A 72089-nucleotide genomic window follows, 5' to 3' on the forward strand; every position below is an offset into this window, starting at 1 on the left:
CCTCTGTCCCCAGAGTGGATGGAGTGGCGGGCTGAGCGGCGGGAGCCGGTGTGGTGGGGTCCTTCCCTGTCCGGGTGGGAGCCAGAAGTCAGAAAGAGTTCAGTATGCTCCTGCCTGATCAGCGCAACACCCTGAGCCTGGTAGAAGCCTCTGAATACCTTCACTCCTCTGGCTGAGTATGTGCAGCGCATTGGAAGCGGGACTGCGCTTAGAAATATCCTTGTTTTTGACGTCGTTGTGAAATGCTTGTATTGTATTGTATTTCACTGTGAAAATGCTGGCGCCTGTAGTGCTTGTATTGTCTCCATGGAAGACAGATTGCCAAACTCAGAGAGCCCTGGCCTCTAATATGTTTCCCAAGTTCTTCACTTTTAACATTAACATTTAGGCTTAGGACCCATCTGGAGTTAATTTAGTGGAGCTTGTAAATGGTATCTTCTGTGTAGAGGAGCATTCCCCTGCCAAACTGTGATGTAGAAGGTAGAATTGTTGATAATAGATTTGATGGTATAAGGACTTAGCAATTCTTACAAGACTTTAAGTCACACCAAGTAGAATTTAGCTAAGGGAGGGCTACCTCCAAATACCCTAAAGACAAGTATATGCTAACTATGCCTGTTAGAAATTAGTATGTTAAAATGTAAATATTCACCAGGATTAACCAGCCATCAAGCTATCTTTCCATAAGAAAGGAGACAACCCTGCTTTACAACCAACCACAAGACCCACTCCTAAATCCCCTCACCATCAAAGAACAGGCTCTAACAAGCTGCTCAAGGGGCCATTACAGGGGCACCACCAACAATAATTCCTTTTGTGACATACAGGTGTAGTAATTCTGAAACAGCTGCATCTCCAGTCTTTTTGAAAAATGGTTCTGAGTCAAGGTCTCTGATGTTGACTGAGGTGAACTTGAACCCTGTCTGTAGTGCTCTTGCTATCCTCCTGACTAACCACGCCAATTTCTTGGATTATAGGTCCGTAGCAACACGGAGTTCTAAAATGATCAGTTACAGTCACATGGGGGTTGTGCATTCCAGTAACAGGCAAAGGATTTGTGTGTCCAGCATGGCTTCTCTCTTCTGACCAGAAGAGGAGGAACAGTGTACCTCGCACACTGCAGGGGGAAACAGACTAGACAGTAGCTAGATCTGAGCCTGAAGGCTAAGGCTGCAGGCGTTGGTCTCCACCATAAAGAGGGACCTGATTGGACAGTGTGAATGACTTTGTGTGTAATTTCCCAGCATGTATTAATTCCTTCATGTGAATGAAGACAGACAGGATGGGTGGGTGTACAATTTAGGAAGGGAGGCTTGAAATTCTGAGTATTTAGTTTCTGAAAATTAGGAAACTCTGCTATGCAGGTATGTGAATCCTGGTTGACACCTCTAAGTCTGCTGAGAGGTTTGAGGAAAAGATCATTGGATGTAAATCTGTGTCAGTTCACAGAACTCAGCAGCTAACATTTTACACAGGACAGAGTCAAACAATATCTTATTAATGGCATTCTCTCTACCAAGGAATTTAATACTCTGTTTCAAAGTCAGTATAACTAAGTGTCCTTTCAATTATTTTTTTATAATTTTTAAAAATTTATTATTGGTATGATTTTTAAAATTTTATTTTCTTTAAATGCATTACTGCTCTGAACTCTATTTGTTTCTATTTTCCAATGTTTCTCAGTCATTAATAATTTCGTTCCATTATTTTCATGGGTGCTATTTATTTATTTATTTATTTGCATCACTTTAGAGTAGTGGTACTCAACCTAATCTGTCAGAATTCCTTTAGCAGGATCAAAGGACTCTATCACAGGAAAGGCCTAAAACCATCAGAATACACAGATATTTATATTACATTCATAACAGTAACAAATTAGTTATCAAGCAGCAGTGAAAATAACTTGATAGTTGGGGGTTCATCACAACATGAGGAACTGTGTTAAAGGGTTACGCATTAGGAAGGTTGAGAGCCGTTGGTTTAGGTCAGTGTCTCCTGTAGCTCAAGCTTACCTCACACTATGTAATTGAGAATTGATTTGAACATTTAATCCTGCCTCTGCTGCCCGGAGATGGGAAGACAGTCCTGCTACTCCTTCTGGGCTGGGATCGACAGGTCTGTGAGAAGGAAAAACAGACCAGTGAATGAGTGTCATGATGGAGGAGTTAATTTCATTGGTTAAATAAAGAAACTGCCTTAGCCCTTTAATAGGACAGAAAATTAGGTAGGCAGAGTAGACAGAACAGAATGCTGGGAGAAAGAAGCTGAGTCAGAGAGTCACCATGATTCTCCCACTCCAGACAGACGCAGGTTAAGATCTTTCCTGGTAAGCCAGCTCGTGGTACTACACAGAATATTAGAAATGGGTTAGATCAATATGTAAGAGCTAGCCAATAAGAGGCTGGAACTAATGGGCCAGGCAGTGATCAAAAGAATACAGTTTTCGTGTAATTATTTCGGGGCATAAACTGCGTCCATGTTCCCAAATATTGTTTATAAATGTTCTTTTACATTTAAAGGGGGATATGATATAGATATGAATAATTTGCATTGGTGTGGATTTGAAGGTCAATTTTGTTATATGTATATGCATATTTCTAATCTTGATTAAGGTATTGTGATTGTATAGTTCATTTAAAAATGTAATGTATATAGGTTGTTAATGGATAATCATCAATAATAATCAAGCTTGTAGTCATGTTAGATTTTCTAGATGTGCATACATATATTTTAGCTAGATAGGCATTCTTCATATCTTTCAAAGACTGCAGAATATGGCATTTAATGTTTTAATAACTTAGGGCTTTTTATGAAAATGAGACACATCTGCTCCTGACAGCACCGATCTACTTCAAGAGGAAGATGGGCATCGAAGAAGCTCCTTATGGAGTTTGATAGCCATTTGGGCAAGAAACTGCTCTTGCCTGGACTGTTGCATAAACTGGACACAGAGAACCCGCAGAAAGAGGACTGCTAAACTTGCCTAAAGGTGAGATGGTTTTTCGGGGTTCCTGATTTATAAAAAAGTCTACAAGACATTCTGCAGGACACAACAAAAAGTGACTAAACTGTCTTTGGAATTTCCTGCTTGATAAAAAATGTCTGCTGGATACTATGGACCTAAAGGCTGAAGATGGATGCCCCAACAGTACAAAAGAACTTTGGGTGACTGTCCAGGCAGCGAGATATCTCTGTCATTTCTAGAGTTTTGGATCTCTTGTTTGCTTAGGTAATATTATATCCTTCTGGAGTCTTTGATGGAGTTAAAGAATTGTTAGTTATAGTTTTCCTTAGTTATGATAAAAGATAAAATAGATATAAATATTGTAACTTTAATTCTTGCTTGATAACTGTTTTGCTATATGTAATCTTACTATGTTAAAGTAAAAGCCTTTCTTTTTTGTTTAAACAGAAAAAGGGGAAATGATGGAGGAGTTAATTTCATTGGTTAAATAAAGAAACTGCCTTAGCCCTTTAATAGGACAGAAAATTAGGTAGGCAGAGTAGACAGAACAGAATGCTGGGAGAAAGAAGCTGAGTCAGAGAGTCACCATGATTCTCCCACTCCAGACAGACGCAGGTTAAGATCTTTCCTGGTAAGCCAGCTCGTGGTACTACACAGAATATTAGAAATGGGTTAGATCAATATGTAAGAGCTAGCCAATAAGAGGCTGGAACTAATGGGCCAGGCAGTGATCAAAAGAATACAGTTTCTGTGTAATTATTTCGGGGCATAAGCTAGCCATGCGGGCGGCTGGGTGCCGGGGACGCAGCCCCGCCGCTCTTATTACAACAGTGTCATCTAGTCTGCCTGGTTTTATTGGGAAAAGAATTGAGTTCACTGATCAACTACACAGCAGGTGTAGTCACAGCACAGAAAGGGATGGGCAAGAAGGGGGGTGAAAGCTTTCCCGCTTTGACAGTGGTTGACATTAGCTTGAGCAGTAAGGTGATCAATCAATTTTAGATGATTGGTAAATTTACTGGCTGGCCATTTGTCAGTTTCACCTTGTCAGAGTGACCTGGCAATCAAGAATCTGGATAAAGAACTGAACTTTCCTGAAACCAAATTACTGTGGTTACACTAGTAGATCCAAAATAAAAGAACCGGGTAAATGGTGTCTCCTTGCCTAACATGGCTGTTTTAAAGGGTTACGATGCACACCCTGAGAACAATGCCGTGAGTAGTATTTGGTGTGTTCTGATACAAATTTCTAGCCTCTGAAGCACGTGCCTATAAAGCCTCTTTCAACTTTTTAACATATTTTTTTTTGGCATTATAATTGCATCATTTATACCATTTCTTTCCTTTAAGCCCTCCCATAGACACTTCATTGTTTTCTAATCCATGGCTTCTTTTTGTTTAACAAGAGTTATGGTTTGACTGTGACCTGTGTTTGGCTGCAGCACTTCCCAGCTGTGAAGCAAAGAGTTGGCTGCACTGGACATCGAGTTGTAATGGAATGTGCACATAAAGGACTCTGTGCCTCGGAAGAGGAACAGGAAGTAATATAGGAGAATGAAAGATTCTACTGAACTACAAATTTCCCAGACTAGGACCCTGTCTGACCCTTGGGTAGAAGGGCAGACCTGGGAAGGCCTGGCTGTCTGAATCATTTCATCTCTGCTTATCCAGTAGTGGAACTGCTATTGTTCTGAGGCCCAGCCGGGAGGCCCTAGCTAATCAGGGAATCTGGGAAGGCTTAGCTATCAGGAGCAATAATGGGAGTTGCTTACTGGTTCTTTCCAGGAATCCCCTCTGATTCTGTTTTTAGGGAGCTGTGAGGAAGACCACAGCTATGCCAGACCAGGAAGAACAGTTTGGCTGAGCTATCAGAGTCCACACCGCTGGGCCTGGGGTGGACAGTGAATCAGACTGTGGTTGTATTGCTCCCTGTGGTGACCTTGATAGTGGCCTCTGTGCCACTCCAGTGTGAATTCCTTGGGGATGGGGAGGCTCTGCTTGTAATGTCATTGTTCAGTGTGTGCGCCCAGGCATTGCTTTTGTTGTGTAGAAGGAAGACAGATTGGAAAACCGAAGACTTGTTTTCTAGATGTTCTGAATGTTTTCATTGCACTTTAAGGTTTGTCTTATAAATGTTACAGATAGTTTAGAAAATGGTAAAAGGGGGATGATTCGAGTATTCTACCATTCTGCTCCTGTCAGCCAGCAAGGTGTGAGTCTGTGAATTTCAGTTCCAAAGGGTAAATGGAGGTTCTGAGCTGCAGAGGTATCTCTCAAGTTTGCGTGGCCTTGGACTGTTGCATAGGGCAGATGTCATGTCTTGTGCCATAATTATGTGGCAGGAAGCAGATGTTAAATTGTTCTACATTGTTTTGTGATTGGGCATCACTGGGGCTGAGTTTTCCTGAAACCACAGGAAGGTTGAAGGGTTGCAGAGCCATAGGAGGATCCGCAGGAGAACACCTCCATTTGGTGAGAAAGCTCCGGAGCATGGGGCTGAAATATCAGTAGCTGGAGCATCAAAAACAGAACAGTTTATGGGTCACCTTGAATTAATTTTGTGGGAGTTGTGAAGTCTGTGATTATTTAATTTCTATTAATATAGAATCTTAGGCAGTTGGTTACATTGGTCAGGGTCACAGTTTCCTGGCTGAATTTCCTTTGGTCTTTTACTTAAAATTTGACTATATTTTCATGCATTTGTTCTTGGATTTTTCTTATATTCTTTTTATTCTTTCACAAATATTGTATACATTCTTGATGACTATAGCTTTTTTTGGTAAACATAGAAATCACACTGTGTCAATGTGTGTCCTCTTTTTTTCATAATCCCATTGAGCATTCTAAGAGTTTCTATTTTTTATGTGGCTTTGGAATCAGCTTTCCTGATACAAATTGTTGGCCATTGTGTTTCGATTGTATTCAATTCATGGTACAAATTTACCATATACAACTTCTTAATATTCATGTGTCATGTTATCAAGGATCATTTATTTACTTTATTTAGGTTTTGTTGTTGTTGTTAATCTGTGAAAGACTTTAGTGTTTTGAATAAAAGCACTATAATTCTTGGCTGGTGTCTTAGCACATATTCTTCTTGGGGTGATCTGAGTTTAGATCCAAGCTCCCCAGTTGGGAGGTTCATAGCCACCTGCTAGTTTAGGTCCAGGGCATCTGATACCGTCTTTTCTGGTTTGTCACCTGTATACTCATGGAAGATATTCTCTTGAACATACAAACATACACAAAAAGAATAGAGATAAGCTGGGCCCTGGTGGTGCATACCTTTAATCCCAGTACTTTGGAATCAGAGGCAGGCAGAGATCTCTGTGAGTTTGAGGCCAGCCTGGTCTACAGAGTGAGTTCCAGGACAGGCTCCAAAGCTACACAGAGAAACCCAGTGTACAAAAACCAAACCAAAACAAAACACACACACACACAAGAGTTAGATTTGTTTTCAAATGATCTCCATGATATATAAAACAATAAGAGCAAAAAAAAAAGTTGCCCTCGTTGTATAATACATATCATACAGGGTATCCTTGAAAGTCTGTGCATTGGTGTGGAAAGTCTTCTTTTCCTCATTCTAGTGCAGTTTACATCTAGTCATCAATCACAGGAACAGAAGTTTTCTAAGTGATCCTAACTTTTGTGAGCAAGGAGGTAGATATGCATAGCTAGTGTTGCAAACGTTATATTTTATTATGCTGATGGTCATCACACAAGGTTTACCCTATAAATTCCTAACTACAGACCTAGGCCTATCTTTTTAAAGCTGCTTGCCTGTGTGACATATCTTAGCTGAAGGTCACGTCCAGTTTCTAACAGAAGTCTCCAATCCAAGGGTCAGGATCCTGGGGGAGTTCTCCAGCTGCTGGGCAGAACAAGGTGATGTCTCTCTAAATGTGGAGAGCAGAGCATTGCTCTTATCATCTACTTATATACTGTCTAGTGGGTGTCCCTCGGTTCTAGGACTGTGTCTGCTTATCTGGACTGAGTGATGTCACTGGGTTCTGGTTATCAGGTGCAGCATTCGGTGTAGTGGGGTTTATGAATAAACTATTTTTGCATGTCTAAAATCCTATTGCATTCCATTTCCTGGTCCTTGAAATACACAATAAATATTCCCATTACAAACTGACAAATCAAGGCAGGAAAAATAAATCTCAGGCACTAAAATATACAACTATTAAGCAGACTGATTAAAATAATATAAATCACAGAATATTGCTGTGATCCTTCTGGCAATACGATTGTTCCCAAGTTTATATTGTCTCCAGGTTTGGTATACACCAGGTTGAAAACACATTCATTAATAAAAGGAAATGCAATCATTTTCAAAGAAAAATATTGTACAGGGGGGATATTAGGGTTTGAGCTGTAGGACCCAGAGCTAAGCAAATCATAGTAGAACATCATCTTAACTTTTCAATGTCAGGTAGGAACATGTGGCTTATGGCTGTGGGCCAGGTATTTGTTCTTTTATTAAGGAAAAGAGCAACTAGGAATCCAGTAAACTTCATAATTAGCTTACAATGTTGTTTCTCAATTTTTTCTATGTTGATTATTATGAGAAAGCAAATGATTATTGAGCACCAGGAAGTCTAGTGAGTCTCCATAGATACTAATCTTTGGTCTATTGATGTGGGATTCCCCTCTGTATGCTATGAGTATGTTTTATTATCATTGATTATTAAAGAAGCTGTTTAGGCCAATGGCTTAGTAGCGTAAATCCAGGTGAGAAATCTGAACAGATACACAGAGAGAAAGTAGATGAAGTCAAGGAGGCACCATGTAGCTGCCAAAGGGAAGAGATGCCCGCCAAAACCTTAAGGGTAACCACAGCCTCGTGGTGACACACAGATTAATAGAAATGGGTTAATTTAAGATGTAAGAGTTAGCTAAAAATATACATAAGGTATTGGCCAAATAGTGTTGTAATTAATATAGTTTCTATGTTTATTTATGGCTGGGCAGCCAGGAATGAATGAGCAGCCTCCTACTATAATACATGACCAATGTTCATACATTCCCTATTTTGGCAAAATGATGATGGTATGATAAGGCAGAGCCAAGAATCTGGAATACAATATTCTTAGCCTGGGTGGTCAGCATGGAGATGAAACATTTCCTAAAGAAGTTTCTTTAATCACAGTTTTCACAGATGTGTCTGCCAGAATCATTCATAGCTAGCTGTAAATTCTGGGGTGATAGTAAATTCTGGACCTCATTATCATAGTTCCTCTATAAATGAAGTTTGATAAATAAGCTCAAGATAATGAGGAATTTATATTCCAGAGGGCCAGAGGGGCCAATATGAAGTATGCAAAAAGCCGAAGACTCTGCTTCATTCAGTGAAATATTATCTATGTGGGGAAACAAGCATAGTCAAATCTAAATATCCTATTACTCACAGCAAATAAGGAACATTTTTTTTTTTTTACATCCTTCCTACTTCTCTTCAACAGGACTCCCGGAGCTTGGCCCAGTAGTTGGCTGTGGATCTCTGCATCTGTTTCCATCAGTTACTGGATGAAGACTCTCTGATGACAGTTAGGGTAGTCCCCTTTTCTAATTACAGAAGATGCTAGTTCAGTCACCCTTTTCACTAGTGCTAGGAGTATAAAGAGCAGTTTTTAAGCTTGCTTACTATATGGGTATAGACAATAATGTCTTCTTTGAGTACAGATGACAAATGTCCAGGGTCTCAAGATTCCTAGCAATCTCATAATCTATTGACTAATTGTGGCATGTAAAAGGAAAGAACTGGAAATTTCATTAATGGCTTTCTTAGCTTTTCCTAGCAAGTCATCTTTGAGTTCATTATTTTGTAGGTTACCTGAGTCAAAATCATTTCTCTGTTCCAGCGTGAGACTGGCGATCTTGGACATACTTACCTATCCTGAGAAATGAGCTGTAACTCTACCAGCATTGAATATAGTTAGACAAATTCTGTAGAATTAAAAGTAGAGTCCAGGGTATCAATGGTGATGTTATAGATGTCACCTGTGAGGGTGAAGGTCTTCATGAACCATACAGTAGACTCCATTGCCAAGGTCTGTGAGTTGGTTTGCAAATACTTTAAGGGCCATCTCTGACATTTGGAGCTCACTGGTCAGAGGGTGGGTGGCCACAAAGATATTGGCCCCAAGTGAGATGGTGTGTTCCTCTGGGCAGTAGATACCTTCTGTATTAGTCCAACTAGTCCACAGGAAAGAATGAGTGGGTACAACAAACGCACCTATGTTTCCTAGGCAATGGCTGTGTATGCTAAGCTGGTACTGCATTGTTTGTTTGGACTAAGAGTAAATGTATTTTGCAGAATCTATGCTCACATGCTCACACCATGAGGTTTGCCTTGGGTCCAGGAGAGACATATAGATTGCTGTGGTGGTGCATGCCTTTAATCCCAGCAGTTGGGAGGCAGAGGCAGGAGGATCTCTGTGAGTTTGAGGTCAGCCTAGTCTACAGAGATAGTTTCAGGACAGGCTCCAAAGCTACAGAGAAACCCTGTCAACCCCCCCCCCAAAAAAAAACCCCAACCAAAAGAAAAAGAAAAGAAAGGAAAGAAATACTTATTTGGTGTTTGAAAATATTTTTTCTTTGGTGTAATTTCTATAAATGGATTAAGCCTTTTGCCTAATAAATATTTTGTGTTAGTTTTTATTTCATTTGTGGGTTTTTTCACAGTTGGATAACTGCAGTTAAATGACTTCATTTCTTAGTTTTCTTTAAGACTTGTTTTTTTATTTTGTTTTTATTGATCTATATATTATTTTCTCAAACTCTTCTCCCTTTATACCTTCCTCTCCCCTCTCCTTCTACCCTCTCCCATGATCCCCATGCTCCCAATTTACTCAGGAGTTCACGTCTTTTTCTACTTCCCATGTAGATTAGATTCATGTATGTCTCTCTTTGGGATCTCTTTGTTGTCTAGGTTATCTGGGGTTCTGAATTGTTGGCTAGTTTTTCTACTTTATGTCTAAAAGCCACCTATAAGTGAATACATTCTGTATTTGTCTTTCTGGGTCTGGCTTACCTCGCTCTTGTTTTCTAGATCTATCTATTTGACATTCAAGATATCATTATTATTATTATTATTGTTATTATTATTGCTGTTTAGTACTCCATTGTGTAAATGTACCACATTTCTTTATCCATTCTTCAGATGAAGGACATTTAGATTGTTTCTAGGTTCTGGCTATTCAAATAATGCTGCTATGAACATAGGTGAGCATATGTCCTTATGGTATGATTGAACATCCTTTGAATATATAGCCAAAAGTGGGTCTTGAGGTATGTTTTTCCTAATTTTCTGAGAAATCTCCATACTCATATTCAAAGGGGCTGTACCAGTTTGCACTCCCATCAGCAAGACAGGAGTGTTCCCTTTACCCCACAACCTCTCCAGCATAAGTTGTTAACAGTTTTTGATCTTGGCCATTCTTACAGGTGTAAGATGGAATCTCAGAGTTTTGATTTGCATTCCTCTGATGACTAAGGATGCTGAACATTTCCTTAAGTATCGATCAGTCATTTTAGATTCCTCTGTTGAGAATTCTCTCTTTAGGTCTGTACCCCATTTTTTATTGGATTATTTGTTCTTTTGGTGACCAATTTTTTGAGTTCTTTGTGTATTTTGTAGATTAAACCTCTGTCTGATGTGGGGTTGGTGAAGATTTTTTCCCATTCTGTAGGCTGTCGTTTGGTCTTATTGACCATATCCTTTGCTATACAGAGGTTTTCAGTTTCAGGAGGTCCCATTTAATAATTGTTTCTCTCAGTGTCTGTGCTACTGGGGTTATATTTAGGAAGTGCTCTCCTGTGCCAATATGTTCAAGAGTACTTCCCACTTTCTCTTCTTTGAGGTTCATTGTGGTTGTTTTCATGTTGAGGTCTTTGATTTATTTGGACTTGAGTTTTCTGATTGGTGATAGATATGGATCTATTTTCATTCTTGTACATGTTGATATCCATTTATGCCAGCACTATTTGTTGAATATGCCTTCTTTATTTGTTTTACATTTTTACTTCTTTTTCAAAAGTCAGGTGTTCATAGGTGCATGGATTGATTTCTCAGTGTTTGATTCAATTCCATTGGTCCACCTGTCTGTTTTTATGCCAATCCATGCTGTATTTCTATAGTGGAGTTTGAAGTCTGGCATTATGGTGCCTCTAGAAGTTCCTGTACAGGATTGTTTTGGCTATCCTGGAATATTTGCTTTTCCATATGAAGTTGAGTATTGCTCTTTCAAGGTCTGTGAAGAATTTTGCTGGGATTTTGATAGGCATTGTGTTGAGTCTGTAGATTGCTTTTGGTAAAATTGCCATTTTTGCTATGCCAAGCTACCCAAGAGCACGGGAGATCTTTTCATTTTTCTGGTGCTTCTTCAATTTCTTTCTTCAAAGATTTATAGTTGTTGTAATACAAGTCTTTCATTTGTGGCTTAAAATTAGAATTCGACAGCAACACTAAGTTCAGAAAGCCCCAAACATGCGGAAATTAAACAGTAATACTAAGTTCAGAAAGCCCCCAAACATGCGGAAATTAAACAGTAATACTTGAATCACTAATGGTTTAAGGAGGAAATAAAGAAAGAACTTGAAGACTTCCTAAAATTCAGTGAAAATGACCACACAACATACCCACATTTATGGAACACAGTTTTAAGAAGAAAGTTCATAGCACTAAATGCTTACATAATGAAGCTAGAAAAATCCCATACTAGTGAGTAAACAGAACACCTGAGAACTCTAGAACATAAAGAAGGAAACTCACCCAGGAGGATTAGACAGCAGGAAATAAATTAATCAACAAAACAGAAACAAAACAATAGAAAATAGAAACAAAACAATACAAAGACTCAATGAGACGAAGAGTTGTTTCTTCAAGAAAATCAACAAAATAGACAATCCTTTATCCAACTAACCAGAAGTCAGAGAAAAAATATTCAAATTGACAAAATCTGAAACAAAAGGGGACATACCAACAGACATGGAGGAAATCGAGAGAATCATCAGGTCATACTTCGAAAACCTGTACTCCACAAAATTGGAAAACTTAAAGGAAATGAACAAATTTCTGGATAAATATCACTTACCAAAATTAAATCAAAACCAGATTAGCAAATTAAATAGACCTATAATCGCTAAAGAAACAGTCATCAAATGTCTCCTAACAAAAAAAAAAAAAAAAAAAAAAGCCCAGGACCAGATGATTTCAGCACAGAATTCTATATGATTTTCAAAGAAAAACAAATAACCAATACTCCTCAAATTGTTCCACACAATAGAAACAGAAAGAACATTGCCAAACTTTTTATGAGGCTTCAATTACCCTGATACCCAAAACCCACAAAGACATTGCTAAGGAAGGGAATTCCAAACCAGTCTCACTTAGGAACATGATGTAAAATTAGTCACTAAATTACTGGCAAACTGAATCCAAGAACACACAGAAAAAAATCATCTACTATTACCAAGTTGACTTCATCCCAGAAATGCAGGGATCTTTGAACATAGAAAAGGTTGTCAATGTAATCCACCATATAAACAAATGAACAAACAAGAACACATGCTCTTCTCATTAGATACTGAAAAAGCCTTTGACAAAATACAACACCCCTTCATAATAAAGGACAGAGCAGGGTTACAAGGAACATACTTAAACATAGTAAAGGCAATATACAGTAAGCCAACAGCCAACATCTCACTGAAATCAGGAACAAGGCAAGGTTGTGTACTCTCTCCATATCTGTTCAATATAGTATTTGAGGTTCTATCTAGAGCAATAAGACAACAAAAGATGATCAAGCAGATATAAATTGGAAAAGAAACAGTCAAACGCTCACTGTCTGCTGATATGATAGTTTACATAAGTGACCCCAAAAATTCTACCAAGGAACTCCTACAACGTGTAAACACCTTCAATAATGTAGCAGGATACAGAAAATATCTCAAAATCAGTAGCCTTTAGACAGTTGATAAACAGGCTGAGAAAGAAATCAAGAAACATCACCCTTCACAATAGCCACAAATATCATAAAATATTTTGGCATAACTCTAATGGAACATTTCTTTGTTTTCAGAGTTTTTGTTATTGTATCCTGTCTTTGAATGAAGACTGAAGTTTTTCTTATAGACAGTCACGAGAGTGCGTGTAAAGGATTGTGTCTCTTTTCGTCACAAAGCCTAAAAATGTTTTAGTTAAATTATATTTGTAATGCTTCTAAATTTTTAATTAATGAATTAATCAATATATTTGAACTAGTTTTGCTGAGAAGCTTTTGTGGAATTCATCTAGTCTGGTCTCTCACATTTGTGGTAGTCTAGCTGCCTTCCAAGGATTCTGGGATTCTAGGTTGTGTCCGATAAAATATCATTTATCTTTACATTACTTTCCCCCTTGCATATGTCTACATTAATGATTTTGGATTGCAGCAAATGTGACATGTGCTATCAAATGTAGCTCTTGCTTACAAGTGGAGAATCATTAGAATCGGTGTTTCTTACTCTGTTGAGAATTAGGATTCTTGAGTTCAGATTACTTAAATACATTATACATTTTGAGTCCTATGTAAGTATTGAAACATTATGTTTTCTATGTTGTGAGGCTGTTTATTATTAATTTTCTATAATTTCTTCCTAGTAACAATGTACTAGGAAGGTCCAGATAAATTTAAGTTAAGGAATAAAGTTTATCTGCTGTACCATACTGTTTTTTAAGTCGCTGATAACAGGTTGTTCTCCTTGAAGGGAAACTCTGTGCCTCACATTGACCTAGACCTGCTTAGCCTGCTTAGCTTTTAGAATCAGCTTGGTGTTTGCTCTGAATGTAGGGGCCATGGGTTACTCATGAGTGGAACAAGACCTGAGCAAACCCAGAATCTAAGAGTGTTCTTGCTTGTAATTCAGTTGAGTAAAACTATGTATACAGTCCTGGTGATTATTTAATTTTTTATTATTTTATTTTATTTTTTGAAACAGAAAACAATGTTTTTTATTTTGCATACCAATCTCAGTTCTCACTCCCTCCCCTCCTCCCATTCCCTCCACCTACATCTATTCCACCTGCCCAGGAATAGTACATTTTCACAGTGGGTTGGACCCTCTTTCATAAATCATTAATTAAGAATATGCCCTGTAATAGAAGTCCCTCTTCTTAAGTAATTCTGGCTTGTGTCATGTTGAAGAAAAATCAGCCAGGACAAGGCCACCCTGGATTATTTAGTGAGACTGTATCTGAAAATAAAATCAAGTAACATGACAAATAAATAATAAACAAGCCCTCATAATTAGTTTATTTTTTAGCATTACTCTGTTCTAATATTTTGGTCCTCTTCTCTAGGAGTTTGGAAGCATGCATCATGAAAGCACCTAGCTTTTTATTTTATTTTTTTGTCTTTTCTAAAGTTTGACTTTTAACAATTGATGATTTTGCTCAAAGGTATAAAACAGGGAAGTTTTGCATGCGGGTAGCACTGACTCCATTTATTTTTCCTTTATTCTTTATTCCCGAAGCAAATCTCAAAAGACACTTGAGAAATGACACAGAAAGTTGTTCTCCAGCCCCTTCATGAACATCGCTTCTTCTGAATACACATGCACAAAAATGAAAAATTCAAGATTAGATATAGTGAGAAGAAAAATGTCTAGGAATTCATTAATATGACTGATTTTTGTAGCTATAGGTCAGGTTGAATTGTGGAACTTAATTGAGTCTAAGACTTATTCAAGTCTTAGAGAGGAAATAAGAATCAGAAAAGCCATCTAAATTAAGAAAGTTAGTAGGAATGATTAAGTGTAAGTTAGTGGGACAGACGTTAGTTAGAAGCAAGGTCTATAGGATACCAGAAGCTATCCCATCATTAGGGGACTGAAAGAACAAGAGTACACCACTTGTCTTGTTATCCTAAACACATGTGCTCAATGTTTGCATACACGCATAAGCCACAATGCTTTTGTGGAGGCCAGAGGAGAACTCTAGGTAATTAATTTTCTTCTAACATGTGGATCCTGTGGATCAAACTCTTCAGTTCTGTTAAAGGACAGAACTTGTTGGACATCAATGGGAAGGACAGTACAACAGAGCTTATATGGGAGGTTTTTAGGGGGGAAGGGAAGGGAAGAGGTGCAGAGTCTGGCCTCTGGAGAGGGGGGGTGTGCCCTGCCTTTTTAAGGGGATGTAGCACATGCACACAGGGAGAACTGTGTGTGCTGCATTAGTTAGGTGGGTTTCGTCTGTAGCCTGCTCTCAAACTCACCTGCTTTTCTCAGGAGGTAGATTGTATCTACAATCATATATTTGTCATGGAAGTGGAGGCTATACTATTGGATTATATATTGGAATTTTTTTAATAGAAGAAGAAGAGTTAGACCTATAATACCCTGGGATTTTTTTTTTCTATTTCATAAGAGTTCACTTAAGGAAAAGGGGGCATATACTTTAACCAGTCTATCCACCCTGGCAACCTCTCACAAAGAGAGAACTGGGGCCAAGTTGAGCTAGGTATAGAGAGATTGGTGGTCCAGAAAATGGAAACAACCTAGATATCCCTCACCTGAAGAATTGACAAAAATTGTGGTATTTTTTACACAGTGGAGTATTACTCAGTTGTTAGAAAATGACAATATAAAACTTGTAGGCAGTGGATAAAACTAGAAAAAAACTAATTCTGAGAGGGTTAACCCTGATGCAGAAAGACAAACATGGTATGTACTCACTAATAAGTGGATATTAATTGTTAAGTAAAAGATAATCACTCTATAATCCACAGAGGCAAAGAGGCTAACAAGAGGGGCTCTAGAGGGATACATTAACTAAATTCCTATTCACAATGGAATGACCATAGGCCTATAGTAACCAGGACAGAATGTGATTGATTATAAACCTCCCATATCGGATGATATATATGAGCACTTGACTATTATTGGTGTCTTTCTTTGTGGTGTTTATGGAGTCTTTAGTAGGAGGAATCTTTCTAGAAGAAGTTCCTTTTTGGGAATGTTATTTGAGTATCTATAACCTCACCCTACTTCCTGTTCTTTCTGTCTATTTTCTTGTTGAAATCCATCATCCAGATTCCTTCTCATTCTGTCATGGATTCAACCATTGTAGACTATATCCTTAAATAGCATGAGGTACAGTGGATGGATACATGTTTCTTTCTTTTTTTTTTATTGAAAAAAAAATTTTTCGCCTCCTCCCTGCCTCCCATTTCCCTCCCCCTCCTCCCGCCCCTCTCCGGCTCCCCCCACCCCTCTTCTCCTCCCTCTCCAGTCCCAGGAGCAGTCAGGGTTCCCTGCCCTGTGGAAAGTCCAAGGTCCTCCCCGCTCCATCCAGATCTAGGAAGGTGAACATCCAAACTGTCTAGGCTCCCACAAAGCCAGAACCTGAAGTAGGATCAAAACCCCATGCCATTGTCCTTGGCCTCTCGTCAGCTCTCATTGTCTGCCATGTTCAGAGAGTCCGGTTTTATCCCATGCTTTTTCAGTCACAGTCCAGCTGGCCTTGGTGAGCTCCCAATAGATCGGCCCCACTGTCTCAGTGGGTGGGTGCACCCCTCGTGGTCCTGACTTCGTTGTACATGTTCTCCCTCCTTCTGCTCCTCATTAGGACCTTGGGAGCTCAGTCCGGTGCTCCAGTGTGGGTCTCTGTATCTATCTCCATCCATCGCTAGATGAAGGTTCTATGGTGATATGCAAGATATTCATCAGTATGGCTATAGAATAGGTTCATTTCAGGTTCCCTATCCTCAGCTGCCCAAGGAACTAACTGGGGACATTGCCCTGGGCACCTGGTAGCCACTCCAAGTTCAAGTCTCTTGCCAACCCTTAGGTGGCTCCCTTAACTAAGATATGAGTTTCCCTGCTCCCCTATCCAACCTTCCTTTATCCCCAATCATCCCGTTTCCCCAAGTTCCCCTCATCCTCTCCTTCACACTTTTCTCTCTCCATCTCCCCTTACCCCCATCCCACCCTACCCCCAAGAATCCAATTTTTTGCCCGGCAATCTTGTCTATTTCCCATAGCCAGGAGGATAACTATATGTTTTTCCTTGGGTTTGCCCTCTTGTTTAGCTTCTTTAGGACCACAAATTATAGACTCAGTGGCCCCCTATCCATGGCTAGAAACCAATTATGAGTGAGTACATCCCATGATCTTCTTTTTGGGTCTGGGTTACCTCACTCAGGAAAGTATTTTCTATTTCCATCCATTTGCATGCAAAATTCGAGAAGTCATTGTTTTTTACTGCAGAGTAGTATTCTAATGTGTATATATTCCACACTTTCTTCATCCATTCTTCCATTGAAGGACACCTAGGATGCTTCCAGGTTCTGGCTATTACAAATAATGCTGCTATGAACATAGTTGAACAAATGCTTTTTGTCATATGATAAGGGATCTCTTGGGTATATTCCCAAGAGTGGTATTGCTGGGTCCAGGGGTAGGTTGATCCCAAATTTCCTGAGAAACCGCCACACTGATTTCCAAAGTGGTTGCACAAGTTTGCAGTCCCACCAGCAATGGATGAGGGTACCCCTTTCTCCACAACCTCTCCAGTAAAGGCTATCCTTGGTGTTTTTGATTTTAGCCATTCTGACAGATGTAAGATGATATCTCAAAGTTGTTTTGATTTGCATTTCTCTGATCGCTAAGGAGGTTGAGCATGACCTTAAGTATCTTTTGGCCATTCGAACTTCTTCTGTTGAAAATTCTCTGTTCAGTTCAGTGCCCCATTTTTAAATTGCGTTAATTATCATTTTAACGTCTAGTTTCTTGAGTTCTTTATATATTTTGGAGATCAGACCTTTGTCTGTTGCGGGGTTGGTGAAGATCTTCTCCCATTCAGTAGGGTCCCTTTTTGTCTTAGTGACAGTGTCCTTTGCTTTACAGAAGCTTCTTAGTTTCAGGAGGTCCCATTTATTCAATGTTGCCCTTAATGTCTGTGCTGCTGGGATTATACATAGGAAGCGATCTCCTGTGCCCATATGTTGTAGGGTACTTCCCATTTTCTCTTCTATCAGGTTGAGTGTGTTCAGATTGATATTGAGGTCTTTGATCCATTTGGACTTGAGTTTTGTGCATGGTGATAGATATGGGTCTATTTTCATTCTTCTACAGGTTGACATCCAGTTGTGCCTGCACCATTTGTTGAAGATGCTTTCTTTCTTCCATTGTACACTTTTAGCTCCTTTATCGAAAATGAGGTGTTCATAGGTTTGTGGGTTAAAATCCGGGTCTTCTATACGATTCCATTGGTCGACTTCTCTGTTTTTATGCCAGTACCACGCTGTTTTCATTACTGTAGCTCTGTAATAGAGTTTGAAGTCAGGGATGGTAATGCCTCCAGAAGTTCCTTTATTGTATAAGATTGTTTTCGCTATCCTGGGTTTTTTGTTTTTCCATATAAAGTTGATTATTGTCCTCTCAAGATCTGTGAAGAATTTTGATGGGACCTTGATGGGGATTGCATTGAATCTATAGATTGCCTTTGGTAGAATTGCCATTTTTACTATGTTGATCCTCCCAATCCAAGAGCAAGGGAGATCCTTCCATTTTCTGGTATCCTCTTCAATTTCTTTCTTCAAAGACTTAAAGTTCTTGTCAAATAGATCTTTCACTTCCTTGGTTAGAGTTACCCCAAGATATTTTATGCTGTTTGTGGCTATCGTGAAAGGTGATGATTCTCTTATTTCCCTCTCTGCTTCCATATCCTTTGTGTATAAGAGGGCGCTGATTTTTTGGAGTTGATCTTGTATCCTGCCACATTACTAAAGGTATTTATCAGCTGTAGAAGTTCTTTGGTGGAGTTTCGGGGTCGCTTAAGTACACTATCATATCATCTACAAATAACGCAAGTTTAACTTCTTCCTTTCCAATTCGAATCCCCTTGATCCTCTTATGTTGTCTTATTGCTATTGCTAAGACTTCAAGAACTATATTGAAGAGGTATGGGGAGAGTGGACAGCCTTGGCGTGTTCCTGATTTTAGGGGGATGGCTTTAAGTTTCTCTCCGTTTAATTTGATGTTAGCTGTCAGCTTGCTGTAAATAGCTTTAATTACATTTAGGTATGACCCTTGTATCCCTGATCTCTCCATGACTTTTATCATAAAGGGATTTTGAATTTTGTCAAATGCTTTTTCAGCATCTGATGAAACTATCATATGGATTTTTTCTTTCAGTTTATTTATGTGATGGATTACATTGATAGATTTGCGTATGTTAAACCATCCCTGCATCTCTGGGATGAAGCCTACTTGATCATAATGGATAATTTTTCTAATGTGTTCTTGGATTCGGTTTGCCAGTATTTTGTTGAGTATTTTTGCGTCGATATTCATGAGTGAGATTGGCCTGTAATTCTCTTTCTTGGTTGGGTCTTTGTGTGGTTTTGGTATCAGAGTTACTGTAGCTTCATAAAAGGAATTTGGCAATGACTCTTTTGTTTCTATATTGTGAAATACATTTAGGAGTATAGGTATTAGGTCTTCTTGGAAGTTCTGGTAGAGTTCCGCATTGAAACCATCTGGTCCTGGACTTTTTTTGGAAGGGAGGTTTTTGATAACAGCTTCTAATTCTTCGCGACTAACAGGTCTATTTAGGTTGTTCACCTGGTCCTGGTTTAACTTTGGTATATGGTATTCATTTAAAAAAAGTGTCCATTTCTTTAACATTTTCCAGTTTTGTGGCATACAGGCTTTTGTAGTAAGATCTAATGATTCTCTGAATTTCCTCTGTGTCTGTGCTTATGTCCCCCTTTTCATTTCTGATTTTATTAATTTCCAAATTCTCTCTCTGCCGTTTGATTAGTTTGGATAGGGGTTTATCAATCTTGTTGATTTTCTCCAGGAACCAGCTTTTTGTTTCATTGATTTTTTCAATTGTTTTCTGTGTTTCTATTTTGTTGATTTCAGCCCTTAGTTTGATTATTTCCAGTCTTCTACTCCTTCTAGGTGAGTCTGCTTCTTTTTTTTCTAGAGCTTTCAGGTGGGCTGTTAAGTCTCCAATGTGTGCTTTCTCTGTTTTCTTTAAGTGGGCACTTAGTGCTATGAACTTTCGTCTTAGGACTGCTTTCATAGTGTCCCATAAAATTGAGTATGTTGTTTCTTTCTTTTCATTGAATTCAAGGAAGACTTTAATTTCTTTCTTTATTTCTTCCTTAATCCAGGTATGGTTTAGTAGTTGACTGTTCAGTTTCCTTGAGTTTGTAGGCTTTCTGGGGGTAACATTGTTGTTGAATTTTAGCTTTAATCCATGGTGATCTGATAAGATACAGGTGGTTACAGATTTTTTTTGTAACTCTGGATGTTTGCTTTGTTACCGAGTATGTGGTCAATTTTCGAGAAGGTTCCATGAGCTGCAGAGAAGAAGGTATATTCTTTCCTATTTGGGTGGAATATTCTATAGATGTCTGTTAAGTCCATTTGATTCATTACCTCCATTAATTCTCTTATTTCTCTGTTAGGTTTCTGTCTAATTGACCTGTCCATTGGTGAGAGAGGAGTGTTAAAGTCTCCTACTATTAATGTGTGCAGTTTGATTGCTGCCTTGAGTTTTAGCAATGTTTCTTTTACGTACATAGGTGCTTTTATATTAGGGGCATAGATATTCAGGATTGAGACTTCATCCTGATGAATTGTTCCTGTTATGAGTAGAAAATGTCCCTCTCCATCTCTTCTGATTGATTTAAGTTTGAAGTCAACTTTGTTAGAAATTAGTATGGCCACACCTGCTTGTTTCTTAGGTCCATTTACTTGATAAGCCTTATCCCAACCCTTTACTCTGAGTAGGTGTCTGTGGTTGAGGTGTGCTTCTTGTAAACAGCAGAATGTTGGATCCTGTTTTCGTATCCAATCTCTTAGTCTGTGCCTTTTTATAGGTGAGTTGAGTCCATTGACATTAAGTGATATTAATGACCAGTGGTTGTTAACTCCGGTCATTTTTTTAGTAGTAAATTTTGTGTCTTTCCCTTCTTCGAGTGCGCTGGTGAAGGGTCTCTAGTTGTCTGAGATATTGTGGTCATTGTTGAACTCCTTGGTTAGTGATTTTCCTTCTATTACTTTCTGTAAGGCTGGATTTGTGGCTACGTATTGTTTAAATTTGTTTTTATCCTGGAAAATTTTGTTTTCTCCATTTATAGTGAACGAAAGTTTGGCTGGGTATAGTAGTCTGGGCTTGCATCCACAGTCTCTTAGTTTCTGCAGTACATCTATCCAGGACCTTCTGGCTTTCATGGTTTCCATAGAGAAGTCAGGTGTAAGTCTGATAGGTTTACCTTTATAAGTAACTTGGCCTTTTTCCTTTGCAGCTCTTAATATTCTTTCTTTGTTCTGTATGCTTTGTGTTTTGATTATTATATGGCGAGGGGATGTTTTTTTTTGATCCAGCCTATTCGGTGTTCTGTATGCTTCTTGAACCTTCGTGGGTATATCTTTCTTTAGGTTGGGAAAGTTTTCTTCTATAATTTTATTAAATATATTTTCTGGACTGTTGAGCTGTGCTTCTTCCCCTTCTTCTACTCCTATTATTCTTAGGTTTGGTCTTTTTATTGTGTCCCATATTTCCTGAATGTTTTGTGATGAGAGTTTGTTGGCTTTGCTGTTTTATTTGATCAGTGTGTTTATTTTCTCTATGGTATCTTCAGAATCTGAGATTCTTTCTTCTATCTCTTGTATTCTGTTGGTTATGCTTGTTTCTGTAGTCTCTATTCGTTTACCTAGATTTTCATGTCCAGCCAGCCTTCTGTTTGTGTTTTCTTCTTTGCCTCCATTTCAGTTTTCAAGACTTGAACTGTTTCCATTATCTGCTTGATTGTTTTTCCTTGGTTTCCTAGGGTATCATTCACTGATTTACTCAATTCTTCAAACTTTCTGTTATACTTCTCATCCATTTCTATAAGGGTATTTTTTACATGCTGTTTAAGGGCGTCAATCACTTTCATAAAGTCAATTTTTTCTACTTCTTCATGATTAAGATGTTCATGTCCTCCTGTTGTGAGGTCGCTGGGTTCTGGTGGTTTCATATTATTTTTCAGATTGTTGGGTAAATTCTTGCATTGGCGCCAGCCCATCTCTTCCTCCGAATGGTCTCCTATGGATCTTATTTTACAGGATCAGGTCTCCTTGCATACTGTTGTACCTTCCCAGTGATGGTTCTCCTGGTGTTCCAGTGATGGCTCTCCTGGTGACAATATCAGATCTCCGTGCCCAGTGATTGCTCTCCTGGTGCCAAGATTAGCTCTCCATGCCCAATGATGGCTCTCCTGGTGCTGAGATCAGATCTCCATGCTGGTTGGGTAGTTCGTAAACAAAGCGCCTACCTTGCTTGGTGCAGGTAGGCCAGTGAAACAGAGGAACTCCCGCCTGCCTGTTTGCCCTGAGGATTCGCCCCCAGCGCCCAGACAGGCTGAGCTAGGTGGTGTTATGTGCCCAAAGAAGGAAGGCGGCAGAAGGAAGAAGGGTTCTGGGTGCAAGCTGGGTGGGATAGGAAGAGAGAGGCAGTCTGCAGGGAGTAGAGTCTCTGCAGGGAGCCCAGGAGGGCTGGGGGGAGGTGTGAGGAACTTCTGAGTTCCCTGTCCGGGGCTGCTGCCGCGGGTCACAAACTCACCCCAATGATGGCTCTCCTGGTACCGAGCTCAGATCTCCGTGCCGGTTGGGTAGTTCCTAAACAAAGCCCCTACCTTGCTTGGAGCAGGCAGGCCAGTGAAACAGAGGAACTCCCGCCTGCCTGTTTGCCCTGAGGATTTGCCCCCAGCGCCTAGACAGGCTGAGCTGGGTGGTGTTATGTGCCCAAAGAAGGAAGGGGGCAGAAGGAAGAAGGGTTCTGGATTCAAGCTGGGTGGGGTAGGAAGAGAGAGGCAGTCTGCAGGGAGTAGAGTCTCTGCAGGGTGCCCAGGAGGGATGGGGGTGGGTGTGAGGAACTTCTGAGTTCCCTGTCGTGGCTGCTGCTGCGGGTCACAGATACATGTTTCTTAAATAGCATCAGGTACAATTGCTTTTCCTTTCTAAGCCATTTGCTTGCCCATTGTTTTTTTTTTTTTTTTTTTTTTTGATTTCCTTATTTTATCATTCTTTTTTTTTCTTTCTTTCTGGTTCTTTTTTTTTTTTTTTTGACAAGGATTCTTGGTATAGCTCTGCTTTCCTGAAAATAGTTCTTGAAACCAGGCTGGCCTCAAACTTAGAGATCTGACTAATTCTGCCTTCAGTTGTTGATATTAAAAGTTTGGGCCAAAACACCCAGGTTTTTCATTTTTATATTTTTTGACTGATGGACCTATAAAGAAAGTTTATTTTACATGCAAAACTGTGCTGTTGTGCTAAGATTTACCAACATCTTGACTTTATACTTTGGCATAGGGTATCTTTTTTCCTCCTTGGATGGCATAAACTTTTGTCATTAATAATTTCTGAAGGTCCCATGCCAATAGATTGCATATGTGTGACATTCTTCCAACATTTTGTTGTGTTTTGAATTTTTTGTATAAATGTGAGAATTTTGCCTGTATGCATAGATATGCACCACATGTGTGCCTGGGGCTTCTAGTATTCAGAAGGTGCTCTCAGAACCCCTGAACTCGGAATTATGGATATTGTGAGCTATGTAAGCAAATGCTCTTTACTGCTGAGTCATCCCTCCTGCCCTGTTTTTTTTTTAATTATCTATATTTAATATGCTCACATTTTCATCTGTGTATCCCTTAAAAGGTTAACTATGTATTCCTTTTTAGTAAGATCTAATTAATATTACAATTTAGATTGTGACACTTCGGGTTTCTGAGAGATGAATACAGAACTAGAATGAACTTCACTATAGGAACTTCACTACAACCCTCTTTTTGTTTTTTTTTTGGTTGGTTACTGTTTTGGGGGGTAGAGGGAGAGGTCCATTTATTTATCTCTGGATAATCCGAACTCATTTCATGTACCAGGCTGGCCTCCGTCTTAGTGACATTCACCTGCCTCTCACTCGAGTGCTAGGATTAAATGCATGAGACAGTACACCCATCTTGCCATTCCTTTTTTGCAGTTAGTAATTTTTCATACAATTTCTCTGACATGTATTTAGAACTGTTGATTTGTTTGCCTGTCTCTGTATGTCTGTTAATAGTCATTTCTCTTGGGAGGGTAAAACATATTCAAAGGGCCAAGAAATAACATGTGCATACCTCCTTTTCAATTTCTTTCTAAAATGTACATTTTCATTGTGATCACCATCACTCTTTCTGATGTACACATGCATGGGACATTTTAGAGTGCAGTGACCTATGATGATGTGCATGTCAGCTTCACTCAGGACGAGTGGGCTTTACTGGATCCTTCCAAGAAGTGTCTCTATAAAGATGTGATGCTGGAGACCTACAGGAACCTCATCGCTATAGGTAAGAATGTGAATTTCCCTTCAACTTTTAAAATAAGGGAACTACTGATTCTGGGTTTTTGATGCTCTTCTCTAATTTGTATTGATAAAGGGATGTGGTGAGCAAGTCAGTCATAGTTTTTAGCTTCACTGGATATAGTAACTTGAATTTTGCCTAATTTCCAATAATATACATTTTTCTGGTATTACATTTCAGGCTACAAAGAGAAAGACTACAATATTAAAGTACATTGTCAAAGACCTAGAAGACATGGAAGGTAATTTTCATGTGCAAGGTAATGTAAATGTCTCACACAAGATTTGTTTTGTTTTGTTTTTGTTTTTCCTTGCAGTGTTTCTCTCTATAACATTCCTGGCTGTCCTGGAACTTGCTTTGTAGACCAGGAAGCCTTGACTTCAACAGAAGTAGAAGTTTCAAGGAAAATTAACAGTGTGAATAAGCACAGCTTTAAGTGTATGGACGATTACTAAGTTCTCACAACATCATTTACCTCAATGTCAGGGAGCTGATGTGCATTTGTAAGGCATTCCTCTAAGAAGGAAGACACAGTGCCTCAACAGATATCACCATTTTACTCGTAGCCTTTTGAGAGCTGGCCTGGAGAACTGTTAATCTGTTTAATTCTATACCACACAGGTATAGCAAAAGGAATACCTATTGATTGGGTGAAAAGTATTGTCTAAAATCTTCTAATAAGAAAATATTCCATTAGTAATAAGCTAGTGTTACTAGTGTACTTGTGGTGAGTAGCCAAAGTTCAGTAATTGGGGCAGTTTATGAGAATTAAGAAGGTTGTTGTTGAGAAACCTCTAAACTGTACCATATCTCTATGAGGAAAAAAAATTAATGTGTAAATGCAATATGGAGACCTTCTATTTGTTCTTTCTTTTTATGATATATTATGTGGCACTTTGAAAATATTAATGTATGTATAAATGATATAGAAAAAAGTAATGTACCTCTCTGTCTCCCTGAATAGTTAGAAGGAGTAGTAGTCCTCACTTTGAATACTCTTTCTGATTGTGATATAAGTTTAGAATTAATTGTTTTTAAAACCTCACTAGAAATACGTCAGCAAATTCGCACCAAGAAAAAGCCCTTTAAGTACCAACAATGTATAAATTCTTGTTTTTCTTGGTTCCCTTTGCAAATGTAGTGACTCATAGTATAGGAAAATGTTAAGAATGTAATCAGTGTGATTAACCTCCGAGTTCTTCCTGTTCTTTTCAATTATATGAAAAGACTCATGAACAATGATGCTATCAAATAGGCTGTGTACACAAAAGAGTCCGTAGTGATACGGAAACCTATGAATGTAAACAACATGGTAAAACCTTAATATGTGACTCCTCTTTGCCATTAGACCAAATTGTAAAATTAAGTCATACAGATAAAAGCATTCATCAGAGTAATGGACTTGTTATAGCGTTTACTTGTGTCAGTTATCTTCATTGGCATGAAAGAAGTCATATGGGAAAGAAAACCTATGAATGTGATCACTGTGGGAAAGCCTTCTCAAACCACGGTCATCTCCAAATACATAGAAGAACTCATACTGGAGAGAAACCTTATGAATGTAATCAATGTGGTAAAGCCTTTGCACGTAACAGTTATGTTCAAAGACATAAAAGGATTCACACTGGAGAGAAACCCTATGAATGTAATCAATGCGGGAAAGCCTTTTTACGATATGGTGGTCTCCAAATACATAAAAGAACTCATACTGGAGAGAAACCCTATGAGTGTAGTCAGTGTGGGAAAGCCTTTGCACGTTACAGTCATGTTCAAATACATAAAAGAATTCATACTGGAGAGAAGCCTTATGAATGCAGTGAATGTGGTAAAGCCTTTGTGTGTCGCAGTAATCTCCAGATACATAGAAGAGCCCATACTGGAGAGAAACCCTATGAATGTATACAATGTGGTAAAGCCTTTTCACAGCACAGTCATCTCCAAGTTCATAAAACAACTCATACTGGAGTGAAACCTCACGTATGCAATCAATGTGGGAAAGCTTTTGCACGTCTTGCTAATCTTCAAAGGCATAAAATAACTCATACTGGAGTAAAACACTATGAATGTATTCAATGTGAGAAATCCTGTCATACGGAAATTGAAAACACTATCCTGAGTGAGGTAAGCCAGACCCAAAAAGAGGAACATGGGATGTACTCACTCATATTTGGTTTCTAGCCATAAATAAAGGACATTGAGACTATAATTCGTGATTCTAGAGAAGCTAAATAAGAAGGTGAACCCAAAGAAAAGCATATAAGCATCCCCCTGAATATTAACCTTCATCAGGCGATGAAAGAAGACAGAGACAGAGACCAACATTGGAGCACTGGACTGAAGTCTCATGATCCAAAGGAGGAACAGAAGGAGAGTGAGCACGAGCAAGGAACTCAGGACTGCGAGGGTGCACCCACACACTGAGGCAATGGGGATGTTCTATCGGGAACTCACCAAGGCCAGCTGGCCGGGAACTGAAAAAGCATGGGACAAAACCGGTCTCGCTGAACATAATGGACAATGAGGACTACTGAGAACTGAAGAACAATGGCAATGGGTTCTTGATCCTATTGCACGTAATGGCTTTGTGGGAGCCCAGGTAGTTTGGATGCTCACCTTAATAGACCTGGATGGAGGTGGGTGGTCCTTGGACCTCCCACAGGGCAGAGAAACCTGCTTGCTCTTTGGGCTGAGGAGGAAGGAAGACTTGATTGGGGGAGGGGGAGGGAATGGGAGGTGGTGGCGGGGAAGAGGCAGAAATCTTTAATAAATAAATTAATTAATAAAAAAAAAGAAAAAAAAAAGAAATCCTGTCATAATGAATCTTCTCCAAGTTCATAAAAAATAAAACCACCTTTCCAGGAGAGAAACCTTTTGAATGTAATCAGTGTTGTATAGCCTTTACATGCTATAGTTATCTTTAAAGGCATGCAAGAATTCATAGTGGAGAGTCACCCTATGGATTTCATCACTGTTATGAAGTCTTTGCATTTCACCCTGGTCTTTAAATCCATGAAAGAGTTCATCCAAGAGTAAAAGTTGTAATGTATAATGAATTCGTTAAATCTCTTCTATATTACAGTAGTCTTAGAAGACATGAAAGAACTGAGACTATAAGGAATCTATGAGTATAAAGGATTTGGTAAGATCTTTAGTCAGTGAACTTATATTTAGTTATACAAGATTGTTGTGGAGAAAAATCAGACAAGTGTCAACATTCTATTCAAGTATTGTGATAGACATCTTTGTTGCATTTATAACGTCATGGACAAAGCCCTGTAGATTTGTTTAGTATGGAAAACCTTTTAGATATCATGTTTCTCTTCAATTACATGGAGTAAAACTTTATGTATGAGTACTAGTGGTTTTTTTTTTCTTCCTGTAATAAATTACAGTGTCTACGGCTACTTGTAAAAGAACTTAATTTGCCTTATGGTTCCAGAGCGAATCAGGATCATCCCAAGAGAGACAAAGCAACAAGCGTTAGATATGACAGCTAAAGCAGGAAGTTCACAGCTCACATTCTCAAACCGAAGCATGGAACAGAGAGTGGGAACTGATGTGGTGTCAGGATGGAAAATCTCAAAGCCTATCATGAGATTTCCTTTATGGGGTGGCATTCTCTAAACTTTTCCAAATGATTCCAACAAGTATTGATTCACTGATTTGGGAGCCAATGTGCTTCCTTTCTGTTCTATGAAGGAATTTATGATAAAGAAAAGTTCTGTAGGTAAGTCTTTAGATGCCTCAACATCTGGGTTATAGGAATGAATGTTTATCCAAGAAAAATAGTCATGAGTGAAAATGTTTAATGATTCATTTTACTTTTTATTTTGCTACATCAGTGTGTTTTTGGATATATGCATGTGCTTGATGGTCCTCAAGAAAGGTAGACCCTGTAGTCCTCCTGGATTTCTAGCAGGAATTACAAGAAGTTGTCAAAAACCTTAACCCTCTGAATATTTAAAAACTTTATATATCACCTTGATATTAGGTAATAGGGAAGAACTCAGACAGGAGAAAAGCCTTGTTCAAGCAAACAATATAGTAAAGACCTTAGACACCCAGGCCAGCTTCAATGATCCTGGCTGAGATGGTCCAGCCTCAGACTATTCTAGCCAGGACTGCAGACAAACCTTATGCTTTCCCATTGCTCGGCAGCTGAGCAACAAATGTTATGGCCAACTCTCCCAGGACTTGATCTTTACCTCAGTTTCCTCAGGGTCCCCTAAAGGTGACAGCACCTCCTGGCAACAGGAAGCTGTCTAGAAAAAAACAATGCCCACATTCCCAAGAGATAGGGTTGGTGGTTTTTGGTCATTCAGCGGGTTATGGATGTTTGTCATCATTTGGGGGTGTTGGTTGCAAATTGTCATTGAGCATGGTAAAGAAAGAAGCTAAGCAAGGGAGGCTAGAGTCAAGGATCTCTTTTGGGAAAGAAAACAGGGGACATAGGAATGATAAGATGAAAAGGTAGATTGTTGAATTTACTTGAAAATAATAAACAACTACTAATTTCAAATATTTTATATTGGTATGGATTTTTGACTGGGAAAGAACAAGTATAGGACCAAACTATAAATTTGGCTGACAGTTGTATGGCTGGGGCAGACTGAGGAGACACTGGCAGTGGCACTGGGATTTATCTCTATTGCATGTACTGGCTTTTTGGGATCCTATTCTCTTTGGATGTATATCTTGCTCAGCCTAGATGTAGTAGAGAGGGCCTTGTACTTTCCACAAAGCAAAGTGCCTTACCCTCTCTTAGGATTAAAGGGGGCTGGGGTGGAAGAATGTGTAGAGGGAATGGGAGGAGGGGAGGAAGTGGGAATTTGGATTGGCATTTTTTAAAAAAAAAAGAAATATTAAACAGTTTGTTCCTACAGAAAAGCAAATATAAGGTTATTCTTGTTATACTATATATATGTTTCTATAAGGCATTGTACCTATGCACCTCATTTAGCAATGTAATATAAATTTCTAGTCTTTAAAATCTATTTAGGATAATAAAGGAATACAAGTTAGTAGTTAGTTATCTATAACAATCAGAATTAGTCATGTTGGGTATGTTTTCAAGGTCAAACAGATATATTTTAAATATATTGTCTTCAAAAATTTCAAAGACCTACAGAATGTCATTTAAAATGTTTCAATAACATAAGGCTTTTCGTGACAGTAAGATCCGTCTGCTCTTGGCAACATGATTTTCATCAAAGAAGAGATGATACACATCAAAGAACCTCCATATGGAATTTGCTTTTTTTGTGGCAAAAAGTTAGCCACAGTGAAAAGAAACTCCCTTCCTTTGACTGCTGACAGTGTGCTGTCCAAGTTGAACAAACAGGATACAAAAGAAGACAGCTGTCAAACTTTGCCAAGACAAGGTGGGACAGTCCTGTAAAATTCCTGGTTCACAGAAAAGTCTGTCAGAATTCTAGGCCTGTATGCTGAAGATGAATGTTCCAACATTGAGAAGGAAACTTGGGTGGCTGTTCAGGCAGCCAACTGTTTCTGTTATTTCTAGGAGTTTTGAAAGTTGCTTGCTCTGTACTTGCTGTTTACTCAGGTCTTTGATGGGGTTGAAGATTAGATAAAGTTTTCATTTGCTATGATAGAAAATGATTTAGGTATAAAACTCTTTTCTCACTAATATAGGAGAGACAATAGGGTATTTTCTTTGAAATTGCAAAATAGAAATTGAATAAGCTTTGTAAATGTAATTCTTACTTCATAATTGCTTTTATTGTGATAATTTTTCTGTGTTAGAGTTAAAACCTTTCCTTTTAATTAGAAAAAAAAGGGGGGAATATTGTAGAATAATCTCTCTATACACTGAAAATGTGTTACCCTGATTGGTTTAATAAACAGCTGAATGGCCAATAGCTAGGCAGAATTTCTGGGCAGGGAGAATGCTGGGGCAAAGAAGGGATAGATGCCAACAGATAGGGAGCAAGCAGCATAGGCAGTACAGAGCAAAGGTAACTGAGTCACATAAAAGAATATAGATTAAAATGTATGGGTTAATTTAAGTTATAAGACTTAGTAAGAAATGAGCCTAAGCTATTGTCCAGACTATTATAATTAATAAATTTCAATGTCATGTTTTTTGTATGAGCAGGCAACCCAAAGAAAAATCTACATATAATTTCCTATTCAAATTGTAAACATATTGTCATTTAAGTATAGAGAAACACAGGATAATTTGGTTAACAAATCCTATTTGCACATAAGTATATTATTTATCCTTCCATCTTTTTCGGATTGTGTTTAGTTTATTCTGAGTATTCTACACTTGTTCATAATACTTTCTCACAACCACAAATAAATGCAAGAGAACTGTCTCAGTGCCTAAAGTTGGTTATTACTAAGGTGATGAAGTTCTATCTCTCAGAAACCTATACTGTTCCTACAAGTTTTTCTTTTATTTCTCTACTTGTGCTGTGGCATAAGCAAAGCCAAACACGAGCACATAGAGAAATAAGTTTTAAACCCAAATAAGGCCAGTGAGGTCACTTGCAGCCAAACGTGACTAGCTACATTTGATAGCTAGATCTCCTACAGATGAAGTAGGAATTTACAGCTGTATGTTGTCCTGTGTCACAAGCACACCGTGGCACAACTGTAAATACAGAGTTAGAACAGTGTAGAAAGCTAACACACACATGGAAATCTGCCGCTGCATCTTTAGTGTAGCTTTGCTAATCCCTGAGAGCTCAGTGGCAGCAGGAGCTTTACGGATGTCTCCTTTTGTATTATGTCACAGTAACCAGGAAGTCATGTGGCATTTACAATTTTTTTTAGGAAACTATTAGCAAAGAAGTTGTCTAATTCACACTGAGATGAGGTCCTCAGTCAAATGGGGGCAAACCACATGATTCCTTTTTGTTCAGCCACATGGGAAGGTGAGCCCATCCCCCACCGGCCAAATCTCTGCAGAATCCACACATTTCACAGATTAGATGTGCACTATTGTTCCCTAATCATAATCCTATTGAGCATGCTTAGCTTTTCTGCTTTCCGTAGGGCTTTAAAAACTGCTTGCTTTATAAATAGTTGGGAATTTTCTTCGAGTGTGTTGAATTCATGCTGCCAGTTGAACATGCCCAGCATATTCATATTGATTCATCATATTCATGTGGATGATCAGATGACTCACCATTTCTTTCCTTTATTGTTTTCTCAATATGTGAACGACATTTGGTCTATGTCAGGAACTGTCTCAGCAAACGCTCTACTTGTGGATGACCCATATTCAAATGACTATACCTATATTGAGAGTTTTATATATGCCCGCAAATCCAGGTCCAGAGTACTTGAAAAACTTATTTTCTTGGGTTTCACCTGTATGTTCATCAGAGACATTCTCTAACAAATACAGAAACACCTAAAATGGGATTGAACTTTTTTTTTCAAAAGTGCCTATGGCTTATAAAGCATTGGGAACAAAACAAGTTGCTTTAGGTGCATAATACAAAGCATACACTATTTCTCTTAAAATTCATTACTTTGCTTTTGCTTTTAAAAGATTTGTATTACCTTATCTCACTATGATAATTACATTAAATCATTAATCATAAGAAACATAAAATAGTTTCTCAGTGATCACAAAAGGCATCATTTCTTTTACCATAAGAGAGTGAAGTAGATTTTATTAGTCAAAACTATTATCTACAATTTTGAAACATCAGAGTTATCAAGTAAGTCTTGAAATTTGGAAGAAGAGTCATGCACACACACTTTTCTATTATTTCAAACCAGAGTATTAGAATGCAGACAGTGGCCCATAAATTGTTTTTATTGTTGTTTTATTAGAATATTGTACTTTTTTTGTTTACAGGACCATGATATATTTGTAGGTTTTTGTCTTTCATCAGTAGTGCTATTTATGTTGCATTTTAATTAATTATACATCTAGTTATAACATTATTGTAACAGAAAATGATTGACATTATTGTAGTTTTATATTCTGAAAGTTGGATATAGTATCTTATTGATCTCTTGAAATTTGTTGGTTTGGAGGCGTTTTTGTAGGAAAATAGTTGTATTTTTCTCTTCTTAACATTAGTGGCTTTGTTTCCCTCCAATTATTTGTATATCCAGGTTTTCCAACTTTTTATCTAATGCTTGGAGTTTTGCTATTTAACCGATTAACATGAACAATACATAATTTTAAATTGTTAAGTATTATATGTTTTGTCTGTGTATCCTAGTTAGCTTTAGCTGTCAGTGTTACACAGACTAGATGATCTGAGCGAGTACCAGTCGAGGGCTGACCCAGATCAGAACTACTTGTGACAATGTCTGTGTGAGATTGGCTTTGATTGATGATTGAGGGGGAGGCCACGTCATTGAGAGTGTGACTGACTGTCCCTAAGCTTGTGGTCTGGCTGGATAAGAGAGCTAGCTGAGCATGACACCCCACAAGAGATTACACCAGCAAGCAGTGTTCTACCATGGTTTTCAAATTCAGTTGCTGGCCTGAGTCCCCCCCCCCCCCCCCCAGTTTTCTCAAAGATTGAATATGGCCAGGCAGTATCAACCAAAGAAGTATATTCATTCTTTTGGTTAAATATTTCATCACAACAACAGAGAAGCAATTAAGAAGAAAAGCAGGTAATCCTAGTATGAGATTTTTGCTGTAAGAGCTTGTGGATATTGTCTTTTAGAGGTATTTGGAGAATATTGGGACTCTGGATGGCCAAAGCCATTAAAAGCTGTGGACATAGCTTAATGGGTCATCACAGAAGGACCTGGAAGGTGGGAGTGTTGAGAAGAATGCAGGCAGTAGAAGTCAAAGTCATGAGGAATCAGTGGGAAATAGGCTCTATGAAGAATTAAGTCAATGGTCACGTAGTGGTCTCAATGAGCTTGGCCTGCATATGCTTATATATGTGAATACCTGGTCCGCAAATAATGGAATTGAATAGGAAAGAATAAGAAGTATGGCATTCCTGGGGGAGGCATGTAACTGGGGATGGACTTTGAAGTTTCAGAAGCCCACAGTAGGTTCTGTGTTCCTTTCTGCCTGCCTGAAGATGAAGATGAAAGCTCCTAGCTCCATGCCTGCGTATTGACAAATTTCCTGCTGTGATGATAATGGATGAAGTCTCTGAAAAAGTATAACTAAGCCTTAATTAAATACATGATAAAACTTACCTTGGCCATGGTGTCTCTTCACAGCAGTAAAATAGAAACATGTTATTTTTGTAACATTTTGGCAAAGAAATCTTTGTATATTCTTCCATGTCCTGAAAAACTGAGAGGGTCTTTAATTAAAAGCACTGAGCTGATTCCTTTCAGAGACGTCAGTGACACAGTTACTACTGATGACTCATGGCAGGTCCGTATTGAAAAAGAGCAATAACCGGGGCAAAGAAATGTAGCATGTGGTTTGGAGAGAAAAACAAGTCAGGGTAGAAGGAAAGAGTAAAGAGAAAAGCAGGATAAACATAGTCATTTCTTGAGAAGAATATGGCATTGCAAAAAATACGCCAAATAATGTATATACAGAGACACACACAAACAGATCAACAGTACTGAGTATACATTAGAAACATTGTATCAGCAATTACTAACTTCAAATAAAGTGTGGGCAAGCCTGGCATGGTAGTTCATTCCTTTCATTCCAGTAATCAGCTGGATTTAGTTGACAGTCACATACTGAAAGAAGGAATAAAATTCAAGTAGGTCAGTGCTACTAAAGAGAAGGTACTCCACAGTCAGTTTGCTGCATGTTGAGCAGTTGTGGTTTTCTGTACTTGTCTCTGTTTTGTTTGCTGCAAAGAGAAGTGTCTTTGATTTGGGGCAAGGGCCACACATGTGAGTGTAAAGGAAAGTGTTACACTTTGGTTAGGAATTATTCTGGTCTAGTAAAATTGTTGTGGTAGGTTCTCCACTAAGATACATGACCTCACTAGTTCTTGTAAATTACATAGATTCCTATTATCAGACATCATTTCCCTCCTTTTGTGTGCATCTTATGAGAATTAAAGAGGTGTTGTGTACAACACAGATATGAGTGTCACTATCACACCCATAACAAAACCTTGTCATGGTAGTCATTTTGGGGGATTATAAATATTACATCTTGGTAGATCTGTCAGTTGATTCCCTCCTTTGATAATTTATACTATGAAAACTAGTCCTCTGGGAGGAAGCTTTCATCTCAGACCTAGTTCTGCTCTTGAGTCCAGCATCTGAAGTGCATCATGTCTTAAGTAATAGAGAGTGACCATTAACAGCAAAAGAGGACAGTGGCAATTATCTATATTATTTGGAAATCTCTGTGATACTCAAGAGTCACAACTCAAAAGGGAGATTCTCATACCTTGTTCTTTTCTTTTTCTAAATAATGTGCACATCTTACTGATGGAGGAAGGTCATTGGTTAAAAAATAAACTGCTTGGCCCTCATAGGTTAGAACATAGGTGGGTGGAGTAAACAGAACAGAATGCTGGGAGGAAGAGGAAGTGAGCGCAGATGCCATGCCACTGTGCTCCAGAGCAGACGTGATGAAGCTCCGACCCAGGATGGATGTAGGCTAGAATCTTCCTGGTAAGTGTACCTCAAGGTGCTACACACATGAATAGAAGTGGGCCAGGCAGTGCTTAAAAGAATACAGTTTGTGTGTCATTATTTTGGGGCATGAGCTAGCCAGGTGGCTGGAAGCTGGGAACTGGGTGGCAGAAACGCCAGCCCGCAGCTCCCTACTACAGAATGGTGCCCGACATGGTAGCAGCAATTTCTTGGGTCTGCTCTGCTTGCTAGAGGCAAGCAAGTGCTCTCATCTAAGAGAGGCTTCCTGACTCAGCTTTGGCTGCAAAACCCTCAACTCTTTTAAGAGGTCCTGCCACGAAACACTTAAAACGGTGTTGGTGAAAAGCTGAAGGCATGCTTTTCGGTTTTCAGCCATAGCAGGAAAAAAGTTGTGCTGTTTTAAAATGCTGACTTTCTGGGCCATCCTGCCAGGGCAAACTCTGACTCAGGCAGACAGTCTGAACGAGTGTGGTCTGTGAGCAGAATGTTGCATTTGCTTGCTGGCAGGGACATTGAAATGCCTAGAGTTGTGGCGATAAACGTGGCTACAGTCGGTACCTCAGCCATGAGGCTGGAAAGCTAAGGAATGGGCTGGATCCAGCTGTCAAAGCCACGGTTTTAGTCCTACTGATATTGCTTGGTAAATTATAGACTCATGTGGTCACAAAAGAGACATATACAGTAAAAGAAAGATTCAAAGTCAAAGAAAACATCAAACGGGTTTACAGTGTGTTAAAAATATATGCAGGCTAAAAATTAAAGTTCTTAAAGTAAAAAAAAATAAGGAAGAAAGAAAGTAGTTGGGTGTGGTAGTACACACCTTTAATCCCAACCTTTGGGAGACAGAAGGAGATTGACCTCTGTGACTTCAAGGTGTGGTAGCACACGCCTTTAATCCCAATGCCTGGGAGGCAGAGACAGAAGGATCTCTGAGAGTTCAAGGACAGCCTGGTCTACAGAGTCATTCCAGGTCAAAAATATACAGAAAACTTGTCTCAAAAAGCAAAAAAAAAAAAAGTAAAAATAAACAAAATAGAGGTCAAAATAAAGTGCACAAAGATGGAAAATACACAGAGAATCTTGATACTGTATGCTATTATGCTCTCTTTGAATTGTTTGAATGCTGAGGAAGGAGCAAGAGCTGCTAAAAGATATTTGTTCATAAATGCTACTGAACTAATCCAACATAGATATTTTGAAAATACCTTGACTTCAGAATTTGGATCTAAGGATATGATACTTTGGAAGAGAGTTTCTTCTTTTGTTTTCACAGAGGATGAAACCCTGTGGATTGTTTCTATCCCAATATGGTATGATAGACCATGCCCTCCTGAAAGGTTGCTGTGAACACCCTCAAAAAGTTGCTTCGCTCAACTGCCAACTGAGATGAAACTAGCAGACAGGTTATCCCACAAAGGACCTGAATAACAGCGCCCCCATTCAGCAGGAAGCAGTTTGGAGAGAAATAACTGTGCCCATGTTCCCATATATTGTTTATAAATGTTCTTTTACATTTAAAGGGGGAGATGATATAGATGTGAATAATTTGCATTGATATGAATCTTGGTTTACTGATATTAATTTAAGGTCAGTTTTGTTGTATGTATTTCTGATATTGATTAAGGTATTGTGATTGCGTAGTTCATGTGAAAATGTAATGTATATAGGTTGTTAATAGATAGTCATAATAGTCAAGTTTGTAGTCATGTTAGTTAAGATTTTCTAGATGTACATAGATATATTTTAGATAGGCATTCTTCATATCTTTCAAAGATTATAGAATATGGCATTTTAAATGTTCTAATAGCAGGGTTTTTCATGACAATGAGACATGTCTGCTACTGGCAGCACCAATCTACTTCAAGAAGAAAGAAGATGGGCATCGAAGAGGCACCTTATGGAGTTTGATAGACATTTGGGCAAGAAACTGCTCTTGCCTGGACTATTGTATAAATTGGACACAGAGAACCCGTGGAGAGAGGACTGCTGAACTGGCGTAAAGGTGAGATATTCATATATATATATATATGAATGCATACATGTATACTTACAAATATCATGTTACTTTAGGTTAATGAAAATTAATAGTGTTCATTATAGCTTTTTAAAATATCTGTGGATCCTCACTTCCTCTCTTTCTTTATTGACTTCTCTCTCCTCCGATAAACCCCCATCTCTGCTCTATTTCACCATTCCTATAATTTCAATGATGCTATTCTATTTTCTAGCTCTGTGCCATTTTCCATGTTTACTTTTCTGATTTCTGTGAGGAGTCAGTGATCCCCAGCATCTTTATTGCCCCCCAAATAATATACTATCTATGTATAAGATATTTGCATTTTATTAGCTATTACCAGAAATCTAGAGAAATATAAAATATAAAAGATGATGTACATATGTTGTGTATAAATAAAAAAATTTTCTAAATGAGTAAAAAATAAATTGTAGTGGCATTCCCTTATGGAAATTGCTCTGAAAAATCATAGTTTGATGTCAAGAAGGCATAGATGACAGACTTCTGCACATTCTCCTTAGTAGATACATATTGAAATTATGTCACCAAAAATAAAGCACAAGATAAGGATGCCCATCCACATTGCATGCACTGGATATGGTACCCATGTGCTCCAGAGTTTGATCTACATCATTGCACATAAAAGCGATACTGACTGTTCTCAGGTGGTTGTGAAATGAAGATATGTAGTTCAGTCAGGAGTGTGCTGGTCTTGAGAATAGAAGGTCTGGGATGATGTAGAGGGTTAGAGGGATGGATATGATCAAGGTGTGTACATGTATGAACTACTCAAGGAATGCACAAATTTGTACACAGAAAGAAATATAGAAAAGAAATATAATCGTTACTTTTTTAAAAATTCAAAAATGGATTAAAGACCTCAATATAAATCCAACCACACTGAACCTGATAGAAGAGAAAGTGAGAAGTAGTCTTCAATGGCATGGGCACAGGAGACCACTTTCTAAATATAACCTCAGTAGCACAAACACTAAATACAACAATAAATAAATGGGACCTCCTGAAACTGAGAAAGTTCTGTAAAGCAAAGGACACAGTCAATAAGACAAAAAGGCAGCCTGCTGAATGGGAAAAGATCTTTACCAACACACATCTGACAAAGGACTGATCTCCAAAATATATAAAGAACTCAAGAAATTAGACATTAAATTCTAAATAACCCAATTAAAAAAAATGGTATACTGAACTAAACAGAATTCTCAAAAGAAGCATTTCAAATGGCTGGAAGACACTTAAGGAAATGTTCAACATCCTTAGCTATCAGGGAAATGCAAATCAATACAACTCTGAGATACCATCTTACACCTGTCAGAATGGCTAAGATCGAAAATACAAATGATACTTTATGCTGGAGAGGATATGGAGTAAGGGGAACACTCATCCATTGCTGATGGGAATGCAAACTTGTATAGCCACTTTGGAAATCAGTATGGCAGTTCCTCAGAAAATTGGTACTCAATCTACCTCAGGATCCAGCAATATCACTCTTGGGCATATACCCAAAAGATGCTCAATCATACTCCAAAGGCATTTGTTGAACTATGTTCATAGCAGCATTATTTGTAATAGCCAGAACCTGGAAAGAACATAGATGTCCCTCAACTGAAGAATGGATAAAAAAATGTGGCACATTTACACATTAGAGTACTACTCAGTGACAAAAAAACAAACAAACAAAAAACAATGGCATCTTGAATTTTGCATATAAATGGATGGAATTAGAAAACACTATCCTGAGTGAGGTAATCCAGACCCAAAAAGATGAATATGGTATGTACTCAGTCATAATTGGATACTAGCTATAAACAAAGGACATTGAGCCTTTAGTTCATGATCATAGAGAAGGTGGGTATTAAGGTGAGCCCAAAGAAAAACATATATAGATCCACCTCGAAATTGGAGACATACAAGATTACATGACAAAATTGAGAGTGTGGGGGTTGGGGGAGATGGGAGGGTGGAAGGGGAAGAGAAGGAAAGAAGGGGAGCTGTGAGGAGAACTTGAGGGAATGGGATAACCAAGATGGAAGAAGGACAAAGATGATAACAAGGAAAGAGATATCTTGATTGAGGGAGCCATTATAGGGTTAGCAGAATCCTGGCTCTAGAGAAATTCTCAGGAATTCATAAGCCCGACTCCAGATAAGACCCTAAGCAATTAGGAAAGGGGCCTGATCTTGATTTGCCCTGTAGCCAGACTGATGAATATCTTAAATATCACCATAGAATCTTCATCCAGCAACTGATGAAAACAGAAGCTGAGACCCACATCAGATCACTAGACTGAGCTCTCAAAATCCAGTTGAAAAGTGTAAGGAATGAGAATATGAGCAAAAAGATCAAGACCATGATGGGTTCACCCACTGAAACAATCTGCCTGACCTGATGGGAGCTCACCAACGTCAACCAGACTGGGAAGGGACAAGCATAGGACCATACTAGTCCCTTTGAATGTGATTGACATTTGCATGACTGGAGCAGACTGAGGGGCCACTGGCAGTGGCACCAGGATTTAGCCCTACTGCATGTACTGCCTTTTGGGGAATCTTTTCTTTGAATGTATACCTTGTTCAGCCTAGATAGAGTAGGAAGCTCCTTGGACCATCCCCAAAGCAATGTACCTTACCCTCCTTGAAAATTGGAGGGGGTAGGGTAGGAGGGTGTGTGGAGGGAATAGGAAGATGGGAGGGAGTGGGAACTTGGATTGGTATTTTTAAAAAAGATAGATTCAAGTGCTTAGTTTCTCAAAGTACTCTATGTTCTCTGTTTAACAGACAGCTTGTAATCACCAAGGATCTGGAACTCAGGAGAAATACTGGCCGGGTTTCTGCTAAGGAGAGGAGTGCACAGATATTCTCTCTAATGAACTTTATCAAATAAACTAATAATAAGCTAGAATAGAATGAAGGAAACATTACAAGGAGAACGATATACACAGGAATTTCATCCTAACATCTTCAAAATAAAATTTCCTATGCTTCAAAAAAAATTTCTCATAAAAGGTTAAAAGAGATAATTAAATTAGTATTTTAAAAGTGTTTTACTGCCGGGCGGTGGTGGCGCACGCCTTTAATCCCAGCACTCAGGAGGCAGAGGCAGGCGGATCTCTATGAGTTCGAGACCAGCCTGGTCTACAAGAGCTAGTTCCAGGACAGGCTCCAAAACCACAGAGAAACCCTGTCTCGATAAAAACAAAACCAAAAAAAAAAATGTTTTACCAATGTGATCTGGAAAACAATATAATACAATTAATTGTGCTATAGATACCTCACCTAGAATCTAGGAGTATTCCAAAGTTACTTATTCACTGGATTTTTATTACTTGTGGTTCTCTGTATTTACCATTATCGACTGAAAAAAATCATTTTTCCTGAGAGTTTAGAGCTTCAGTAATCTATGGTTTTAAACATAAATGTTTTAGGGGCAGAATATTATTGTTTCCATTTAGCAAAATAATAGTAATGCAGTCTTACCTAAGACCTCTGACTTGACCCATATATTTTTGGCTCACTTCTAGAGGGAGAGTCTATTTTCTTCAAGGATGTTATACAAAATAGATTGTACTTGAGAGGGTTGGGAAATGCTTATTTCCACAATGGATTATATGTAATAATCATATTTTTAAAGGAATATTAAAAATAAGTACTGGAAGCCGGATGGTGGTGGCACATGTCTTTAATCATAGCACTTGGGAGGCAGAGACAGGCAGATCTTTGTGAGTTCAAGGCCAGTCTGGTCTACAAGATCTAGTTCCAGTATAAGCTCCAAAGCTACAGAGAAACCCTGTCTCAAAAAAAAAAGTGCTATAAATCCTATTTTATTCAGTATGAATCTTTTCAGACCATAAGAATAATTATGTATAATTATCAATTTAATTTTATTTCAAATGCAATTCCTTCACACTTAATGACTCATTTTTCACATAACAAATATTAGACATACCATGTAAATGTGGGGAGCACTAGTAAAGGAAGTGAAAAGTTCTGAAAAATTCTTAATGAGCATTCTATGAAGTCAAATTGAACATCAGGAAATTGATGGAAAAAGTACTGCTGATGTCTCTGAAGTTGTTTATCATACAACCAATCAGCAGTGAGATGCAGGAGACTGTTCTAACTGAATCTCAGTCGAGTGCAGGGAACCCTTAAGTTCCTGATGGGCCAAATATGCAGCACAGTGCTCCTCATATTAGACATGGTTCTTCTGAGAACTTACACACAGTACATTTATCCATATCAATTTACAAGCACAGTGCACCTCATATTAGACATGGTTCTTATGAGAACTTACACACAGTACATTTATCCATATCAATTTACATCAATTTATCATTTGATGAGTTCAACTCTGTCCAGTCCAGAAGAAATAAAAATCTGCTGTGTATTTTAATTTCAGATTCAAATGTTGATGTGTAGACACAGTAGAAATGGTAGCGTGTGCAGTTTAAACTGGAAAAATAAAAGTATGTGTTTAAAATTATTAATAGTTTTGATTTTAAAATGGGAGATGACATTTAATTAAACAGGCATTGTGTCTGGCTCTGAGAGGAGCTGCCCTGCATCTGAGCTCACTTCCTCTTCCTCCTAGCATTCTGTTCTGTTTACTCCGCCTATCTAAATTCTGCCCTATCAGATGGGCCAAGCAGTTTCTTTATTGACCAATGAAATCCCACATCATAGTCCTTCTTTATTTATCTCTTTTCTGTCATTGCCCCTTCTTTGGAAGCAAACACCATCACATTTATTTCCTATGTATGTGATCCTCAACTGAGCTAATTTTGTCATATATGTGTGTGTCTGAATCACAGCTAATTTTGTATTTGAATCACATACTTTTCTCCCAAACTCTACAGTCCACTATGATGTCAAAAGTATCTGTATTCAATTGAGTTGTAGACATAGAGAAATCAAGTATTGTAAATATGATTAAAAAAGAAGAAACCAACTGCTGTGTGTGTGTACTAAATGATCATTCTGTCAAAACTTATTCTAAATATTTATGTTTCTATTAATAGACTTTTCTCAATTATGGCCAAAAAACTTTTTATGTGCTTAATAATGGTCTTATAATTGGACAAAGTGTTGAGAATGATTGCTTTATTTAGCCGCAAATCAGACATCAACATTGATATCAATATTAACATTGCAAAATTTAGATTGGCACAATCGAAAAGCTGGAGATGGGATGGATTCCTGCGAGAGGCTATTCTGGAAAGTTGTGGTTACCTTCATGAAGCCTACAAAATTTAAGCTAATCAAATTCCAAGATGAACAAGGAATGTGATACTGAGCCCCAGCCTTAGCGGAGAAACTACTGACATTTGATGACTGCCGGAGTCCTTAGGTGTGCTTGCTGATAACTGTGTTCTGTTTGACGCTGCACATCCAGATGCATATGGATAATGCTCTTCAGTCTCAAACAACTCTAATAAGAGAGAATGTGAAGGTGTGAGAAGGACACATTGGAATTACCTGGAGGACTGGAAATGAACAAGAAATACTTTTTATCTGTGTGAAGTTGTGAAAGAATAAATAAAAATTATTAAAAATTTTTGTCAGCATATACCTGGCCTCACAATAGACAAATATGGGATTTGTCCTCAATAGCTTATATAATCCTTATTAAGTCCAACAAGAACTTCAGTGGTTTATTCTCTACATTCATCTTATTTCAGGCAACTCTATGATGAAGTAATCATAATTGTTTCAGATCTCACATCTCAGTGTCCATTTTAGATACCCAAACTTTTTCTCCAGTTATTTTCTGTTCTTTATTACCTATCACTCAACTATAATTCCTAATTACAAGACTACCTAAAATTGTAAAGTCTTTTTGAAGAAATAGAAAACCTTTAACCTTCATTCATTTCTTGTGAACAATAAATAAAGTTTTAAATATTGTGTGTATGGTACTCTCTTCAAAATAGAACATAAATTAACCATATGACCTAAAATTTTACTTTTTAAATTGGAACAGTAACTTTTTGAAACAGTAAAAACATTGATACAAAGATAGTAGGACAAAGATTGTACTTTTATTTTCATAATTGCAAACTGAAGTGCACATACACCCATCAATTTGTAAAAGGATGATCCAACATCATATATTCAAACCATATGCATTTAATTATTAAAACTCTGAGGCTGTAACTATACTCAGGAGTTAGGAGGACTTGTTATTTTTATACAAACCCTGGTTCAATTCCCACATCCACATGGCAAATTTCAACCATCTATAACTCCATTCCCAGTGGGTTTCAAACCTCATGGCACCATGAAGGTAAAACATTCATATACACAAAATAACATAATGGGATTTAAAGCAATAAATTAAGAATAATGTGTGTTTCTACAATGTTAAATCAAAAATGTGCTGATTGAAGAACCACATGGTAAACACTGTACTAAGTTCACATATTAGGTCTTGATCTCATATTGTCTTCTTACCTCTATGGGCACCAGACACTTACAACATTTATGTGTGGTCCTCATGCACACAAGCACACATAAAGGCAAAACACTCAATATATAATTTTTGAACACTCATTTTATATATATATATATTAATATAATATATAGTAATATATATTACTATATCATATATCAGTTATATATTGACATACGTATATAATTTGTATATATTTTGAATACTAGAAAGAAAATAGGTAGATGGACTTATTCTTTTTTGGGGGGGGGATTTTTTTTTTTTTATTAAAAAAATGTACATTTATTTGTGTGCGTATGCATGCCTACCCAGGGTCACACACACGTAGGTCAAAGGACAGAAGGAGTTCTACTCTTCCGCCACATAGATTCCAGGGATTGAATTCAGTCATCAGTCAGTTTTGGCAGCAAGCACCTTCGCTCATTGAGTTCTACTACCAGCTCCACGTTTTTACCGGTGCATTCCCGGTGTATGTAGGGAAGGAGTCTTGGGATGTGATGAAGGCTCAATCTATAGTGTAGCTGCCTCGACGGGTTACTCTGTCTAGGGTTTGTAACCCGCCTGGCTGGTCAGTTATTCCAGGGTCACGGAGAGGCACCACCTGAAAGACATAGGCTGATAAGCAGGAAGGAGGCTAAGCGTATTTGTCAAAGCCTCCCTCTATTAGGGTCATGGTTACAGCTTATATAGCCCCTGAATGGGGAGCTTGGGGGGCTGGGGCACGGGGTCTTGCCACGTGGTCCACGCCCGTCACGTCCAAGAGATTACGATGGGTCAGGTCAAGATTCCTTGGTCAGGAAGTCACAAGGTGACACACCTAGTTGTCTAGATAGTTTGGAATGTGAGGCAGGTTCCGCTAACAGATAACTCTCTATTAACAGTTAATTTGGGTGTGAGATAGGCTTGGTCAATAAGACTATTCTCAATACAATTGGAAAGTGAAGCCCTCTGCAAAAACTCATCACGGCGGTGCTTCCTGTAAATTTTGGGGGGACACGGCTCCTGACATATCCCCCTTCCTTTTATAAACTCAGGCATCTATCAAGTGGAGGGCACCAGGTCAGAGTCTAACCCTGGTGTCAGATCTAAATGGGAAGGGACTGGGACAAGGAGGGACCCTCCTCTCAAATGGTAGAGCAATTTACCTCTCCTGAGAACAGAGGGGTGCCTTATAAGTAGCATTAGTTCCTTGGAGGTCCTCAAATAAAAGGTATCTAGCAAGACCTAAAGTAAGCAGGTCTTTGACCACAGGGCACCCTGTCTTAGGCCATGTGGAGGGCAATCCTCGTGCCTGGCACCATGCCATGTTGAGCCGGTTTCTACAACCTCTGTATGGTGTGCTATTCAGGCGAGGGTCCACACTAACTCCCGTCATTGGGCCCCTGTATCTATCATTAATGAAAAGACTGTGAGGAGCTCCTCAAATAAAAGATATAATGATAAAACTTTTGGCACCAATAGCTCTATCTTCCAGACAAGAAGAAAGGGTATTTTCCAAACCCAGTATTCACCTTTTAGTCTGGCCTAAGGTATATCCTCCTTCCTAAATGCCTACTCTACAATAGATTATGAGTGCTGCCTGCCAACAATTAGGGCAGTGTAAAGGGATCGAAATCTAAAATTTTTAACATATGCATTAAACTTAAACACTTTACAACATGTGTCAAACCTTTTCCAACATCTATAAGCAGTTACAAATATCATTAGGTCAATTCCAGTAAGAATACATACAATGACAGACATTTTTGTTATCAAATATCACCAGTTCCAGTCTCTGAGCAACAGTCAAAACCCCAATCTTCCCCCTTCTTAAGTAAAGAGGGGTTAGTATTTTAATTAAAATGAGTTTTTGTGTCCCAAAATTTAAAACAGTTAAATGTTTAGTCTGCACCTCGGCTGCAAAGCAAACAGAATGCAGACTGCAGAAGCAGTTCAACATTTGTGCTTCAGGGCAGGCGGGCTTCCTGGGTGAGGTGAGCTGGAGTCAGCTATCTGAAGCGCGTCCTGGCAATTATCTCAGCCTTCTCCCTGGACTCTCTTGGAGGCAGAGTGGTGTAGCAGGTTCTGTTATCTGGCACTCCTCTCCTTGGGGGCAGAGAAGACCAGATCAAGGATTCCTCTCCAATAGCCTCTGGAAGTCCTCTGTGGGGTGTTTGCAGCCACGGACATCAGGTCCAGCTTTTATATTTTTTTTCTGTGAAAAAAGCATAAACATCTCCTCGACCCCAAATATATACAGGTCGGGTTTTTTCATAATGCATTGCAAGGCCTTTTTTTACCTTGCCTTAGTAAAGGTCAGCTTGATGTCATCTTGCTAGATCCGTTTGCATCAGGATCTGTGTGCAACTGTTATAAGTTGCTTTCAAGGAGCCTTGGTACGCTCCATAATTTCTTTTTATTAATTATTAACCATATATGCAGTTCTTCCATTGGAAGAGCCATTTGTAAAATTTAGCATAAAATCCTTTAGGGGATTTTTAGCTATAACATTAGCAAAATACAAGTGTGTGAATTGTAGCAATGATCATCTGGGAAAAGATTATTATTTTAGCCTTTGAAATGAGCAAAGGCAATTGTCCAGGAATCAATCTTAAAATTATCAATGAATCTATTGTTTAGTATAAGAAACATTGATCATAGTCAATATTCTGTCAAACCATCTTCCAGATTTTATCCTGCCCTTTTGTATCAGACAGGCTACTGTTTTAAATTAAGAGTTTTATATCTTAACTGACAAAACTGAGAAAGTTTAGCCATAAACAGAATTTTTATAAAATTGTTGTAGAATAAATTTTATATTTAATATACACACTTGCCATAGCTGTATTATAATTAATATACTGTACTTGTTGGTTTATATTTTACCTGTTTGAGTACCTGCTTGGCAGCTTTCTTCTAAGCTCTATTGGAAACTGTTTTTTGTAAGAATTTTACCTAGCGGCTCAAGGTCTTCCCATAAGAATATTATAACTAGAGCTTTAACCATTGAATATCTAAAAGCTTATAAGCTATTCTCTTAAGTTGCAAGTCTGTCTCGCAGATAGGAAAATGAAAAAAGGAAGTATTTTAACTAATGATTTTGGCCGCATTAGACACCACCATGTAGAAGAATAAAAATAGATCCATATCCATCTCCATGTACAAAACTTAAGTTTAAATGAGCCAAAGGCCTCAGCATATAAAAATTTTGTTGAACCTCACAGAGAAAAAATTTTTTGAAGTACACTTTACCATATCTTAAACACAGCCTCAGTGGCACAAACATTTGGAGAAACCATAAATATTTTCTCCTGAATTGAGAAACTTTTGTATAACAAGACTATAGAGTGGGAAAAGATCCTTACTTATCATAAACCCATTTTTTTTTGTGTTACTCTTTTTTTTATTCTTTTTTAATTAAAATTTCCAACTGCTCCCCGTTTCCCATTTCCCTCCCCCTCCTCCTACACATTGCCCCCTCCCCCACTCCCCTCCCCCATCCCCACTCCTCTTCTCCTCCCCCCAGTCCATTCCCCCTCCCTCTCGATACTGAAGAGCAGTCCAAATTCCCTGCCCTACAGGAAGACCAAGGTCCTCCCACTTCCATCCAGGCCCAGGAAGGTGAGCATCCAAACAGGCTAAGCTCCCACAAAGCCAGTTCATGTATTAGGATCGAAACCTAGTGCCATTGCCCTTGGCTTCTCATCAGCCTTCATTGTCCGCCATGTTCAGAGAGTCCCATTTCAACCCATGCTTATTCAGTCCCAGTCCAGCTGGCCTTGGAGAGCTCCCAATAGATCAGTTCCACTGTCACAGTGGGTGGATGCATGCCTCGTGGTCCTGATTTCCTTGCTCATGTTCTCCCTCCTTCTGCTCCTCATTTGGACCTTAAGAGCTCAGACCTTGCTCCAATTTGGGTCTCTGTCTCTCTCTTGATCTATCGCCAGATGAAAGTTCCTGTGCCATTCTCCTTGGCCTCTTGTCAGCTCTCATTGTCCGCCACATTCTGAGAGTCCGGTTTTATCCCATGTTTTTTCAGTAGCAGTCCAGCTGGCCTTGGTGAGCTCCCAATAGATCGGCCCCACTGACTCAGTGGTTGGGTGCACTCCTTATGGTCCTGACTTCCTTGTTCATGTTCTCTCTCCTTCTGCTCCTCATTATAACCTTGGGAGCTCAGTCCGGTGCTCCAGTGTGGGTCTCTGGCTCTATCTCCATCCATCGCTAGATGAAGGTTCTATGGCGATATGCAAGGTATTCATCAGTATGATTATAGGATAGGTTCATTTCAGGTTCCCTATCCTCAGGTGCCCCAATGAACTAACTGGGGACATTGCCCTGGGCATCTGGTAGCCATTCCAAGTTCAAGTCTCTTGCCAACCCTTAGGTGGCTCCCTTACCTAAGGTATGAGTTTCCCTGCTCCCCTATCCAACCTCCCTTTATCCCCAATCATCCCGATTCCCCCAGTTCCCCTCATCCTCTCCTTCACACTTTTCTCTCCCCATCACCCCTCATCCCCATCCCACCCCACCCCCAAGATTCCAATTTTTTGCCCATCAGTCATGTTTATTTCCCATAGCTGGGAGGATATCTATATGTTTTTCCTTGGGTTTACCCTCTTGTTTATCTTCTTTAGGATCACAAATTATAGACTCAGTGGCCCCTATCCATGGCTAGAAACCAATTATGAGTGAGTACATCCCATGTTCTTCTTTTTGGGTCTGGGTTACCTCACTCAGGATAGTATTTTCTATTTCCATCCATTTGCATGCAAAATTCGAGAATTCATTGTTTTTTACCTCAGAGTAGTACTCTAATGTGTATATATTCCACACTTTCTTCATCCATTCTTCCATTGAAGGGCATTTAGGTTGCTTCCAGGTTCTGGCTATTACAAATAATGCTGCTATGAACATAGTTGGACAAATGCTTTTGTCATATGCTAGGGCATCTCTTGGGTATATTCCCAAGAGTGCTATTGCTGGGTCCAGGGGTAGGTTGATCCCAATTTTTCTGAGAAAGCGCCACACTGATTTCCAAAGTGGTTGCACAAGTTTGCAGTCCCACCAGCAATGGATGAGGGTACCCCTTTCTCCACAACCTCTCCAGCAAAGGCTATCCTTGGTGTTTTTGATTTTAGCCATTCTGACAGGTGTAAGATGATATCTCAAAGTTGTTTTGATTTGCATTTCTCTGATCGCTAAGGAGGTTGAGCATGACCTTAAGTATCTTTTGGCCATTTTAACTTCTTCTGATGAGAATTCTCTGTTCAGTTCAGTGCCCCATTTTTTAATTGGGTTAATTATCCTTTTAAAGTCTAGTTTCTTGAGTTCTTTATATATTTTGGAGATCAGACCTTTGTCTGTAGCGGGGTTGGTGAAGATCCTCTCCCAGTCAGTAGGCTGCCTTTTTGTCTTAATGACAGTGTCCTTTGCTTTACAGAAGCTTCTCAGTTTCAGGAGGTCCCATTTATTCAATGTTGCCCTTAATGTCTGTGCTGCTGGGGTTATACATAGGAAGCGATCTCCTGTGCCCATATCTTGTAGGGTACTTCCCATTTTCTATTCTATCAGGTTGAGTGTGTTCAGATTGATATTGAGGTCTTTGATCCATTTGGACTTGAGTTTTGTGCATGGTGATAGATATGGGTCTATTTTCATTCTTCTACAGGTTGACATCCAGTTGTGCCAGCACCAGTTGTTGAAGATGCTTTCTTTCCTCCATTGTATACTTTTAGCTCCTTTATCGAAAATCAGTTGTTCATAGGTTTGTGGGTTAAAATCCGGGTCTTCTATACGATTCCATTGGTCGACTTCTCTGTTTTTATGCCAGTACCACGCTGTTTTCATTACTGTAGCTCTGTAATAGAGTTTGAAGTCAGGGATGGTAATGCCTCCAGAAGTTCCTTTATTGTATAAGATTGTTTTGGCTATCCTGGGTTTTTTGTTTCTCCATATAAAGTTGATTATTGTCCTTTCAAGATCTGTGAAGAATTTTGATGGGATTTTAATGGGGATTGCATTGAATCTATAAATTGCCTTTGGTAGAATTGCCATTTTTACTATCTTGATCCTCCCAATCCAGGAGCAAGGGAGATCCTTCCATTTTCTGGTATCCTCTTCAATTTCTTTCTTCAATGCCTTAAAGTTTTTGTCAAATAGATCTTTCACTTCCTTGGTTAGAGTTACCCCAAGATATTTTATGCTGTTTGTGGCTATCGTGAAAGGTGATGATTCTCTTATTTCTCTCTCTGCTTCCATATCCTTTGTGTATAAGAGGGCGACTGATTTTTTGGAGTTGATCTTGTATCCTGCCACATTACTAAAGGCGTTTATCAGCTGTAGGAGTTCTTTGGAGGAGTTTTTGGGGTCGCTCATGTACACTATCATATCATCTGCAAATAATGCAAGTTTAACTTCTTCCTTTCCAATTTGAATCCCCTTTATCCCCTTATGTTGTCTTATTGCTATTGCTAAAATTTCGAGAACTATATTGAAGAGGTATGGAGAGAGTGGACAGCCTTGGCGTGTTCCTGATTTTAGTGGGATGGCTTTAAGTTTCTCTCCATTTAATTTGATATTAGCTGTCGGCTTGCTGTATATAGCTTTAATTATATTTAGGTATGACCCTTGTATCCCTAAACTCTCCAAGACTTTTATCATAAAGGGATGTTGAATTTTGTCAAATGCTTTTTCAGCATCTAATGAAACGATCATATGGTTTTTTTCTTTCAGTTTATTTATATGATGGATTACATTGATAGATTTGCGTATGTTAAACCAGCCCTGCATCTCTGGTATGAAGCCTACTTGATCATAATGGATAATTTTTCTAATGTGTTCTTGGATTCGGTTTGCCAGAATTTTGTTGAGGATTTTTGCGTCGATGTTCATGAGTGAGATTGGCCTGTAATTCTCTTTCTTGGTTGGGTCTTTGTGTGGTTTTGGTATCAGAGTTACTGTAGCTTCATAAAAGGAATTTGGCAATGACTCTTCTGTTTCTATATTGTGAAATACATTAAGGAGAATAGGTATTAGGTCTTCTTGGAAGTTCTGGTAGAATTCCGCATTGAAAGCATCTGGTCCTGGACTTTTTTTGGAAGGGAGGTTTTTGATAACAGCTTCTAATTCTTCACGACTAACAGGTCTATTTAGGTTGTTCACCTGGTCCTGGTTTAACTTTGGTATATGGTATTTATCTAAAAAAGCGTCCATTTCTTTTACATTTTCCAGTTTTGTGGCATACAGGCTTTTGTAGTAAGATCTAATGATTCTCTGAATTTCCTCTGTGTCTGTGGTTATGTCCCCCTTTTCATTTCTGATCTTATTAATTTGCAAATTCTCTCTCTGCCGTTTGATTAGTTTGGATAGGGGTTTATCAATCTTGTTGATTTTCTCCAGGAACCAGCTTTTTGATTCATTGATTCTTTCAATTGTTTTCTGTGTTTCTATTTTGTTGATTTCAGCCCTCAGTTTGATTATTTCCAGTCTTCTACCCCTTCTAGGTGAGTCTGCTTCTTTTTTTTCTAGAGCTTTCAGGTGGGCTGTTATGTCTCCAATGTGTGCTTTCTCTGTTTTCTTTAAGTGGGCAGTTAGTGCTATGAACTTTCCTCTCAGGACTGCTTTCATAGTGTCCCATAGGTTTGAGTATGTTGTTTCTTTATTTTCATTGTCTTCAAGGAAGAGTTTAATTTCTTTCTTTATTTCTTCCTTAATCCAGGTATGGTTCAGTAGTTGACTATTCAGTTTCCATGAGTTTGTAGGCTTTCTGGGGATAGCATTGTTGCTGAATTCTAGCTTTAATCCATGGTGATCTGATAAGATACAGGTGGTTATTAATATTTTTTTGTAACTGTGGATGTTTGCTTTGTTACCGAGTATGTGGTCGATTTTTGAGAAGGTTCCATGAGCTGCAGAGAAGAAGGTATATTCTTTCCTATTTGGGTGGAATATTCTATAGATGTCTGTTAAGTCCATTTGATTCATTACCTCCATTAATTCTCTTATTTCTCTGTTAGGTTTCTGTCTAATTGACCTGTCCATTGGTGAGAGAGGAGTATTAAAGTCTCCTACTATTAATGTGTGCGGTTTGATGGCTGCCTTGAGTTTTAACAATGTTTCTTTTACGTACGTGGGTGCTTTTATATTAGGGGCATAGATATTCAGGATTGAGACTTCATCCTGATGAATTGTTCCTGTTATGAGTAGAAAATGTCCCTCTCCATCTCTCCTGATTGATTTAAGTTTGAAGTCAACTTTGTTAGAAATTAGTATGGCCACCCCTGCTTGTTTCTTAGGTCCGTTTACTTGATAAGCCTTATCCCAACCCTTTACTCTGAGTAGGTGCCTGTCTTTGTGGTTGAGGTGTGTTTCTTGTAAACAGCAGAATGTTGGATCCTGTTTTCGTATCCAATCTCTTAGTCTGTGCCTTTTTATAGGAGAGTTGAGTCCATTGACATTAAGTGATATTAATGACCAGTGGTTGTTAACTCCGGTCATTTTTTAAGTTGTAAATTTTGTGTGTTCCCCTTCTTTGTGTTGCGCTGGTGAAGGGTCTCTAGTTGTCTGAGATATTGTGGTCATTGTTGGACTCCTTGGTTAGTGATTTTCCTTCTATTACTTTCTGTAAGGCTGGATTTGTGGCTACGTATTGTTTAAATTTGTTTTTATCCTGGAAAATTTTGTTTTCTCCATTTATAGTGAACGAAAGCTTGGCTGGGTATAGTAGTCTGGGCTTGCATCCATGGTCTCTTAGTTTCTGCAGTACATCTATCCAGGACCTTCTGGCTTTCATGGTTTCCATAGAGAAGTCAGGTGTAAGTCTGATAGGTTTACCTTTATAAGTAACTTGGCCTTTTTCCTTTGCTGCTCTTAGTATTCTTTCTTTATTCTGTATGCTTTGTGTTTTGATTATTATATGGCGAGAGGATGTTTTTTTTTGATCCAGCCTATTCGGTGTTCTGTATGCTTCTTGAACCTTCATAGGTATATCTTTCTTTAGGTTGGGAAAGTTTTCTTCTATAATTTTATTAAATATATTTTCTGGACCGTTGAGCTGCACTTCTTCTCCTTCTTCTATTCCTATTATTCTTAGGTTTGGTCTTTTTATTGTGTCCCATATTTCCTGAATGTTTTGTGATGAGAATTTGTTGGCCTTGCTGCTTTCTTTGATCAGCGTGTTTATTTTCTCTATGGTATCTTCAGAATCTGAGATTCTTTCTTCTATCTCTTGTATTCTGTTGGTTATGCTTGCTTCTGTAGTCTCTATTCGTTTACCTAGATTTTCCCTGTCCAGCTGGCCTTCTGTTTGTGTTTTCTTCTTTGCCTCCATTTCAGTTTTTAAGTCTTGAACTGTTTCCATTATCTGTTTGATTGTTTTTCCTTGGTTTCCTAGGGTATCATTCACTGATTTACTCAATTCTTCAAACTTTCTGTTATACTTCTCATCCATTTCTATAAGGGCATTTTTTACATGTTGTTTAAGGGCGTCAATCACTTTCATAAAGTCAATTTTATCTACTTCTTCATGATTAAGGTGTTCATGTCCTCCTGTTGGGAGGTCGCTGGGTTCTGGTGGTTTCATATAGTTTTTCAGATTGTTAGGTGAATTCTTGCATTGGCGCCTGCCCATCTCTTTCTCTGAATGCTCCCCTATGGATCTTCTTTTACCGGATCAGGTCTCCTTGCCTACTGATGTACCTTCCCAGTGATGGCTCTCTGCAGTGATAGCTCTCCTGGTGCTCTAGTGATGTCTCTCCTTGCTTGTTGCAGGCAGGCCAGTGAAACAAAGGAAGTCTCCTCTGCCTACTTGCCCTGAGGATTTGCCCCCAGCGCCAGACAGACTGAGCTGGATGGTGTTATGTGCCCAAAGAGGAAAGGGGGCAGAAGGAAGAAGGGTTCTGGATGCAAGCCCACTGCTGTCTCTCCTGGTGCCGAGATCAGATCTCCGTGCAGGTTGCGTAGTTCGTAATCAAAGCTCCTACCTTGGTTGGTGCAGGCGGGCCAGTGAAACAAAGGAGGTCTCGCCTGCCTACTTGCCCTGAGGATTTGCCCCCAGCGCCAGACAGACTGAGCTGGATGGTGTTATGTGCCCAAAGAGGAAAGGGGACAGAAGGAAGAAGGGTTCTGGATGCAAGCTGGGTGGGACAAGAAGAGAGAGGCAGTATGGGTGGGTAGAGCCCCTGCAGGGAGCCCGGGGAGTATAGGGTGGGGGATGAGGAACTTCAGAGTTCCCTGTCCAGGGCTGCTTCCGCCGCCGCTGGTCACAAACTCACCGCACTGCTGTCTCTCCTTGTGCCGAGATCAGATCTCCCTGCAGGTTGGGTAGTTCGTAAACAAAGCGCCTACCTTGGTTGGTGCAGGCGGGCCAGTGAAACAAAGGAAGTCTCGCCTGCTTACTTGCCCTGAGGATTTGCCCCCAGAGCCAGACAGACTGAGCTGGATGGTGTTATGTGCCCAAAGAGGAAAGGGGGCAGAAGCGGACTTATTCTTTATGTCTGTGATGTGAATAGACTTTGACATAGGAGGGTTATGGAGTGTAATGAGTGAATATTTGCTGTATATTAGAAACATTTCTCTCCTCCCCTGCCCATGGGAATTTTGAAGTTCTTCAATTGTCAGAGTGCTTGGATTCACAGCTGGAAATATGACTCCATTGTTCTTTTACTGCTCATGTAAAGAGCAATGTTTGATTCCAAGCATCAACGTAGATTGACTCACAACTGCTTTTAACTTGAGATGTGATGCCCTCTTCTGGTCTCTACTAATACTGCTCTCACAGGCACAATAACAACACACACCTAATTAATATATTTTATAAATCTTAAAAATGTTTGAAGTGTCAAAATTGTATGTTTGCATATGAGACATGAATGTTTTTAATATAGTTTAAAACATTTCTACATTACTTATGTACAAATACCATATAAAGGTAAGGGAAGTGAGTAGCATGCTACATTTTTAATGTAACAGAGATAGGAATGCAGTATATACATATTCAGGAGATATGAAACTTTTACAAATGTTTTTGAGAAATGGTTGAATCTTTGGCTGTGGAATTAATCATAAAAAGTTGGTGTGTATTAATTTTTATATAAGCTAGTCTGCTTATTTTATTTATCGCTATCAATTCCTAAGTATCAAATATTCAACTTTCATTCTGTAATTTTTTATACAGAAGGATTTTATTATATCCTAAGTCACCTTAACTTATAATATGATTTATATTGACTATGATTACTCCAAATATATATTTACATATAGAAATGTCTAGATAGTAATTTTCATGCAAAAAAACTATGTAAATATATATTGTTGACTTAGAGCAAATATCTAAATAACTTTAGAAATTCCCGTGCATATTGAGTGTAAATAACTTTAGTTAAAGCTTTAATGTAATATCATGCACATAAATGTTTTGTTGATTAGTAATTATAGTGTAATAATCACCATGCCCATGATGAAAGTCTTATAAATAAAATATTTTGAATAGATTTTGAACCACAAATCTGTTTTTCATATTAGTTGTAGAAAATTTCAAAGTTAATTAAAACAACTTTTAACTTAAATATATATATATTTAATACTTGATAAAAATACAATATTTTAAAATTTACTCTATTTTTATACAGAATTTGCCTAATACAGTTTCCCCTCCTTCCAATCTTCCTGGCTCCCCTGTCACCTCCTGTTTTCCCCAGATCCATTCAACCACCATCTTTCATCAGAAATGAACAGACCTCCAACAGACAACAACAAAACTCACCAAAACAAACTACAATTAGACAAGGCAAAAGCCCTCACACTGAACTTGGACATGGCAACCCAACAGGAAGAAAAGAGTACCAAGAACAGGCCAAAGAGTAAGAGACCCACTCATTCCCACAGTTAATCTCACAAAAATACCAAACTAACTGCATGAACACATGTACAGAGGACCTGGTGAAGACACATGCAAGCCTGTGCTTGCTGCTTTAGTCTCTGTGAACTTCTATGAGACCTGCTTAGGTGATTCAGTTGGCAGCATTCTCCTGATGTCCTCTATTCCCTCTGACTCCTACAATATTTCCATATCATATTCCACAAGATTCCCTAAGCGCTAAAGGGAGAGACCCAATAAAGTATTTCAGTATAGACTCTCATGTGGCAAAATGTCTTGCTGTAAGTCTTTGCATCTGCTCAAATTTTCTGCCAAAGGAAGCCTCTGTAATAACTTCTGGATAAGGCCCCACTCTAAGAGTGTAACAGAATATCAATAGGAATAGTTTTATTTTACCTTTTTACTTTTTTACCAGGTGTGTTCATTTTTACTTAGGTCTCTGAACAGTCCTGGCCAGGATTCTCAGCACCCAGGAAGTTTCAGGGATAGGTTCCCTATTGTAGACTTGATCTCAAGTCAAATCTGACAGCGTTTGTTGTGCTGGCTGGTCTTATATCATCTTGACACACAAACCAGAGTTATCTGAAATCATGGCACCTCAGTTGAGAAAATGCCATTATAAGTTACCTAGATAGGACATTTTCTTAATTACCGATGGATGGTGGAGGTCTCAGACCTTTCTGGGTTTTTCCATTCTGGGCTGGTAGTCCTTGATTTTATAAGAAAGCAGTCTGAGTAAAGGGGAAGAAAGGGAAAGCAAGTCAAATTCCATGGCCTCGATATCAGCTTCTGCCTCTAGGATCTTTCCCTGTTTGAGTTTGCCATGACTTCCCTTGGTGATGAACAATGCTGTAGAAGTGTAGTTCAAATAAACTCTTACTTCCCTAACTTGCTTTTTTGTCATGTTGTTTCATCATGACCATGGAAATCCTAAATAAGACCATTGGTCACTCCCATGAGTTCTGTTTCACAACTAGCCCAGCACAACTTGCAGGCAGGACAGACTGTATGTCAAAGGTCTTTGTGACTGGGTTGGTGCTCATTTTTCCTTTTCAGTACCTTCCCATACCAAAGGAAATAGTATGTAGTGGTGAAGACTCTATGTAGGGACCATCTTGACCTCTCCATATTCCAAGAACTGTACGGATGTTGTCATTTGCAATGGGGCCCCACTGTTAATCTGTGGAGAGCAACTCTTGTTCTAGCATTAGCATGGATTATTTGGAATCTTCACATGACCCATCAGCCAACAACTGAATGCAACCCAGTCCTGCTTCTAGAAGAATTGTCTGGCTACAAGAGCTGGGCAATAGAGATTAGTATCCCACATTATGAGACGTTCTCACTAGGGTGACCCTCATAGATCCAGGAAGATCCCTGTCACACTGTACCACAATTCTAGCCATCTCTTAATGTATACCATAGAAGTACACAATAAAATAGCAAATGGTTGTTCTTTCTTTACCTCCATCCTAACTTCTTTCCCATCAGTTACCTCCCTTTCCTATTCCCACCCACCTTCAGTCCACATAAAAAAATCTGTTCTGTCCTCCCAGGAAGACCCCTGCATCCCCATAGACCTCCTCTTTAACAAACCTTTTTGCATAGATTGTTTCTCAGTAATCAATTACTTAATAGTTGATACTCATTTATAAGTGAATGCAAGCTGTAATCGTTTTTCTTTGTCTGGATTACTTTACACAGAATGATTATTTTCTAGTTACATCCAATTTCATGTTGTCAGTTTTTTAATAGCTAAGTAACAGTCCATTATGCAAATGTATCACATTTTGTTTATCTATTCTTCTGTTGAGAAACATTTATGTTGTTTCTACTTTCTGGACATTATGAATAAAGTCACAATTAAGATGATTGAACAAGTGTCCTTGTGGTAAGATAGAAATTCTTTGGGTATATAACTAAGAGTCATACAATTTCATCTTTGGGTACATTGACTCCTAATTTTTTGAAGAACAGCCACATTGATTTTCATAATGATTATATAAGTTTGCACTCCCATCAGAAATGGAGGAATGGTGACCTTGTTCCACTTGGCTACTGATGCTAAAACATTTTCTTACATTATTTCAGCCTTTAGCTTTTCTTTTATTGAGAATTATCTATTTAGATCTATACCCCATTTAAAAATTGGATTATTGAGTTTCCTGCCCTTTCACTGAGGCTACCAACCCAGAGTAGTGAGGGCCTGACTAGAGGGCAGGCCTCAAGGTCCCCGCCAGGGAAAGCGGGCCCCTGCTGCTGGGGCTGCAGTCTCTGCTGTGATCTCCTGGACCTGCTCTGCCTGCGCCCTACTTCCCTTTGTCCCTGGCTCATTGGGGCATCCAGGAGTTCCTGTGTAGGTGCCGAGAAGTTTCATCGGGACGGGTGAGTGTGTGCTATCCTGGGGCAGACGGTCCCGGTAGAGAGCACAAACGCCCCTCCCCCAGCTCCTGCTGCAAGGCTTTCTCTCCTACACACCCGCCCCCACCCCCACCCCCAAGCCTGCCTTGTCTGCAAGGTCCTTAGCTGTGGAACAGTTTCCTGCCCTTTCACTAAGGCTACCAGCCCAGACCAGTGAGTGCCTGACTAGAGGGCAGGCCTCAAGGTCCCCGCCAGGGGAAGCGGGCCCCTGCTGCTGGGGCTGCAGTCTCTGCTGTGATCTCCTGGACCTGCTCTGCCTGCGCCCTACTTCCCTTAGTCCCTGGCTCATTGGGGCATCCAGGAGTTCCTGTGTAGGTGCCAGAAGTTTCATCGGGACGGGTGAGTGTGTACTATCCTGGGGCGGACGGTCCCGGTAGAGAGCACAAACGCCCCTACACTAAGGATACCCAACCAGAGCAGTGAGTGCCTGCCTAGCGGGCAGGCCTCAGCAACCCCCGAAAGGGAGCGCAGGCACCTCCAGCTTGTACTGCAGTGTCGCCTGTGTTCTACTTGACCCCGCCCGACCCCTTGCATTCGGCCTTCTTTACGCGGGTCATTGGAATACCACGCATCCATGTTTTGGTGTTGAGGAGTTCACCTGGAAGGGAACGGTTCCTGCCCCTACACTGAGGAGATACACCTAGAGAGTTAGTCACAGCAAAGACTGGTCCAAGACATCAGGCCTCTCCTGGCTCCATTTGAAGGAAAAGATGGGCAGGCGCCAACGCAAGAATTCCCCCAACAACTTGAAAGGCAACGTGACATCACCAGGATCCAGGAATCCCGAAATGAGAAGTGTACACCCTAATCCAGAAGAATTAGAAGAATTCGACTCAAAAGTGAATTTTATGAAAATAATAGAGGACCTTAAACAGGAGGTGAAAAACTGCCACAACCAATTAGAGATTACAAACAAAAAGGTAGAGGAAATGAATAAATCTCTCAAAGATACCCAAGAAAACCAAGAGAAACAAGAAAAAGTAATCAAACAGGTAAGGGAAACGGTTCAAGACTTGAAGAATGAAGTGGAAGTAATAAAGAAAACACAAACCGAGGGAAGGATGGAGATGGAAAATTTGAATAAACGAACAGGAACTACAGAGACAAGTACCACCAACAGATTACAAGAGATAGAAGAAAGAATCTCAGACACTGAAGATACCATAGAGAAAATAAACACTCTCATCAAAGAAAACAGCATAACCAACAAATTCTCATCACAAAACATTCAGGAAATCTGGGACACAATAAAAAGACCAAACCTAAGAATAATAGGGATAGAAGAAGGAGAAGATCTACAGCTCAATGGTCCAGAAAATATATTTAATAAAATTATAGAAGAAAACTTTCCCAACCTTAAGAAAGATATTCCTTTGAAGGTCCAAGAAGCATACAGAACACCAAATCGACTGGATCAAAAAAAAACATCTCCTCGTCATATAATAATCAAAACACAAAACATACAGAATAAAGAAAGAATATTAAGAGCTGCAAAGGAAAAAGGTCAAGTTACCTATAAAGGTAAACCTATCAGACTTACACCTGATTTCTCTATGGAAACCATGAAAGCCAGAAGGTCCTGGATAGATATACTGCAGAAACTACGAGACCATGGATGCAAGCCCAGACTTCTATACCCAGCCAAGCTTTCGTTCACTATAAATGGAGAAAACAAAATTTTCCAGGATAAAAACAAATTTAAACAATACGTAGCCACAAATCCAGCCCTTCAGAAAGTAATTGAAGGAAAATCACAAACCAAGGAGTCCAACAATGCCCACAATAACTCAGACATCTAATGACCCTTCACCAGCACAACTTGAAGAAGGGAAACACACAAACTCTACTACCAAAGGAAAGAAGGAAAGAAAGGAAAAATGACTGGAGTTAACAACCACTGGTCATTAATATCACTTAATATCAATGGACTCAACTCACCTATAAAGAGGCACAGGCTAAGAGATTGGATACGAAAACAGGATCCAACATTCTGCTGCTTACAAGAAACACACCTCAACCACAAAGACAGACATCTACTCAGAGTAAAGGGCTGGGAAAAGGTTTATCAAGCAAACGGACCTAAGAAACAAGCAGGTGTGGCCATACTAATTTCTAAGAAAGTTGACTTCAAACTAAAATCAATCAAAAGAGATGGAGATGGACATTTTTTACTCATAACAGGAACAATTCACCAGGATGAAGTCTCAATCCTGAATATCTATGCCCCTAATATAAAAGCACCCACTTATGTAAAAGAAACGTTACTAAAACTCAAGGCAGTCATCAAACCACACACACTAATAGTAGGAGATTTCAACACTCCTCTCTCACCAATGGACAGGTCAATCAGACAGAAACCTAACAGAGAAATAAGAGGATTAAGGGAGGTAATGAATCAAATGGACTTAACAGACATCTATAGAACATTCCACTCAAATAAGAAAGAATATACCTTCTTCTCTGCAGCTCATGGAACCTTCTCGAAAATAGACCACATACTCGGTAACAAAGCAAACTTACACAGTTACAAAAAAATATCGGTAACCACCTGTGTCTTATCAGATCACCATGGATTAAAGTTAGAATTCAACAACAATGCTATCCCCAGAAAGCCTATGAACTCATGGAAATTGGACAGTCAACTACTGAACCACACCTGGATCAAGGAAGAAATAAAGAAAGAAATTAAAGTCTTTCTTGAATTCAATGAAAACGAAGACTCATCATACTCAAACCTATGGGACACTATGAAAGCAGTGCTAAGAGGAAAGTTCATAGCATTAAGTGCCCACATAAAGAAAACGGAGAAAGCACACATTGGAGACCTAATAGCCCACCTTAAAGCTTTAGAAAGAAAAGAAGCAGACTCATCTAGGAGAAGTAGAAGACTGGAAATAATCAAATTGAGGGCTGAAATCAACAAAATAGAAACACAGAAAACAATCCAAAGAATCAATGAAACAAAAAGCTGGTTCTTGGAGAAAATCAATAAGATTGATAAACCCCTATCCAAACTAATCAAACGGCGGAGAGAGAATACGCAAATTAACAAAATCAGAAACGAAAAGGGAGACATAACCACAGACACAGACGAAATTCAGAGAATCATTAGATCTTACTACAAAAACCTGTATGCCACAAAATTGGAAAATGTAAAAGAAATGGACACTTTTTTAGATAAGTACCATATACCAAAGTTAAACCAGGACCAGGTGAACAATCTAAATAGACCCGTTAGTCGCGAAGAATTAGAAGTTGTTATAAAAAACCTTCCCACCAAAAAAAGCCCAGGTCCAGACGGCTTTAATGCAGAATTCTACCAGAACTTCCAAGAAGACCTAATACCTATACTCCTTAATGTATTTCACAATATTGAAACAGAGAAGTCATTGCCAAATTCCTTTTATGAAGCTGAAGTTACTCTGATACCAAAACCACACAAAGACACAACCAAGAAAGAGAACTACAGGCCAATCTCACTCATGAACATCGACGCAAAAATACTCAATAAAATACTGGCAAACCGAATCCAAGAACACATTAGAAAAATTATCCATTATGATCAAGTAGGCTTCATCCCAGAGATGCAGGGCTGGTTCAACATACGAAAATCTATCAATGTAATCCATCATATAAATAATCTGAAAGAAAAAAACCATATGATCATTTCATTAGATGCGGAAAAAGCATTTGACAAAATTCAACATCCCTTTATGATAAAGGTCTTAGAGAGATTAGGAATACAAGGGTCGTTCCTAAATATAATAAAAGCTATTTATAGCAAGCCGTCAGCTAACATCAAATTAAATGGAGAGAAACTCAAAGCTATTCCACTAAAATCAGGAACACGACAAGGTTGTCCACTCTCTCCATACCTCTTTAATATAGTGCTTGAAATTCTAGCAATAGCAATAAGACAACATAAGGGGATCAAAGGGATTCAAATCGGAAAGGAAGAAGTTAAACTTTCATTATTTGCAGACGATATGATAGTGTACATAAGCGACCCCAAAAACTCCAGCAAAGAACTCCTTCAGCTGATAAACACCTTTAGTAGCGTTGCAGGATACAAGATCAATTCCAAAAAATCAGTTGCCCTCCTATACACAAAGGATAAGGAAGCAGAGATGGAAATCAGAGAAGCATCACCCTTCACGATAGCCACAAATAGCATAAAATATCTCGGGGTAACCCTAACCAAGGAAGTAAAGGATCTATTTGACAAGAACTTTAAGTCAATGAAGAAAGAAATTGAGGAGGATACCAGAAAATGGAAGGATCTCCCTTGCTCTTGGATAGGGAGGATCAACATAGTAAAAATGGCAATTCTACCAAGGGCAATTTATAGATTCAATGCAATCCCCATTAAAATCCCATCAAAATTCTTCACAGATCTTGAGAGGACAATAATCAACTTTATATGGAGAAACAAAAAACCCAGGATAGCCAAAACAATCTTATATAATAAAGGATCGTCTGGAGGCATTACCATCCCTGACCTCAAACTCTATTACAGAGCCTCAGTATTGAAAACAGCTTGGTATTGGCATAAAAACAGAGAAGTCGATCAATGGAACCGAGTAGAAGACCCTGATTTTAACCCACAAACTTATGAACACCTAATTTTTGATAAAGGAGCTAAAAGTATTCAATGGAAAAAAGAGAGCATCTTCAACAAATGGTGCTGGCAGAACTGGTTGTCAACGTGTAGAAGAATGAAAATAGATCCATATCTATCACCATGCACAAAACTCAAGTCCAAATGGATTAAAGACCTCAATATTAGTCTGAACACACTGAACCTGATAGAAGAAAAAGTTGGAAGTACTCTACAACATATGGGTACAGGAGATCACTTCCTACGTTTATCCCCAGCAGCACAGACATTAAGGGCAACATTGAATAAATGGGACCTCCTGAAACTGAGTAGCTTCTGTAAAGCAAAGGACACTGTCACTAAGACAAAAAGGCAACCCACTGACTGGGAGAAGATCTTCACCAACCCTGCAACAGACAAAGGTCTGATCACCAAAATATATAAAGAACTCAAGAAACTAAACTTTAAAATGCTAATGAACCCAATAAAAAAATGGGGCACTGATCTGAACAGAGAATTCTCAACAGAAGAAATTCAAATGGCCAAAAGACACCTAAGGTCATGCTCAACCTCCTTAGCGATAAGGGAAATGCAAATTAAAACAACTTTGAGATACCATCTTACACCTGTCAGAATGGCTAAAATCAAAAACACCAATGATAGCCTTTGCTGGAGAGGTTGTGGAGAAAGAGGCACACTCATTCATTGCTGGTGGGAATGCAAACTTGTGCAACCACTTTGGAAATCAGTGTGGCGATTTCTCAGGAAATTTGGGATCAACCTACCCCAAGATCCAGTAATACCACTATTGGGAATATACCCAAGAGATGCCACATCAAATGACAAAAGTATCTGTTCAACTATGTTCATAGCAGCATTGTTTGTAATAGCCAAAACCTGGAAACAACCTAGATGCCCTTCAATGGAGGAATGGATGAAGAAAGTGTGGAATATATACATATTAGAGTACTACTCAGCAGTAAAAAACAATGACTTCTCGAATTTTGCGTGCAAATGGATGGAAATAGAAAACACTATCCTGAGTGAGGTATCCCAGACCCAAAAAGAGGAACATGGGATGTACTCACTCATAATCGGTTTCTAGCCATAAGTAAAAGACATTAAGCATATAATGTGTGATCCTATAGAAGTTAAATAAGAAAGTGAACCCAAAGAAAATCATATAGTCATCCGCATGGAGAGGGGGAAGTAGACAAGATTGCAGGGCAAAAACTGGGAACTTGCGGGTGAGGTGGCATGGGGCAAAGGGGAAATGGGATGAGAAATATGAGAAGGGGAGGATGGGAGGAGCTCGGGGGATTGGGATGGTTGGGATATAGGAAGGATGGATACGGGAGCAGCGAAGTATATATCCTATCTAAGGGAGCCATCTTAGGGTTGGCAAGAGACTTGACTCTAGAGGGGTTCGCAGGTGTCCAGGAATATGTCCCCAGCTGGTACCTTGGGCAACTAAGGAGAGGGAACCTGAAATGACCCTATCCTATACTGATGAATATCTTGCATATCACCTTAGAACCTTCATCTGGCGATGGATCAAGGTAGAGACAGAGTCTCAATTTGGAGCAACGGTCTGAGCTCTTAAGGTCCAAATGAGGAGCAGAAGGAGGGAGAACAAGAGCAAAAAATCAGGACCACGAGGGATGCACCCACCCACTGTGACAGTGGAACTGATTTATTAGGAGCCCACCAAGGCCAGCTGGTCTGGGACTGAATAAGCATGGGTTGATTCCGGACTCTCTGAGCATGGCGGTCAACGAAGACTGATGAGAAGCCAAGGACAATGGCACTAGGTTTCAATCCTAATACATGAACTGGCTTTGTGGGAGCTTAGCCTGTTTAGAAGCTCACCTTCCTGGACGTAGATAGAAGACCTTCGTCTTCCCGCAGGGCAGAGAATTTGGACTGCTCTTCAGTATCGAGAGGGAGGGGGAATGGTGTGGGGGGAGGAGAAGAGGAGTGGGGATAGGGGGAGGGGAGTGGGGGGAGGGGGCAATATTTGGGAGGAGGGGAGGGAAATGGGAAACGGGGAGCAGGTGGAAATTTTAATTAAAAAAGAATAAAAAATAAAAAAAATAAAAAAAAAAATAAAAATAAAAATAAAAATTGGATTATTTAGTTTTTTAATATACAGTATCTTGAGTTTTTCAAATATTTTTGGGGTATAAGTTTTTTATTAGTTGTGATATGAGTAAGAATCTTTTCCAATTCTCTACATTTTCATTTTGTCTGATTGACAATATCTTTTTTCTAACAGAGGCTTTTCAGTTTCATAGAATACAATTTATTGACTGCTAATCTTAGAGCCTGTACTATAGCGGTTTTATTCTGATAATTCTCTCCTGTGACAATGTGTTCAAAGCTATTTCGTCCTAGGATCCCCCAAATCAGCCTGCTTCGGGGCTGAGGGTATGGGGACCCAGCGGTGAGTGCTCCTGCTGCAGGGGCTTCTTTGTTCCATATGAGCCTGACCCCAGCAAGCCTGCCCTTTTGTCTGCAAGGCCTTTGGCCCAGCAAGTGGCCCTGCTTCTGTATTGAGGAGATCCATCTAGAGGGCTAAGTGTGTGCCCGCCCGGTTGGCTGGACAGCTCAGGAACAAAGTACAGGCCCCCTCCAATTCCATAAGCATTTCTGGCCATTCAGTGGGGCATATCCCAGGCTACTAGCTCTCTTTTTACCCCATCCCATCTTGCCCCCAAACACTCCTTTCCATCTGGGGGACCTTAGATCCACCACCACAGCCTGCTTCAGAGTGGAGGGGATCTGAGAGCCAACTCCATTGCCGCGGGGACCTAAGAGAGGGAAGACCAAGAAAAACCCCTAAGTACACAGTCAGCCACAGCAAAGATTGGACCAAGATGCCAGACTCTCCTGGCCACATTTGAAGGAAGAGATGGGCAGGCACCAATGCAAGAATTCCTCCAACAACCTGAAAAGCAACATGATAACACCAGAATCCAGCAAACATGCAACAGGAAGACTTGATCACCCTAATCCAGAAGAAATAAAAGAAGTTGACTTTAAATGTAACATTATGAAAATGATAGAGACTCTTAAACAGATGTGAAAAATTCCCTTAAAGAAATGGAAAAGAAGACAAACAAGAAGTTAGAAGAAATGAATAAATCCCTCAAAGATACCCTAGAAAACCAAGAAAAAGCAATCAAACAGGTAAAGGAAACAGTTCAAGAGTTGAAGACCAAAATGGAAGTAATAAAGAAAACACAAACCGAGGGATGGCTTGGTATGGAAAATCTGGGTAAAAGAACAGGAACTACAGAGACAAGTATAATCAACAGAATACAAGAGATAGAAGAAAGAATCTCTGGCACTGAAGATACTATAGAGGAAATAAACTGATTGATCAAAGAAAACAGCAAATCCAACAGATTCTTAACAGAAAACATCCAGGAAATCTGGGACACCATGAAAAGACCAAACCTAAGAATAATAGGGGTAGAAAAAGGAGAATTACAGCTCAAAAAAAATATATTCAAAAAAATTATAGAAGAGAACTTCCCTAACCTAAAGAAGAATATTCCTATGAAGGTACAAGAGAAAGTGGGAAGTAGACTGCAACACATGAGCACAGGAGAGCACTTCCTACATATAAGCCCAGTAGCACTGGCAGTAAGAGCAACAATGAATAAATGGGACCTCCTGAAACTGAGAAGCTTCTGTAAAGCAAAGGATGCGGTCATTAAGACAGAAAGCTAACCTAGTAAATTGGAGAAGATCTTTACCAACCCCACATCAGACAAAGGTCTGATCTCCAAAATATATAAAGAACTCAAGAAACTGGACATTACAATTCTAAATAACCCAATTAAAAAATTGGGTACTGAACTAAACAGAGAATTCTCATCAGACGAAGTTCAAATAGCCAAAAGACACTTAAGGTCATGTTTAACTTCCTTGGTGATCAGGGAAATGCAAGTCAAAAAGAGTTTGAGATACCACTTTAGACCTGTCAGAATGGCTAAAATCAAAAACACCAATGATAACCTATGCTGGAGAGGATATGGAGTAAGGGGAACACTCATTCATTGCTGGTGGGAATGCAAACTTGTGCAACCACTTTGGAAATCAGTGTGGCGGTTTCTCAGGAAATTGGGAGTCAACCTACATCAAGATCCAGCAATAGCACTCTTGGGAATATACCAAAGAGATGCCCAATCATACTATAAAAGCATTTGTTCAACTATGTTCATAGCAGCATTATTTATAATAGCCAGATCCTGGAAACAACCTAGATGCTCCTCAATGGAAGAATGGATGAAGTGTAGAACACTTTAAAGTACTATTCAGTGATAAAAAACAATCTTGAATTTTGCATGCAAATGGATGGAAATAGAAAACACTATCCTGAGTGAGGTAACACAGACCCCAAAAGACGAATATAGGATGTACTCACTCATTAGTGGACTCTAGTCATAAACAAAGGACATTGAGCCTATAGTTTGTGATCCTAGAGAAGCTAAATAATAAAGTGAACCCAAAGAAAAAAATATATAGATCATCCTGGAAATTGGATGCAGACAAGATCACCGGGGAAAAGTTGGGAGCATGGGGGTGGGGTTTGTTGGGGGGAAGGGGAGAGGGGGAGAGAGAAGGGAAAGATTGGGGAAAGCTTGGGGGAGTGGTATGGTTGAGATGGAGGAAGGGTGGATATGGGAGCAGGGAAGAAGATATCTTAATTCAGGGAGCCATTTTAGGGTTGGCAAGAGATATAGCTCTAGAGGGGTTCCCAGGTTTCCACGTGGATGTCCCCAGCTAGGTTCTTGGGCAATAGAGGAGAGGGTGCCTGAACTGGCCTTGTCCCATAGTCACACTGATGAATATCTTAAATATAACCATAGAACCTTCGTCTGGCGATGAATGGGATTAGAGACAGAGACCCACATTGGAGCACAGGCCTGAACTCCCAAGGTCCAATTGAAGAGCAGAAGGAGGGAGAAGATGACCAAGGAAATCAGGATTGGAAGGGGTTAGTCCACCCACTGAGACAATATGCCTGATCTAGTGGGAGCTCACCAAAGCCAGCTGGACTGGGACTGAATGAGCATGGGATCAAACTGGACTCTCTGAATGTGGCTGACAATAAGGGCTGACTGAGAAGCCAAGGACAATGGCACCGGGTTTTGATCCTACTGCATGTACTGGCTTTATGGGAGCCTAGTCTTTGTGGGATGCTCACCTTCCTAGGCCTGGATGAAGGGGGGAGGGCCTTGGACTTCCCACAGGGCAGGGTACTCTGCCTTCTCTTAAGACTGAGGGGGAGGGAGGAGGGTGATTGGGGGAGTGGGAAGAAAAAAGGGAGGAGGAGCCGGGTGGTGGTGGTGCACGCCTTTAATCCCAGCACTCAGGAGGCAGAGGCAGGTGGATCTCTGTGAGTTCGAGGCCAGCCTGGTCTACAAGAGCTAGTTCCAGGACAGAAAGCAAAAGCTATGGAGAAACCCTGTCTAGAAAAATCAAAAAAAAAAAAGAAAAAAAAAAAGGAAGAGAAAAAGGGAGGAGGGGAGGAAGTGGAAATTTTGAATGGTGTTATTTATAAAGCAATAAAAATAAAAGAAAATCCTATATTTTTAGTGTATATTTCTGGCTTCTTTATCAAAAAGTGTGTGTTCATATTTAGTAAGTTTATATGTGGGTCTTTAGTTTGATTCAATTGGTCAACTAGTCTATTTTTATGGCAATATCATTTGGTTTTTATCACTAAAGCTTTGCAACACAACTTGAAATTAGGGACAGTGATACCTTCAACAATACTTTTATTTTACAGAATGGTTTTAATCTTTCTGGGGTTTTGCTTTTATTTATTTAATTTTTCGGAGACAGGTATCTCTGTAGCTTTGGGGTTTGTCCTGGAACCAGCTCTTGTAGGATGACCTCAAACTCACAGAGATCCACCTGCCTCTGCCTCCCAAGTACTGGGATTAAAGGTGTGCACCACCTCATCCAGCTTGCATATCTATTTGAAGCACAAATTCTCCTTTGAGATCTGTGGAGAATCATGCTGAAATTTTAATTAGGATTTCTTTGAATCTAGAGATTGCTTTGAGTAGGATTGTCATGTTTACTACGTTAATCCTACTGATTCATGTGCATGAGAGAGCTTTCCATCTTTTGATCTCTTTAAATTTCTTTATTCTATGATTTTAAGTTTTTACTATAATAGGCTTACAATTGCTTAATTAGAGTTCCACCGAGATATTTTATATTATTTGAGGCTATTGTGAGAGGTATTCTTTCCCTGATTCCTAAATTACTTATTGGTTATTCTGAGTTAATTTTGTGTCTAACCACTTGGTGAAGTGTTCATGATCTGTAGGATTTCTTTTAAAAATTTTTGAGGTAACTTAGGTATACTATCATAACTTTTGCAAATAAGGGTACATTGAATACTTCCTTTTATACTTCCTATTCCCTTGATCTTTTTATATTTTTTCCCATTCAAAAATTTACACATCCTCCCCTACTCCCATTCCTATCCTGCTCCCCCACTCACCCTCCTCCCTCTTCCTCCCTCCTTAAGAGAGGGCAGGGAACCCTGCCCTGTGGGAAGTCCAAGGTCCTTCCCCCTACATCCAGGTCTAGGAAGCTTTGCATCCATATAGACAAGGGTCCCAAAAAGCCAGTACATGCAGTAGAAACAAGTACCTTTATCAATGGCTTCTCAGTCAGCCCCCATTGTCAGCCACATTCAGAGAGTCCAGTTTGATTACATGCTCGTTCAGTCCCGGTCCAGCTGGATCTGGTGAGTTCCCATTAGAAAAGGCACACCATCTCAGTGGGTGGACCAACTCCTCAGGGTTCTGAATTCCTTGCTCATCTTCTCCCTCCTTCTCCTCTTCAACTGGACCTTGGGAGCTCAGTCCATTGCTCTGATGAGGGTCTTTGTCTCTATCTCCATCTGTCGCCGGATGAAGATTCTATGGTGATATTCGAGATAATCATCTGTGTGATGGTGAGGCAAGGATAGTTTAGGCACCCTCTCCTCTGCTGCCCAAGGATCTACCTGGGGACATCCCCGTGGACAACTGGGATCCCCTCTAGAGCCAAGTCTCTTGCCAACCCTAAAATGACTCCCTTAATGTAGATATCTTCTTCCCTGCTCCTATATGCGGCCTTCCTTCATCTCCACACTCCCACTCCCCCAAGCTCTCTCCAGTCTTTCCTTTCTCGTTCTCTCTCCCCCTCTCCCCTTCCCCCATTCCCACCCCTACCTTTACCCCCATGCTCCCAACTTTTGCCCAGCGATCTTGTTTGCTTCCAATTTCCAGGAGGATCTATATATGTTTTTCTTTGGGTTCACCTTGTTATTTGGTTTCTCTAGGCTTGTGAACTATAGGCTCAATGTCCTTTGTTTATGGCTAGAGTCCACTAATGAGTGAGTACATGCCGTATTCGTTTTTTTGGGTCTGGGTTATCTCACTCAGGATCAAGTTTTCTATTTCCATCCATTTGCATGCAAAATTCAAGATGTCATTATTTTTTTATCACTGAGTAGTCCTCTAATGTGTATATATTTGACACTTTTTTATCCATTCTTCCATTGAGGGGCATCTAGGTTGTTTCCAGATTCTGGCTATTACAAATAGTGCTGCTATGAACATAGTTGAACAAATGCTTTTGAAGTATGATTGGACATCTCTTTGGTATATTCCCAAGAGTGGTATAGCTAAGTCCTGAGGTAGATTGATTCCCAATTTCCTAAGAAACCACCACACTGATTTCCAAAGTGGTTGCACAAGTTTGCATTCGAACCAACAATGGATGAGTGTTCCCTTACTCTACATCCTCTCCAGCATAGGTTATCATTGGTGTTTTTGATTTTAGCCATTCTGACAGGCGTAAGGTGGTATCTCAAAGTTGTTTTGATTTGCATTTCCCTGATCGCTAAGGAGTTGAACATGACCTTAAGTGTCTTTTTGCCATTTGAACTTCGTCTGATAAGAATTCTCTTTTCAGTTCAGTACCCCATTTTTTAATTGGGTTATTTAGAATTTTAATGTCTAGGTTCACACACTGAGTGTGCCTGATGTAATGGGAGTTCACCAAATCCAGCTGGACTGGGACTGAACGAGCATGTGATCAAACCGGACTCTCTGAATGTGGCTGACAATGGGGGCTGACTGAGAAGCCAGTGAAAATGGCATTGGGAATTGTTTCTACTGCATGTATTGGCTTTTGGGGATGCTAGTTTGCTTGGATGCACACCTTCCTAGGCCTGGATGGAGCGGGGAGGGCCTTGGACTTCCCACAGGGCAGGGTACTCTGCCCTCTCCTAGGACTGGACGGGGAGGAGGAGTATGGGAGCGGGAAGGAAATGGGAGGAAGTGAAAATTTTGAATGGTATTATTTATAAAGCAATAAAAGTTTAAAAAAGAATATTTGTGAGTCGATTTCAATTTTAACTTAGGGTTAACCAAGCAATTACTGTTTTTCAATGCCTGGGATGAAGATTTTACTTAATTAACGTGGTAGTGGGTTTATTTTAGCTTTCAGTTGTAATTAAATATAAAAAGAAGTCGGGCGATGGTGGCGCACACCTTTAATCCCAGCACTCGGGAGGCAGAGGCAGGCAGATCTCTGTGAGTTCGAGACCAGCCTGGTCTACAGAGCTAGTTCCAGGACAGGCTCCAAAGCCACAGAGAAACCCTGTCTCAAAAAACCAAAAAATAAATAAATAAATAATAAATAAATAAATATAAAAAGAAACTTAGTGAAGGACCTCACATCCTGAATCTGTGGGCGGGACTGAAGCAGAAGTTGTGAAGGAACAGTGTTTGCTAGCTTGCCCCTACTGGCTTGCTTAGTCTACTTTCACAAACCATCCAAGACCATCTTCTCAAAGGTGGTACTAGCCCCAGGTTTCTGCGATGTTTATATTGATCATTAATCAAGAAATCACCTCACAGACTCAGTTAGAAGCCAAATTTGTGGGGTCGTTTTCTCAATGAAGATTTCATATTCCCCGATATGCCTAATTTCATGTACAGTTGACATCCTCCCATGGCATCTATGATATGAAAGAGGAGTGACGGAATATTAGGAATTGCAAATGCTAGGTGGTATCTGAACAAGGTGATGGCAGAGAAGAAAGAGGGGGTTTATTGACATATATACCAAAATGAGTGATATATGAAAAAGCCTGCTACATTTTAAAAAGGAATTTTCTATAAATACACTTAGTTTTTTGTTCAGTTTTCTTTTCTTTCTTTCTTTCTTTCTTTTTTTTTTTTTTTTGATTTTTGATTTTTCAAGACAGGGTTTCTCTGTCCTGGAAGTAGTTCTTGTAGATCAGGCTGGCCTCAAACTCACAGAAATTTAACTTCCTCTGCCTCCCGAGTGCTGGGATTAAAGGCATGCACCACTACTGCCCAGCTTTGTTCAGTTTTATTATGGCAAATATTGGTAAAAATTATGCATATCTATCCATACTAAGTAAACAATTTGCTGACATTAATTGTATTTACATTTTCCTGCATCTGGTAGAGTGTGGGACAGAAGACTCATACATAGTCTCATATGGTTTTGGTATTTGTACCTAGTGGTAGGGCTGAGTAGAGTGTTTGTATAACTTTGAATGCATGTCCTCTGACAGGTTTGTGTAGACCAGCATGTTTGAGCCTATAAACAAACTTTTCTGTCCTGCCTGTCAGCTCCCAAATAACCACATCAAGATTTCTTATTAATTATAAAAATTTGGTTGGTAGCTTAGACTTGTTTCTAACTGGCTTTTATAACTAAAATTAAGCCATCTCTGTTAACTTATTCTCTGTCCCATGGCTCTATCACTTTTATTTTATACTGCACATATTGCT

The 72089-nt window shown here is 39.3% G+C and overlaps 1 protein-coding gene across 1 annotated transcript; it reads left to right on the forward strand.

The window, feature by feature from the left end:
* Window positions 1–4135: 4135 nt before the first annotated feature.
* LOC130863197 (zinc finger protein 120-like) lies at window positions 4136–42211 on the forward strand. The gene is made up of 6 exons (XM_057753092.1): window positions 4136–4180; window positions 4408–4506; window positions 24219–24345; window positions 24541–24600; window positions 25799–26434; window positions 42084–42211. Exons 1-6 carry the CDS (start codon window positions 4136–4138, stop codon window positions 42209–42211), a joined length of 1095 nt encoding a protein of 364 aa, XP_057609075.1.
* The last annotated feature ends 29878 nt before the right edge of the window (window positions 42212–72089 follow it).

The sequence above is a fragment of the Chionomys nivalis genome, chromosome 20 (genome assembly GCF_950005125.1).
Source record: "Chionomys nivalis chromosome 20, mChiNiv1.1, whole genome shotgun sequence".
Taxonomy (NCBI): Eukaryota; Metazoa; Chordata; class Mammalia; order Rodentia; family Cricetidae; genus Chionomys; species Chionomys nivalis.

Coding starts and splice junctions, on each gene's coding strand:
- LOC130863197 (XM_057753092.1), top strand. CDS start 4,136: ATGGCTGTTTTAAAGGGTTACGATGCACACCCTGAGAACAATGCC. Junction 4,507..24,218: donor CCTCGGAAGAGGAACAGGAA/GTAATATAGGAG, acceptor GGGACATTTTAG/AGTGCAGTGACCTATGATGA. Junction 24,346..24,540: donor CAGGAACCTCATCGCTATAG/GTAAGAATGTGA, acceptor ATTACATTTCAG/GCTACAAAGAGAAAGACTAC.